Source organism: Emys orbicularis, chromosome 11 (genome assembly GCF_028017835.1).
Source record: "Emys orbicularis isolate rEmyOrb1 chromosome 11, rEmyOrb1.hap1, whole genome shotgun sequence".
In the NCBI taxonomy this organism is placed as follows: domain Eukaryota; kingdom Metazoa; phylum Chordata; order Testudines; family Emydidae; genus Emys; species Emys orbicularis.
The window spans coordinates 35,254,254-35,326,342 of record NC_088693.1 but is presented as its reverse complement, the minus strand read 5'-3'; the positions used below and the strand labels follow the sequence as shown (position 1 = coordinate 35,326,342).

The following is a 72,089-nucleotide window of genomic DNA, read 5'->3' as shown; positions in this document are numbered from 1 at the left end:
TTTAAGGGAACACAGAATGTTGTTAAAATGAAAGTCTTATTTAATACTTTACATTTTAAATGTGATAACTGTTTTTTTCCCTTCTTTTCTCTATCTTTAATAAAAGCTTAAAAGGACTTGTAATGGTGTGTTTGCCATGGTACAAAGCAGGCTGAAGTTTCTGTATACCAAAGCTGTAACCTTGTTTAAAACTGTTTAATGGTAGACAGACACCTTTAACTCTTTGGGCCCATATAAATTAAAAACAACAGGACTATTGTAGTGCCCATGAAACTCAAACAAAAAAGTTTTTTGTTAGAAAATGGAGTGCTGCTTACAAGTTGCTGTAGTACTTGGATCATTTATACGCTCTGGGGGGATATCGCCAAAGTCTACTGTAAGCTTTACTACACTGTATGGTTTAAAACTATTTATTTAAAACAGTTTTTTCTTCATTTCTTTGTTTTCACATGATATAATTTATACAGTATAATGGGGACTCATCTTACTGTACAAATGAAATGCTTATGCTGCTACCAAAAGAAAGAATTTCCTTTGCATCTCTGGCCTCTAAAGTTTCCTTTGCTGAGTCATGTCAGCTGACCAGTCACACTCAAATACATGTCAGATTCTGCCTTATCAGGGAGATGAATGGAAACTTTTCAAGCAGCTCAACCTAATGTGGTTAGATTGTTGAACAAAAATGTAATATATTCTTTTTATATGGAGTTAGTTACCCATATTACATCATGTGCACTGCAAATGTTTAAGAACAAAAATTATTGATGCACAACATATGTATTCTTTCAATCACTCTAGCTTGCCCTAGAAACAGAAAACATGATTAGAGTCTAAGTTTTTTTTCATACTGTGGAGAACAAATTAATGTCCTCTATTTTTTTTCTGCTACTCAGTGAATGCTTTATGGTTTGTTGTCTCTTACATTTTCTTTTTCTAATCTAATATATTCTTCCCCAGCCCTTACGGTTTGCAGCCTACAAAACAGGGATCTTGATCCTACAGCCCTTGGAATAAACCCACAACATTAATTCTTGCCAGCATGTGACCCTTAATGTTACCCGTTTTGCCTCCAGTTGTATTTTACAAGTTTCAAAATAATGTTTGTCATTATTATTCCGCACTATTTCAGAGATGTTTACAGGCAGGAGAAAAACACACTGCAAAAATGTTTCAGTCAGCAATACACACTGCTTGTTGCTTAAGACTGTAGTGACCACACTTAGGTCAGATTATGGAGCTGAAAGGTAATGGGGACTGATGCTGCTGTGTGCTTTGCTCCATGATTGAGGCGTGATCCTTATCTTCGTCTTTAAAAGAATTCATATCTTCTAAAGCTTGCCTAGTCTCAACTCAGTTACACAGTACTGTACTATTACTTTTTTAAAATATCAGTTTGCAGCTGGGGAGGGTTGCTTAGAAGCTGCATTGAACTGTTCTAGTATGAGACACGAGTACAAGGTGAGGTCTCATATAAAATGTTAATCTTAATAGAAAAGAAGCTGAAAAAAAATCGTTTGGAAGACAGGAGGTGGACAAAAAAAGAAAAGAACAAAATAGGAGAGGAGGAAGCAGATGTAGAAGGAAACACCATTAGAGAGAAAGTAAAAGATAGAAACAAAATACTAAGGATGTGGCAAAGACTCTTATGATCTTAGAAATCTGCTTTTTTTCTGAGACCCGTGTATACTTTGCACACACAAAAAGTGTTACCCAAAGGGTCATACAATCTGAAGGAAGAACCTTTTTCTGTGATGAGAAAGCCCAACAATTTCTTTGCAGAATTGAAACTTTTAGTTCTATATTCCTCTGTATTTGTTGACTCTTTTCTCAACTGCTGAAATGGAAAATTCAGCCTCTTTTGAATGCTCTGATAATTATCTTGTATATGTTAGCAGCTGGTTATCATAACAGTTATCTGTCTCTCATAGAAATTTAACAGCCTTGCTCTTACTTCAGTAAAGACATACTGCCTCTTACTTTAAAAATATTTTGCACCTTCAATCTGAGGTACTCACCATGTTTGGCAAGCTTTAATGAATTAAGCCTGTAGATTAAGATTGTTTAATGAACATCGCTGTGAAGTTGGTAACTATTATCATCCTCTACTTACAGATGGGTAAACTGAAGCACAGAGAGGTGATGTTATTTTCCCAAGCGCACACAGGAAATCTGTGTAAGAGCCAGGATAAAGTCTATTCTAGTGTCTGATTCTTCTGGATTTACTCTTGATTTATACTATTGTGAAAGACCATAAATCCCAAGGTCTCTGGATTGTTAGTTCAGGGCTTTGACCAAAAGACCACACTGCTTCCTACTGTCTTGTACTGAATTACTCACTACTTCCTAAAGCCCAGATAAGCCCTTCTGCTTACATAAGTGAAGGGGATGCTACCTAAATAGAACTCACCCTGAGTGCAGGGAAAGGGGAATAGTGCCTTTTCCTGGGTCTCTGCACACAAGCCTCTCTCCTGGACTCCCATGTGGAAGGAGCTTCACAAGATGTTGGGTGTGGAACTGCAGAAGGAGGAAGATGGGGGGTTTCTGTGCAGACTTTCCACCCGGAATTAACATTACCTGAAGCAGTGTTAACTCCTCCAGAGTCCCCTCTGCAGTTACTACTAAGCAGGCAAACAGACACGAGGTCAAGGATATCATACGTTCTTTTGGAACCTTGCTGCTGGCAGGAGAGGGCCAGTGAATGAGTCATCCATACAGGCCAACTGCACATCCATGGAGTTGGGGCTCTCCTTAGATCATGCAGATGTACAACATTGAAAGGTTTAACCTTGAATCAACAACATTGCCCCCATGCTCCACTCCCCAGGAGTGACACTTCCCTGGAAATTCCATGAAGTGAGCGTCTTGGGGTTTTCTGGCCATTCCAGAATCATCTGGTATTACTCTGTCATCAGTGAGGTATCAAAAAACTTTCATCAATGGTTTTCCTATTTTAATTCCTACATTGAAAATATATTATCTTCCAAATGCTTGTGTATAACTCACTAAAACCTCAGGCTTGTCAGTCAGTCCTATACACTCTCTCTCCAGCAACACTTCACTTAGCTCCTTCCCTGACCACCTAGGCAAGGAAAGAACTACAATTTCACTTTCTTATCACCTTATGTACCAGGGCCCAAGTAGAGCAACTACATTCTCTCACGAGATGTACTATTTTATTGCCAAATAATAAAAGTAACTGTATATTGGAATTGCACTTATATTTGATAAGAACCAGGAGGCTGAGATTTCAATTTCAACAGAGGGTGGTGACATGATTCCTCAAAATATGCTACCTTTCTGAAAGTTTAAAGGTCAGTGGCATTGTGATTTGTTATTTCAAGCCTATCATCTGATTGAAGAAGTACAATCATCATGGGAAAAGGTCAACATTATATTCTATTAATTAAATCTGAAAGTGTACTTTCCTTTCAGAAACACTAGCTAAATTGGCCAATTGTCTCATGTTATCCTGGACTACTGCAGGATCTAAACACCCCTTTAATGTCAGTTAATAATAACACCCTTGTTAATAATAGCACCTGGGTTTGGTTTTTCTTCCTGCCAGCAGACTGAGATTCAATTATTTTTCTTGCACTGTGATAGTATGGTGCTTGCTACACCCATTGTGAGCAAGTCAGATGTTTAACTACTTTATTTATTTATCATTATTTAACATTTATATTGTTTATACTCATTCACTTTCCCAAGAATTGGAGTGTATGGCTCTTTCCAGTCTATTGTACTTGGGAACAGTGTATCAAAATCTGTGAAAACCACATTGTTATTAATAAATAGTGTTTTTCCAGGAATTTTGCTTCTATAGTTTTACTGTATCCTTAGTCTGGTTTTAATTTGATTTTTTTTCTTCCAGGGACTTGCATGAATTATGGGATACTTAGTAGATGTTCTCTATACTAACCTGGCCTATTTTAGGAGAACAAAAGTAGCAATCCAATAACTATGTACATATACCTAATAAATTACATGAAGCAGGTAGGAAAACAATATGACCTTATAGCAGGTGTTAGTCACATCCCCTGTAGGTTTTCATTTTACTATAGAGTTAAACAAAAGTTTTGCAAATTCAGGGTTTCATAAATTCCCAGAAACACACAGAAGCCTAATTTCTGAAGGACCAGTGCAACAGTATTTTAAGTTAAAGAAAATGGGAGCATGTGCCTTTCCAAACCTACTCCAAAACAATGTTGAATACTATGGCCCAAAGGCTGCAATGAGCCCCACCTGGGCACAGGCACCTGGCCCCAGGAAGCTCATTGCAGGACCCGGCTCTCTATTATTATTTTTGTTGGGGTTAAATCTAGGAACCAATATCAAGATAAAGGCCCTCTTGTATAAGGTTTTTGCACACCCATAGAATGACACAGTCCCTGCTCTAGGGCTCTGATGCTTCAAAATGAGATGCAACTGTCGGCTTTAGCTCCTGTGAGCAGCACACCTGAACTCAATCAGATCTTGATTTCAAGAGGGCTCTGCACGGGCACATGCCTACACACTGGTCCAGATGCAGGAGCCGGGCTTAAAACGTTTTTTATTATAACTATTTGGAGATGTGCCAAACTTCCCAGAGTGGATCCCTGCACAGGGAATATGGGGGCAGGCTATTTATTTTTACCTCTGAGGGAAATCCTCCAGGGGTGTGTGAAAGCGACACACCTTGACTCTGGTCTACTCTTCTGCCTGTCTAGTTCTCCCACCACTGTGTGCAGCCGCTGACCTTACCCTCTCTCCAGCTCTTGCTCAGGCTTGTACCCCCCCACATCTTCCCCTTGTGCTGGGGGGGGGAGGATAGTGAAGCTCAGGGTACAGCAGCTCTGCTTTCCTCATGGGTGGGCTCAACCCCTCTGCATGCTAGCCCTGAAAGACCTGGGTTCTACTCCCCCATGGACTTCCTGTATGACCTCAGGCCAGTGCCTTAAAGAGCGTTTCAAAACTTTTTAGGCACCCAAAGATGCAGCTAGGCATCGAGTGGGGTTTACAAAGCACCTAACCTTCTAGGAACTTCTGAAAATCCCACTAGGTGCCTAAATACCTTTGAAAATCTGGCCTTTAGTCAGTGTGTGCCTTAGTGCCCCCATCTGTACAATGGGGATAACAGCACTGCTCTACCTCACTGAGGGGCTGTGAGGAGAAATAGGTTAGACCTTGTGATGCACTCAGCTGCTACAGTGATGTGGCCACATAAGTACTACAGGTTGAGTAGGAACTTCTCTGTACCACTGCTATCCCTTCCCTGAGTTTTGGCCCCTTCTTTTCACCTAAACCCCCAAACCTCCCCCTTTTCTGAATGCAGCCTTGGCTCAGAGGGCTTGGCTGTATTTCTTCCGAGTCCCCTGTGTGCTCTCTAAAACGCCCCCCCCCCCCAATTTCTGTTTTTCAGGCTAAACTTCCAGAGTTTTAATTTAATCACCAGCCCTTTCTTATCTTAATCACCCTGCCTCTGTTTGTAAACAAAATACTGACTCCCTGCCCCAGGGCACATCTCCCCTGACCTCTGTCTGGGAGCTCACACATCTCCCGTACAAACTGGGGCGGGGAGGGCTTCCACTCCCCCCCCCCCCCCGCACGTGTCCTTGGAACCCCTCCAGCGAGTATGCAGCTCCCTGCCTCTCGGTGCCGCGGCTGCCTGCAGGCTCTGGGCAGGGCAGCCAGTCAGCGCACGGGCTCCTTCGGGCAGCCGCAGACGGGCGTCCCAGCAGGACCATTGGCTGCTGCTCCTCTTTGAGCCTGGCTCGTCCGCGCCCCGCGACGGAGCAGCAAGCCCGCCAGGAGCGCCAGCTGCCAAGCTCTGCTCACCAGGTACCTCGGGGAAGTTAGGGTCAGTCAGTGTCGCTGGTTTGCTAGAAACTCAGTCCTCCCCCATTTCTTTGCCGGGTGGAGGCAGGCAGTGCCGTGAGCTCAGCCTCCCGCAGGGGAGTGTTTAAAGTTGCTCGCTCTTGGAGATGCAGAACTGGAGGGGTACGGGCGGTGTGTATGTATGTGTGGGGGCGAGGGCTATTACATGCCACATGCTCATTCCCAACGCTTTGAAATCCTCCTAGTATTGCCTGTAAGGTGAGCAGATAGCAAGTGTGAAAAATCGGGACAGAGGGTGGGGGGTAATAGGCACCCATGTAAGAAAAAGCCCCAAATATCAGGACCGTCCCTATACAATCGGGACATCTGGTCACCCTAATTGCCTGGCCTGGGAGCTCAGTGTCTGACATCTAACTCTTTCCTTGGTGTGGAGAGAGGAAACGAACCCAAGCCTGCTCTTCACCCAGCTACATTTCACATTTAGCAAGTCCTTCACGTATTTGTTTAAAGTCACTTTTCTGCATTTACTTTGAACAAGCTTTAAGACACGAAATAAGCTTTGCAAAACTTTCCAGAAAGTGTACGAGCTCAGGCACGATCTACTCCTTCACCTTTATGATTAAGGATTGGGAAAAGACTGTCAATGTCAATATTTAATTAGGCTTCCCTAAACAGCTGGCTTAATGCAAATGATGCTAGGAGAGGTGATTAGAAAAATAAAATGGAAAGCGGGAAAAGCTATAAAAATCGTTGCTAGCAACAGAACTGTTGGTAAATAGACTTTCAAAGTCTTCAGTGGGCAGTCACCAGAAATAACTGCTCCTGGTAATCTCTTTTCATCTCAGTGGCTCCACATGAGCAATATAGAGAACGGGGAAAGATAAAACACAGCAACAGAAGTCAGGCGGCCTGAGATTTAATCCTGCTCCTCCCCCCACACCCCAACACACACTTCTTGTGTCACCTGGAACAGTTCACAGGAGCTGTGGGTGCTCGATGCGTCCGAAGATCAGTCCTTAATGTCCCTGAGCCTTTGTTTTTCACATGAATATCAAAGGGGAGCAAGTTCATTAAAGTTTCTAACTCTGCTGGAGTGGTGGGCACTTTAGAAACATGTTTATAGAGAAGATGATGAACTCTGAGATCCTCATATGGAAGGTGCTATCATAGAACAAAGTATTATCATTGTTATTAGATAATTTGTGAAGAATCCCAAGGCAAGAATAAGTTCCCATTTTATCCAACATGAAAATGCATGACATGTGGTAAACATGTGATCAGAATAAACTAGGGTTATCAAGCGATTAAAAAAAATAATCATGATTAATCACACGATTAATCACGCTGTTAAACAATAATAGAATACCATTTATTTAAATATTTTGGATGTTTTCCACTTTTTCAAATATATTGATTTCAGTTACAACACTGAATACGAAGTGTACAGTGCTTACTTTATATTAATTTTTGATTACAAATATTTGCACTGTAAAAAAGAAATATTTCAATACTACAAGTACTGTAGTGCAGTCTCTTTATCATGAAAGTTGAACTTACAAATGTAGAATTCGGTATAAAAAATAACTGCATTCAAAAATAAAACAATGTAAAATTTTAGAGCCTACAAGTCCACTCAGTCCTACTTCTTGTTCAGCCAGTCACTTAGAGAAAAGTACCATGCGAATGTCTAGTCTCACTTTCAGGTAGGGTGACCACATGTCCCGTTATTATTGGGACTATCCCGATATTAGGGGCTTTGTTTTATATAGGCAACTATTTTTTTGAGTTAATCGTGTGAGTTAACTGCCCTAGAATAAACTATTAATTTAATATACTACATCCTGCTGTATCTGACACAAATTGATAACCTTAAAGAATCAGATTTCTTGGACATATATCTCTTAACATGGGCTTTTACTCTCCCATGTGTACCAAATACAGTCTAGCATTCCACTGATTTCTGAGATGCTTTATTGATACTGTTGCCAAGACTGAAGGCCAGTTCCACAACAGTAAAAGTGTTTAAAAGGGTCACGTCCAGGCTAGACCACTCATTTCCACAAAGCTTGACTATAAGGATTTATATTTAATGGCTGCTTTACAGTCTGACAACAAAGTCAATTGTTCTAAAGACTAGGTAGAAATTTGTATTTTGCATATTAGGCAGCGATCCAGAAATGAGACAATAAAAGTAAGAATGAGTTTCTGACTTGTATAGTACAGTTTTTTGAGTAAGCAAAAAATATTTCTGGTCAAAGAAATGGTAGATTGCAAAGAAATACGCAAATACCTAATACGAAGGAGAGAGCCTAAATTGTTCCAGTCCAGTGGAAGTGCTGATGACGTACACTGCTGTCATCAGCAGGCAACTTTGAAGAGTTCCATGTAGCCACTTAATTCTGTTGTGATGCTCTTACATGCTTGTCAGATGATGGCACTGCACAGATTCCTATGAAGTAAATCAATCTTTGGTTTATCAGTCATATTTAACTTTTTTTCCAGCGCTGTTGGCTACAGGCATCTGAGCTGAATTATTTTTTGTAGTGCCTCATGTGTAAGGCTGAGATTTAGTCATGGGCATTTTTAGTAAAAGTCATGGACAGGTCACGGCAATAAACAAAAATTCATGGCCCATGACCTGTCCATGACTTGTACTATATATCCCTGACTAAATATTTGGTTTTCTGGGGGGCTCCAGGGGTACAGCTGCTGTTCTGGAGGGGGGCCTCTGAGGCGCCCGCTGGTCCTGGGGTGGGGGCTTGAGACTGCCATGCTGCTGCTGGCAGGGGGGGCAGCCCGGGACCACCACAACCATTGCTGGCCGGGGTGGCCCAGGACCTGTCCATGAGGCTGTTTCAGTTCATCCGTCTTGGTATCCTTGATACACCACTAAAAACATGGCAGGATGCACTACTAAAATTCATATGGAAACAAAACACAAAGGATGAGTTCTAAAGTTCTGTATAAAACTACAAAATTGAATAGATTTGTTTTCCCTAATTTGGCTTATTATAATTATGCATCACAATTAAAAGATGCAATCAACTGGGTTAACAATAGACAATCCAAACACCGGGTAAACCTCAAACAAAACTGGAGCCCAGATATAACTATTCATAATAATGGTTGAATTAAACAGAAATTTAAGTCACCCTGTAACAGGGTTGGGACTCACCACCGCAGCGCCTCCTACTGGTTGTTCCGGGAATTAGCTCAGTCCAGTGGAGCGCCCCTCCTGGTGGTGTCCCGTCCGTCGTCTCGCCCTCAGTTGGCGTGTCTGAGCCCTCATCGCTCACCAACTCGCGCCGTCCTCTTCGGGACCACTGCCCTCTGGCAGTGCCCCTCTGTCTTTCTACACCCCCTTCTGGGGGGGGGGTGTCAATCAGCAGTCTCCTTGTCCAGCCATCGTAGTCAACCACACACCCCAAAGTCTAATCCCTCCCGTCAGGGATCTGGCGTGGTCTGTACTGGCCTCTCCCTACGGCCAATGGCTAGATGTACTGCAAGGGGGTAGGGGGGGACCCAGGCCCGCCCTCTACTCTGGGTCCCGACCCAGGGACCCTCTGGCAGCAGCCTCGCTGTCCTCCTACTCTCCCCTCGTCTGTCCGCTTCCCTGGGCCGCTTCCCCTACGGCCCCTTACACCCGCTAGGCCCTTCTACTCAGGGCCTGCAGCCTGGCAGGCCTCAGGCTAGAGCTCCCCTCTGCTCCCTGAGCCTGGCCAGCACTGCGCTGTCCGCCGTGCTAGTCTCCCAGTTTGGAGATAAACCTTCCACTCTCAAAGGCCTGGGACAGACTGACTGCTCTCTCCCTGTGCAGCCTTTTATAGGGCTGAGCCTGGCCCTGATTGGCTGTCTCCAACCTGGGCCCTGATTGGCTCCCACTAAGCCCTTCTCTCATTGGCTGTGCGTCTGCGCAGGCCCACTGGCCTGCCGCAGCCCATACTCTCAGGGAGTGGGGCAGCCACCCCACTACACCCCCCCAAAATATCACCCATTCATCCAGGCCACCTTAGAAGCTCTGGACAAATTTTTAAAATTCCTGTAGCAAAGGCTGGCTTCCTAGCTACTTTCATTAATAACCAGGTATTTATCCATAGGAAATATCAAAAGAACTATTTGTTGTAGGTAAGAGTTGAGACTACTCAATTCAGACACCTGTTCATGGGTCCTGATTTGAAATCATACCAGGAGACTGAATAGTATTCTCATGGTAGGGAAAAGACCTTGGAAAACTCTGTAACAGCAACATTTGGTGACTCTCACATAACAATATCATCTCAGAGGTCAATGGCCCCAAATTAGTAGTTTGAGGCCGAATCTTTTCCCTATTCCGCATCTTTGGCACCACTTAGGTTGTGCAGAGGGAGCAGAAACCTACCCACAATTCTCAGCTGGCAAAGCAGTGGGAGGCAGTTGAGAAGGCATAGGGGATGGAACTGATTTAGACTGTAGGTATGGCTCCATTTATAATCAAATACAAAATTTCTTCTTACTATAGTCTTAATGGTCACAACTTAGAGATTCAAATGCCACAGGAAGGACACCACTGTTCTAGATGGAAGTGTTTTTTTTTTCATGAATAATTCCACAATTTTTGTTGCACGTTTGATAACCATAATACAACATGCCAATATAATTCAATAATGCAATTGCAGTTATTCCTTCCCCTACTACCATGTGCTGCTGCTCCTCCCCTCTGCCTGGGAGCTGCTCCCCAAGCCTCCTGATTGCTGTGTGTGGGGGGGGAAGGGGAGGAACTAATGTCAGGGTGTCCCCCTCCCCCCTGCTCCTGTACCCCCTTACCCCTTCTTCTCCATATAGAGCAGGGAGGGGACACAGACGGAGACAGACAGAGAGAGCCTGGGTCAGCAGCTGCTGTCTCAACTTCCTGATCCACTTAAAAAGACAATGCACTTAAGAGTGGGTCAGCTTATTTAAAGGGGCAGTGTGCATCTCTCTCTCTCTCTCCCACACACAAGGTGTGTGTCTGTCTCTGTCTGCTATGCTGTCTCCCCTCCCCTCCATTCCTGCTGCCTTGTAGAGTGAGAGGCTACATTAACAACAATGTGTTAACCCTTGAGGGCTCAGCCGAGTGCTAGTTCATCATTTAGCACAGGGGTTCTCAAACTGGGGGTCAGGACCCCTCCGGGGGTCATGAGGTTATGACATGGGGGGTTGCGAGCTGTCAGCCTCCACCCTAAACCCTGCTTTGCCTCCAGCATTTATAATGGTGTTAAATATATAAAAAAGTATTTTTAATTTTGGGGGGGGGGGGGGTCGCACTCAGAGGCTTGCTATGTGAAAGGGGTCACCAGTAAAAAAGTTTGAGAACCACTGATTTAGCAGCAAGGCATTTCCTGGGAAATATCTCACCCTCTTCCACCCTCTAATTCCACCACCTCAACCAAGCTTCACAATCATCATAGCTGTGAACAGTATTAAATTGTTTAAAACGTATATTGTGTGTGTGTGTATATGTATATGTGTATATATATATATATATATATATATATATATATATACATATATTTTTGTCTGGTGAAAAAAATTTCCCTGGAACCTAACCCCCCCTATTTACATGAATTCTTATGGGGAAATTGGATTCGCTAACATTGTTTTGCTTAAAGTTGCATTTTTCAGGAATATAACTACAACGTTAAGTGAGGAGTTACTGTATAGTATTATAACAAGCAGTGAATCATCCTTGATGCTATAAGACGTAACAAACAGAAAATGCACCCCTGTATCAACAAAAATCATGGTTACAGTTGTACTTTTGCACTGTACTAAAAATGTTTATAGGGTATACTTCTGTGGCTTACAAATACTACATAAAGGGGCCATGTGAATAAAGTGGTCAGGATTTGGCCCAAAGGCAACATGTTTATACTACTGAATACCAAGAATTCTCATTATGTCTGAAGGCCAACCTCCCCCTGCCCCCATTTTAATGCAATTTTTGGTTGCACACACAACCCCCCCCCCCCCCCAAAATATCCTATAATGACTGACTCAGCTCCCTTTCATATCTGAGTATATAGTATTTTGCATTACTGCATAGAGTCATATGTCCAAAACCTGAGAGTTTGTGTGCCTCAGCATTCTGGCATATTAAGGATTGGGCCCCTAATGTATTATGTGCAAGTAACCATGATACAGTTACTGTGGTGGGAACTATACTTCTGAATTTATTGACTTCTAATGTTGCTTAAAATCGGCTATAAAGTATATTAATATAGTCTTGTGCATTTAATGTCCTTGTTTTAAAATTATATGATTGGTAAATGTATTATCACTAAACAACGTTAACTGTTTTAAAAAATTGTTTTCCATGGTTTTTTTTTTTATTTTAATTACTAAGAACAATTCTGCACTGTTAGACTAAATGACCTAGCAGTGTAGTTCTTTTCCATCTCTAAGTTCTATGATTCTAATATCCATTGCTATAATTTTGTACATTTATTGTACAGGGCAGCTCAGAATACAGCATAATTAGTGTTGTGCATCCCTGAATATCTGCAAGGCTGCTGTCGGCTACCAATTATAATGGATGTGTGTATATTTTATGTGAATTCCAAATGCTTAAGGGAATCTCTCTGGATTCTGTGTCCTTATTAACATGTCATACAAATTCCCTATTTAATCATTGTGAAGAATTCATAAAGGATATGTAAAACTTTACTGAATTATGCATTTACCTGTTGATGTTTTATAACTATACTAAGAAGTGTTTCAAACAATCCCCGCAATTTTAGCGTCTCCCAGGCGATGATAAATACTGATGCTGTTCACTGAAAGGAACTATGGCTACTAGAGCATATTGCACATAGACAACAGGCAGATTGAAACCTGAATAGAAATGGGATGGCAAGGCAAGGCAGATCTACCTGGCAAAACTTATCAGCACTAGGCAGTAACTTCTGCATTGTAGCTAGTCCTCACCAGAACATCTCAGCATAGCCAACCAGTGGTGCTGGAACTAGGGGTGCTGCCTCACCCCCTGACTTGAAGTAGTAATAACAAACACCAAATACATGGATTTCATCAGCAGCACCCCCACTATAAAAATTGTTCCAGCAGTAGCCAACTGTTAGTGTTAGTTCAAGTTATGTTTTGGTACAGGTGCCAAAGTATACTTCAGAAATGGTTGAGGTTTGGTCTGGAAGTAATTCTATCAGTGTTCTCAATTCTTTCCTGAAGTGGTATTGTCTTGGATAAGAGCATAATTCATTTTCATGTGCATTCAATCCCTGGTCTCGCCGATAAAATAAATCTTTGTGTATAAACATTATTTGTGTCTAGTAAAATGAATACATATAAAAGACAAAACATAAATATATAACTTAAGTTAAAAGGAAAGGAGAATTAAAAACAGGTCATTCTTACACACACCCCAAAGCCCCCAAACTAAAGCGCAACCCATCAACCAGCAATGGATTAAAATAATCCAGAGCTCTAGCCACACCCACACATAGAGTTCCCGTGTTTCTCCACTCTTCTAGATAATGGTGGCATATGCCACCTGCATAAAAGCCCTTTGGAATGGTGGGGGAAACCTGGTGCCAGTCTTCAGGTGTGTTGGGGGTTCTCTCCTGCTTGACCTGCATTCTGTCTTTGGGCAGGCTAGAGAGTAGAGGAAATCTAGTCTGCTGCTGCTGTTACTTTTCAGGGGATCTAGGACTTTACTCCTCTATGAGCCCACCAGTCCTTCTCTTCAGGTGGGCTGCGGTCTGTCCACCAGGAGGGAGACCTCAGCCCTCACAGAGATGGCAAGAGAGTCCTCCCCTACAGGCTAGCACAGCAGAAAGTCTTGTGGGAGGAGGCTTCTCCTGCCACCTCTTCTGCCCCATTCTAGAGAACACCCTGGGGGACTTTTATCTCACCCCTATAGAGAGATATGTGCAGGAGGGGGATATTATAAAGTCCTTTACTTCATAGGTGTATGTTGGCAAGGCCCCTCCGCACATACGGCCCAATGCTCTAGGAAAGGGTTGAAAGCCAGACAAGTAGCAGCCATCCTGAGACGATGGAGACCCTGGTCCACATGACATAGTAGAGGGATGGGGGTCCCTTCTTTCCTGCCCATCAAATGAACAGTGGTGGTAGGAGTGGCAGCTGAGTTTCTTCACTGGCTGCCAGAACAGGAAGATCTGCAGTGGTGGGCTGGGGAGGAGGGAGACCCCAACATGCCAGATGGGTAGTTGCAGCTGCAACTGAAAGGATCAGATATCTTGCATCTGTTGGTGATTGGGAAAGAGCAACAGCTTAGCGGGGAAAGCTTGAGGACCCTGGCATAGATAGTTTTAGAAATGGTTCATATTGTTTGTATTTAGTAACATTTTTGTTGGGTTTTTTTGTTAATTGCTATATCAATTATATAATGAGAGAAGTGCCCTTTAAAACAAATATGGTGGGGGCACTTGTAGGGGCCTGTAAGCAGTATGTGCTGCTGTGTTAGGAAACAGGCACATTATTTGGGGTTGCTACTTGTAATGCTTTGCTACTGGATAGTTTTTTGATCCTGGGCCCTCTGGTCCTAAAAGCATGAGTCTGTACTGCCTGGGCTAAAAGACCTTGCTCTGTTAGCCAGGCCTGTAGCAGGCTCACCAACTTCTATATGTGATGTAACCACTACTAGAGGGGGAGAAAGCACCACCCTGAGTGGGGGTGGGTTACACACTCCCTGGACAGGGAAGCTTGTCCTTCATGTGGAAACCCTGAGATCCATGGGGTCCCAGACACAATTCTCTTTGGATTCTCAGGGATCTCTGACAGTCGGGATGCCACAACTATAGGCCTGCAAATCCCTCTCTTTCCAGAGGATGATAGCTGGGAATATGCACACACTGAACCATAGTGTTTTCCTTTCCCTTCCCCTTCCTGTTCACTATAGTTGCTTCAGTTAATGATTGCTTTCTTTGCTTTTTTTTTAATACTTTGCAAACTATTTCTTCAGAACAGACGTAGGAAAATTAAGGTCTCAAATATTATTTTTATATTATTTTAACAGATTATTCCATAATATTACTGATTAAAGGAGGAAACCTCTCTGGTACAAACAGCTACCAAGAACTGGTCAATAAATCGTATGGTTTTATAGGATACCTAATTCTCTCAATACTACAGTTTTTATATCCATTTATTGGTAAGATCACTATAAAGTTATATATTGTAAACTTATAATTAACTATCCTTTTTGAATTACCAGAGGGAGACACTGCTGAAGTTAAAAATACTTAGAAATGGACTCATGAAAAGAGTTAGTTTGTATTTCATTATTTTGGCAAGGAAAATAGAAATATTGCCTATCCTTAGGCAATTTTTTTCATGACTCTCACGAAAAACCCAAGAAAACAAATCCTTTTAATAAACAACATCTTTATAGACCAACAAAAAGCTTCAGAGTTTGTCTTGTAATATTTGCTTACTTGAAATAAGAAAACTTGCTAGTGTGTATATAATCAGGTTATCATATACATTCTAAAGAGTGAAATCCTGGCTCTATTGAAGTCACTGGCCACACTTCCATGACTTCAATAGGGCCAGGATTTCACCCTAGTTATACTTGAACCGTGTGCTTTCAAGAGCCAGTGATAGGTCCGGGTGAGCTGGAAAGAACACATATGTGAGACTACTGCTTCAATATATGGTTCTTTTATCAATTTCTTTTTTTTAAATGTAAAAATCTGTTCTGTTGACCATGGCCAAGATTTTTCAAAAGTGAGTAGTAATTTCAGGTGCTTCGATTTTTGGGTGTTCCACATGAGGTACATTAAAGGGGCCTGAAATCCACAGAGTAGGTGATCAGCCCTTTCTGGAAATCAGGCCCCTTTAAGGTGTCAAGTTGGGCATTCAAATATAGAGGCACCCAGAATCACTAGTTACTTTGGAAAACTTTGGCCCATAATCTTTCTGTATGGAAAATAATAGTTGCTTTATCAGAGAAAATAGAGGAGGATAATAAAGATCATGGACCTAACCTGCAAAGACTCAGTAACTTAAGCACATGTCTATCATGAGCCATTCCATTGGGTCCAACAGAACTGTCACAGTAGTAAAGTTAAGTATATGCATTAGTGTTTGTAGGATTTGTGTGTATATAAATGAATGGAGATAGGGTAATAAAGACCACATGTGTATTTTTTTCACACATATATGTGTGTATTTTTTCTAGTTCAGAAGTGTGTGTGTGTGTGTGTGTAAATTTGGACCCCAATCCTTCAGTTCTTATTCAGGTTCCTAATGAAGTCAATGGAAGCCTAAATGAGGAGCCCTGTATTTTAGCTTCCTCTTTGCATTATCGTTTTTAGTCCCTCTGCCATTATACTGGATAGAGTTCAGTGACTCTGAACTAGTGCTAGGGAACCTTTAACTTACTGCCTCTATCCGGCTCTCACTTATCTAGACACACATCACTACATAGTGTATAGCAACTGCCATTTAAAATGTACGTCTATGTAAGAACTACTTGAAGTAATCTTGGTATCTTCTTATCTTTAAGTCTAAGACACTGTGGAACTGCATCACTGCAGATGGACAAATGTTCAGTTTTAGTGGCACCCACTGTGTCTTGTAAAATCGACTACTGTTCTTGAACAAGTATAGACAATAGCTGATTTTACAAGTTACAGTATGTGGCGATACAGCCCCATGCATTTGACATCCCATGGGATTAGCTATAAAGATAAAACAAGAACTGTTGAATGCACATAATTTGTTTTTTCTAATAGAAACTAGAAGTTGAAAGTGGTCTGACTGTCCATGAATCACTGCTGAAAGCAGAGGCAATTATAAAAGCCCTTTTTCCCTTTTGAAGTAAGTGTCCTTGGGCACAAAATTCAACTGTCTTGCTCATCTGACTGGGTCCCTTTCAAGTTCTCACGTCTATTACTTAATGCTCCCAGTTTTGCTTTTATAACTCTTGATTTAACTTTTAAAACAAACGTGAAAGGAGATCTGTGAAGAGCAGCTAAATGCAGCAGGGAGATCAGAAAACCAGCCAAATAAAGAGGCAGCCAGGATGTGGGGCAAGGGTTTCAGCTGAATGCAATCTAAAAGTCTGTATTGTTTGAGCCTTTATATCCTATCTGATGTGTATTAAAGCAATCTTTCTTTTTTAAAGCCATGATTAGTTACAACATAATAACAGGAGACACTTTGACTAAAGTTTTTCAAACAATTCCTGGAGGTAAGTGTTTATATATAATTTTTGGGGGTGAGGTTAACTAGGTAGAGTGTCAGTCTAAAGCAGTTGCGGTCCACAATGTGTTACCTGGGCTGCAGGGGCCGGATGGCAGGGCAGCCGCAGCCCCGACCCCAACCCCGAACCCCCGCTGCACGGGGCCAGGCAGCTGCCCGCCCTGGACCCCTGCCGGGCGGGGCCCTCTGGGAGCCCCGGACCTCATGGGGCCGGCCAACTGCCCACCTGCCCTGGACCGCCGCCATGTGGGGAGCCCCAGACCCCTGACCCTGTGGGACTCCGGTCCCTTGCCGTGTGTGACAGGCTGGCAGACCTGACCCGCCGCGCTGTGTGATGGGGCAGCCTGGACCGCGCTGCGCCGGGCAGTTGGGAACCCAGACCCCATCACATAGGCCCCCTTTAGCATACACAGCTGTGTGCTAATTGGGCCACATGCGGCTGCGGGTTGAGAACCACTGGTCTAAAATAAATATGGCCCCTATTTCCTCTATGAATCCCCTATTGTACAGTCTCCTAATAATCTAAAAGAACCTTATTTATATATTTGTAATGTCTACATGTGCTTCTCCTGCACTCGACAGCCTCAGTCCTACTACCTGATGGTAGTAGATTCCTGTGCCAGGTCATATGTTTGCAGGATCATGGCTTAAGCCTGTGCAGTGCATATCCTGCACTCTAGTATTAATGGTATCAGCTATGATAATCATCCAGAACTGTTGTTGATCAATGTTAGATTGTATGCAAATTGTTTCTTTAATGTCTGTTTAAACAGTAACATTTCTATATAGCTGACCATGTATTACAAATGTACCACTTAGGACATTCTCTAAAATGATAAATCCAAAATGTCATGGCCCTGTTAAAAGTTTTTTTTTAAATAAAATATCCTCTGATACACAGGAAAAAAATCAGACTTCCCAGCATGAGTGTTAAAACAATACCAACCTATTCAACTAAGCAAACTACCAATAATAAAACCAGGGTTCACTTTGAGCTGCACATCAAATTCTGTCCGCTGCCATATGCAAGTGCAGAGTGAATGGGCCAAGACACACTCTTGGGTTTGTTCTTGACTGATGGATTACCCAGCTGAAACTTTGATGCTGCTTCAGACCTCGCTTTGGAGGGCTAGATTTTTCTGTTGTAGGCTATATATGTGCAGGTAGGATGGGATTTTCAAAACCACTGAGCTTTGGCCTAACTGGGTTCTACTGAAGTCAATGGTAAAACTCTACTGATTTCAGTGGGAGTAGTTAGGCCAACACTGAGCACTTTCAAAAATCCCACCCATGACAGATGTTTATAATATATCTACATACGTAGGGTCAGAATTTCATAGTTAGGTGCATATGTTGGCATGTGCTTATCTTATTCTCACAAAATCCCTATGAGCATGCACTGGGCAGGTGTATCTGTCCTAAGGTCAGGTAATGCTTAACCTTGACATCTGTGGGAGTTTCCTTGATTTCAGTTTGGGGCACGGTCTAAGGTACATTGCTACTAGAGTTTCAAATGTAACTTATCTGTTCCTCACATCCATTTCTTAGAGAAATCTAAATATATAATTTTTTCCTTTATGTTTTAGTTGGTCCAGATAACTTACTTACTTACCGCCAAGTCATTATTCTATGTATTACTATCATCTTTACCCTGCCTATGTCTCTCTATCGTGACATAGCAAAACTGGCAAAGGTAAATCATAATGCCAATGACTATCTTGGTTCAATTATATCAAATCATTGTTTTAAATGCAGCTTATTATATTGCTAGAGAATGTCCAGTTACACTTCCAACAGTTTTTTACAGCACAGTAAAGCACTTGATAGGCTAAAATCTTCCTTTGCAAAACACATCTCTATTCTGTTCTCCCTTCTTTCGTGTATTCCCAGTTGTTTTCATTGGGATTTCATGGCATATTTCACTACCCATTTAAGTCATTGGGAGACTTTCCATTGACTTAAATGGATGTTGAACCTTCAGTGCATGTTAGGAGAGTAGAAAACATTTGAAGAGTCCTATTGTGTGGCTCAGACAAGTGAATTTAACATTATGACTGAATAGTCCTGGTGCTGATGGACTTGTTCTGAAGTCCTAAATGCAACAGAATACAAGCCAATAACATCATGTTAGCTGAGAGATTAAATTATTACTGCCCTCCTAAAGAAACCACACATCAAATTTAGGGCCCGATGGGGTAGTACCTTACTCCCCAACTAGTTACATCAATTTCAGTGGGAATACTTATGTTGCAAGGTACTATACAACATGGGGAAAGAGATCACAATCTGGTCCTTAATGAATATAAAGGGACTTATCACAGTTACATGTTAAACATTTTGAACAAGCACTTTAAATTCATGATAACTTGATTGAATGAAAATGAAATATACTTACAGCAAGTGTTGAAATGATGGAATTATTAGCAGTATAAAACAATTCAACATTCTGTAATTTTATTAAATTTTCATTTTCCATAAAAGAAGACCTAAATAGTTTAATGAGCAAACATTCCCCTCTTAGAATGAATAAAATCTCATTTATTGTAAATATCACCTTTGTTGCTTGGATTGCTTGCAAATATTGCTAATTTCTAAAAGTATTAAAAACAAATTCTAGTTCTTCTTTTAATGTGGAACTTTCAACAAAATGAACTTTCTTCATTGTGCTCTGAAATCTGAAAGATTTAACTGTTGAATTTTTGATCATTTTCTTCACAGGCATGGATTGCTTATATTGAAATTAATTTTAATTTGTAATGAAAGAGTAGAACATTTTGGTGGCTTGCCTAGAGTATTAATCAGCTCCTCTCCTTACTAAGGCCACTCAGCTGACTGAAGTAAGGTGAATTTGGTGATATGCATTTGGCTCTAAGACCAATGCTGCCAAACTGCAACCCTTTTTATGCCCGGGGCGACCACAATCTGGTTTGCAGCTACTTAATCTTACATCATCATCTTCCCCTAAGAATGTAGCTCAAATCATTTGTATAATGATGACAGCGGGGAAGCAATAGCAGCCAATAGCCAATCAGGACAAATTTTTACTCCAGTTATTCAGTCTCATCTCTGCAGGTAGACACTTGTGTCCATGCTTATCAGAATGCAAAATTGAGGCCTATGTGTATTAAATGTCTTTACAATTGCATGCTTTATAACACCTTAAGCTTAAAACATTTATAGATGTCTCATGTGTCCTAAAAGATATAAAGCCAAATTCAGACCTGCTGTAAGCAGATGCAACTTCACTGACTTCCATGAAGTTGTACTTGCTTACATCTGGGTAGAATCTGTCTGATGTTTCATAATTTCAGATCATGTTGTGTTATACAACCACTCAGATACAGGAAAACATTGCTGTTCACAGGAAGGGACTAGCCAGCCTGCATTCTCAAAATACAAGGGCAGAGAGCCATATTTGCTGCTACACAAACAGTTGTCGATGAAAATAAATAAATAAATAACAATCATGTACCTACATAATTACGTTTGCCATTTACTCATAAAATAGCTACAGTGGGTCTGATTTTTCAGAGCTGCTGAGTACTCACAATTCTAAATGAAATAACCAAAGATGCTCAGCATTTCTGCAGACAAGACTCTTTGTAGTAGCAGTGGACTAAAGGCTCAATTGGTCATAAAGCAGTTAAAAGACAATGACAGCAAATAAAACATGGAAATCTTGGAATGCTTTTTTAAAAACAAAGATCTGCTTCTCTGGAAAGGCAGACACTTAAAAAATTTAGCTTTGCTATTAATTTAACTTTTGGAAGAAAGAAGAAAGTTTTCAAATAGAATAATACATTGCTAAAACTACTGAAATTCTGACCAGCGAACTGATAAAACATTTGGATTGTAATTTGCAGGTATCTTTTATTTCTCTGATTTTAACAACTGTAATCCTGATCATCGTGATGATAAGGGCAGCTACCCTTAGCCCACTGGTGTAAGTATTTTTTATTACTTCTGGCTGCCACAGAGTGAATTTTACAAATCAAATGTACTTTATCTATTGTGATTATATTGCATTTGTATGTGTAGAAGTAAAACACCAGGTCTTGTCTCTTTTAAGGATTGGAAATAACATACATTTTACTAATAGCAAAATGAAAAGTTGTTTTAAACCTGCTGTTCAGTTCTATTGAGATTAGAATTTATGATATAGGGAAAAGGAAGGGATGCAGCTACATATGTGGTGTTTTAAATTCTTCTGTAGTTTACTCAGATTATGGCTGAAATCTCATACCTAACTCATCTATATTGTGCAGCTGTCTCCTGGGATTAGAACATTTTACACATGGCATGCAAGATCATCCACTATTTCAGCAGGTTCCATAGACAAAAAGCTAGATCGTGCCTGGTTCAAACAGAGGCATTCCTTTTCTTGCATCTCCTGAGCAAGGGACCATTTACAGTAGCAGTTGTGTGCTTGGAAGAACATAGGGACTGCTTCCATTTAGCATCTGGGTGTGTGAATTACTCCAAAGGGGAAAGCATGGCCATATCCATGCTCTGCCCTAGCACTAGTCTAGGTAGCAAGCCAACTGTACAAAGAATGCTCAGTGGGCACTCCCTCTGCATGGTGGAGTGTTGGCAGAGAAATCATGGCTCCTAAGACACAGTTGTTCCCAGAATTCCTCCTGGAATGGTGCATGAGTGCAAAAGTAAGCCAGTGCCTTAATGGCCCAATCTGGTTCAAAGTAGTATGGATTGAGGATGGTGTTTCAGTCTTAAAATTCTGCATTCTTGCTCATATTTGTGCATACCCTTAATGCGGCTTTGCATGTTTTCTGGGTTAATATGTAATGGTTTAAAATTATTAGATTAAATCTACTTTATCATAAGGATGTGTTGCTTGTAGATACTGTCTCAGATATTTTATTTCTTCTCATTCTCTCCTTCCAAGACAGTACTTTCAGAAATGATGATTCTGAGAGTAGATGTCCTTGAAATGTCATGTCTAACTGTTTTTCACATAGGGGACAGTCAAGTTGGAACTGATGTTAAATTAAATTAATGTAATTAATATTGACATTTCACTGTTCATTAAAACAATTATTTCAAATTCCAGAACTGGAAAACAAGTAGGGGAAAACAAAAAAAGGCTGAACTATACAGTAAATAAAAACACCATTACATCATTCTCAGCTGAATGAGCAGGCAGAAATTGCAGTCCAGCACTCTACTGCACTTCGAGTAATACTTGGCATTGCAGTGTTCCGGATGGTTCACTGCATGCATTTGTTGTGGTAATAATTTTTGTAATTCTGCTACAGTAAGGTTTTTGTGGATCTAATGCTCCTCCTCCATAAACCCCAACATTTGCTTTATCCATTGTTTAATGAATGGTGTCCTCAGTTGTATGTGAAATTCCTGTAGTAAGGAAAACAGACTTTTTTTGAACATATAATTAATTTTTTATCCATTGGATTTGTTTATGCAGTATTTTCAGTGTTTGTATATGAAGTAGCTTCTTACACCATAGAGCTGTTAGCATAACCGTTTGAACATTGCTTCACATAACCATTTATTTGTCTTGTTTGATCACTGTCTGATAATTAAGCCAATCATAGGGCATATTTTTTTTAGTGTTGGCACAGTAGCTAGAATGGCAGTCTTGTTTCTGAAAATGTGACAAACGTACATGTGCATGATCCATAAAAGATGATCCATTCAGCACTGTGAGTGTTTTTCCTTGTTTTGTTTCAATGGAATGATCTGGTAAGCTGTGGTTTCTTACAGAGCTTGTTAAATGCATATTTGAAAGAGAGATTTCTAACTCCCCTGTCAAAAATGAAGTAATATATAATGGCTACTGATGATGACCTTGTTACTATGGTAACACCATCATAATAGGGTATTGTAAAACATGGGGCATTGTTCAGGGTTTTTTTTTATTAAAAAACCAATGATGATTTTTTAAAAAGTGATTTTGGTATTTTATGGTAGATTATTTTGAGGCTTCTTTGAGACACTTTTTTTTTAACACTTTCCCTTTCAAAATCTAATCTAATAAAGAGACTAACTTTTCTAGAAGTTCCATAAACCTTTTTCTGGTATCTATTTCTAGTTGTATATTTAGAATGAGACATATTTTCATTGTGTAAACCTTTTCATTTTTAGTTAGTATTCTCTCCTCTTAATGAGGAAATGAGACAATAGCAATACAAATGTAAGTTAACTAATGTGTGTCCCATCTTTTTATTATAACAAATGAACCAAGTAAATAATGAATAGTCCTATTGGCTTTAGTGGCTTTAGTGGGACTACATGTATAAGGCCTACTCTGTGTGTATAAGAGTTTACAAAATTAGGCCTGTGAAGACTGACCCTAAGCCTGGAATTAATCAAAATCTCAAAATTATTTATTCTGAAGGGAAACAAGGGAGACTAGTTTGCTCCCATATTACCTTGCACAAAACCAAAATATGGTGCTTGCCAATGGTACATGTCTTTGTAGAAGAGCGTGCTGCCCACCTGCTAAAGGGGGGGTGAATGGGAATAGTCTTTCTGTCTTGCAACATTTAAGAGATGGCGCACATGTTTCTCTTTGCAGAATGGATATCAAGTCATCCACCACTTGGACAGATGGGTATCAGTCCAAGGCTGGGAAGAATAAGTGTCTTTCTGAGTGAGAAGGGGTGGTGATACCGGTATGGTCCTAGCAGTTTATCAGTACAACAGGTCTTGATTCACATAGAAATGAGCTAGAAGCCAGTACAAGGAATGAGAGAATTACACCTTTCCAAGCTACTAGCATGACTAGACCTTGGGTTTACAGAGGTTTATTAGATTCAAGTTAAATAAACTTGTGGATTTTTTAAAAAATCAGCCATTTTCAACAAATATTGCATTTATGTCCTCATTTGAGCTTGCCTTCACCATATTAGATTTTATTTATATTGAATGTCTTATTCTTGGTTTTAAAGCAGCAACTATGGACTGCAGTCTTCCTTGTCTTGTGTGCCAATTCAGTGCAGCCTCCTTCACCACCAGTGTCTTTGGACGGATGCTTGGCCTTCTGAATTCTGTTTGGCTCTTAGAGGGTTTTCTATTCCCTTTGCCTTTAAAGAGGGGACTGGGAAAGTAAGCCAGATCTCCCTAATATATCTTGGGGGACCCAAAATATATTTTTAACTTAGACTGACATTTTTTCTTTTAAATCCTTTTTGTATTCCTATAAGCTTGTCGTGTATTTTTTCTTTATTGTTGATGTAACTGAGAAAATTTAAAAGTCTCACTGGTTAGCCTAAGCTTTAAATTGTCTATTCAGGTGTCCCTAGGGTCCAGTCAAAGTGTGCCGAGAGGCAGACCTAAAGTAAACCTTTTTGACACACTTATTTCATTTGAAATGCAATTTTCTTGTATTCTCCTGGGAGGTTCTTCTGGGAGGCCTGTAGTAATTTGGCATTGTTCAATACCAAACCATGCTTTAATGTTAATGTTCAGTTAATCTAAAAACTAAGGTATCTGCTTTTTTGGGTGGGTGAGGGAGTGGGACTGGGGGGAAATTATTATTATTATTTTTTTGGAAGGCTTCAGAAATAATTGATATTTGCATCAGGATATTTTTTGGTTTGACTTTTTTTCCCTTATGGCATAAGTAGAGTCAAGGCATTATATATTTTTTTCAGTTTTGCTTTCATTGCATGTCACCCATATAAATAAATAATCACTGCAGTCTGAAGCTGATAGTGTAGCTGTTAAGAACATCCAGTGTGCAGCCTACAGTTTTTGCCCTCATTACATTTGAGAGGTTGTGGAGTAAAAAAAAGACTGTTTCTCCCTCATTTTACTTCCACCTGCTTATACCGGGTTAATTTTTTAACACATTCAAAAACAACAATGGGTTAGGATTATCTCATCTTCAGAATGTAACAGTCTTCAAACACATTCATATTGCATAAAGCTATTTCATGTCTTAAGGATGAAATTATGAATATACATCGATAGAAAAGGGATAATAGGTAATGCCATTTATAAAGACAGAGCATTTTAACTTTTTTTGGTGTTAATTTATTTATTATGTCAGTGCCTGCATAATAAATAAATCATCACAAAAATTTTGAGAGCAGCCTCTAAAGATTGCACATAAGTGTAGCTGTAAGAGAATTATGCATCTGGCAGCTGATCACAGTAATGAAACACCAAGTGTTCAAGAAAACAACATGAAAGTAGGAATATGATGCTCTCTTGCTCCTTAATAATCATGTAATGACCAAAGAAACTTTACCATATAGTGAAATCCAAAAGTAAAAACAAAGACACTCTATATTTACACCACTGCTAAACAGTTCATTAAGAAAGAGTGGGGAAATACACCAATTATTTTCAAGTAGGGCCATGCCAGAATTTTAGATGATGTCACTTAATTTTAGTTATTTATTTTCCTTGATGGTCAGAAAGACCTCTGTCAATTAGAAATTAAAGGCTAACCTGAGCATTATTAATTTACCTTTCATAATGTTGACTAAGATTAAATTCAGTGGCTACAGTTTTTGAAATAGTTTAATCCAGAGCATAAAACTAACATTCCACGCTCCCTATTTCATTCTACAGTTTTGCCACAGAACAGAAACTGAATTCCACAATTTAATATAAATTTAGTCTATAAATAAAGTCTATAAATTTAGAAGTCAAACCTGAATTAAATCTGCTGTCTGGTGCTCCATGAGAAGAATCATCTTGATGATTGCCAATCTGCACCTTAATATAGCAGTTTTATCACCGATCTTCCATTCAAGAAGATGGAAGTCTTCTTGCTGGTACAAAACATGTAGCTCATCTGGTACAAAAGTGTGACTCCTGTTCCTCTTTTGTAAATACTTTTTCATTTCAATGAAATCTCTATACCTGCTGTGTGTGGCTGGGCTGAGATCAGAGATAACCTTGCTTCCTCCATATTCTGAAAAACCAGGCTCGCTGTCTCTTATTTGACAGCGTACAACACTAAAGACAGAATGATTTCCCCTCACAATGGATTTTGTGATGGAGACGTTAACATTTTAATAACAAAAACGACCCAGATCATATTGTGACCAAACAATTTTGTCTGGGTCTGACTCCAGAGCTTTATGTGATGCACCTTTCACCACAACAGCATTTGTAGCCTTTCTGTTCTTGGACTACAAACAGTGGGGATTCCCCAGCATTCTTTGCATTAGCCAGCACCTTTATTGTGATATACATTCTATTGGTATCCTGGAGACTGAATACAGTCTTACTTTATCTGGGAAACACACGTCTCAGGCCACACACCTCACTATAGTAAGCAATTAGAATTACTTGCCAATTCTGTCTTGCTGTTGGCTTCATTTAATTTGTGGCCTCTTAACTGTTGGTTGGGCTAGTAACCTCCCTTAAGATCTCTTTCAGTTTAATCCTCTCCTATTTTTGCTGCAGGTATCAGGGCTAAATTGATGTCAGCCAGCGTTTTCTCCTTGTGATTGTTGTTACTTTTAGTGTTTCTCTATGCTAGCTTCCATGGTCTTTCACGTCAATTTCCATTTAAGCTCCTCCACTCTTTCTTTCCGAGAAGAAACTATTTAACGTATTGGATGTCGGACTCCATGTTTCTAAAACTAAACTAGCTTTTTACTAAGAGAACTATTTACCAAGGCACTGTAACTGAAGCTATCCTTATGCACACAGACTGACTTCTTGGTGCTCTTCAAAACTCTTCCCTCTTGCAACTTGTCCTCCCTTTAAGTTCCATGAAGGTTGCTAAAGCCTTTCAGCCATCCCCCACTGATGAGGCCAGGTCTACACTAACCCCCCCACTTCGGACTAAGGTACGCAAATTCAGCTACGTTAATAACGTAGCTGAATTCGAAGTACCTTAGTCCGAAGTTACCGCGGTCCAGACGCGGCAGGAAGGCTCCCCCGTCGATGCTGCGTACTCCGCTCGCCGAGCTGGAGTACCAGCGTCGAAGGCGAGCACTTCCGGGATCGATCCAGGACACTTCCGGGATCGATCCGGGATCGATTTATCGCGTCTTAACCAGACGCGATAAATCGAACTCAGAAAACCGATTGCTTACATCCGGACCCGGATGTAAGTGAAGACGTGAGATAGAGGGAATAAATGTCAGAGGTCGAATTAGAATTCCAGAGCTCCTGGCTTTCAATCTAACAGTGAACTAGACATCACAATTAGTGTTTGCTTATACAGCTCACTGTGTTTTTGTACTGCCACTGAGTTTCTGCTTTTTAAACTCCAGTTCAGGAATAAATTGAAGAATGTGTCCCATAAGGGACAGACATCATAATGCTTCCTATGAAAACAGAAAAATCAACTTAATTGAGTGATGCATTCTTTCCATTCCTATTTTACATGTTAAGGAAAATGTTAAGGGTTATAATATATGTATAATTTTGTGTGTGTGGTATTGCACTGTATGGATACTATGTGGAAATTAGGTAGTGCAAACTGTGGTTATTAAGTTCTGTTCCAGTACTGAGAGGTTTGGTTATTTACTCTAAGAATATAGGATAGGATGCACTTCCTGAGTACAGTTAGGTTTAAGGATTTTACTTTTCTGGAGTTATTCCCAAATAGCACAATCTCAGTTTGGTGTCACATATCCAGACAAGATGGTTATGTTTCAGTTAGAGCAGTTAGTATTTCATATCATTAATGCACAGTCCAGTTATTAACAGCAGGTAGTCAGGCTCTCATAGGTTCTGGAACTAGGAGTGCAGGGGGTGCGGCAGCACCCCATGGTTTGAAGTAATTTCCATCATGTACATGGTTTACAGTTTGGTTCAGTGGCTCTCAGCACCCCCACTATACAAATTGTTCCAGCACCCCTGCAGGCTCTTGAGTATTCTTAATTTTAAAAGATTGACTCTTTAGACATCTCTATTCACAACCCCGTAACTGAAGTTCAGAATCCTACCATCATTTCATTTTTAAACTCTTATTACAGGAGTTTATAACATAGCTGTAAAAACTCCATTTTATTTAAAAATGTTCATGTAAAGAAATGCATGTGGTGATGGAGGCATTTTACAGCCATTTTCAAATCAGCTTGAGCTTTACAATAATTTTTAAATGTCAGTGGTATTAAAACCATTATTTTCTTTTTCTGGTTGCATTTTAAATGGTCAGTTAACTCATAAGATGTTATATAAATATAACCTGTCTCACAATTCAGGGCTACTGCCCCTGTATTCCCCTCAGGCTTATTTCCAACAAAGGCACCCTCCCTCAGGCTTCCAGCTCCCTTGCTGTTGTTTCCCTTGGGTGAGGGCCCACTCCACTCTCCCTTCTGACTGGGGTATTTCCAGACTGCACAGTTCCCTGCCTTAACTGTGTTATTCCCAGCACAGAGAGGTTGCCCAAGGACATCTCCTTGCTTTCTCTTCAGTTAAGAGGTGAATTGCTACAGAGATACAACACAGCACTTCCTGTGCAAGCCAACTTTATTCTTAAGGTAAAAAGTATTACAGAGAAAATGTATTAAAAACAATAAAAGAACCTACACACATGCTAATAAACTTACCAAAGTTAACCCAAACCCTAACATGGATTCTGGCAGGAACAGTCCTTCAAACCCTCACCCAAGGCTTATTCCTCGTGATTACCAGTTTATCATAGCTTTAGCTCAGAACAAGCACACAGACCCTCCAATCTTACCCTAAGGATTGGGGCCCTCCATGGACCAGGGATCCTGTCCATTTTGCTGAATCAGGAAGAAGGCCCTGACCCAGTTTAAAACCAAGTTATTTATACAAAACCCCTTCCTTTGTCTGCTGGACCATGGAGAATCTAGTTTGAGCTAATATGTTTGGACTTTTCCGGGGGAGGGGTTTCTCTGGAGATATTACAATCTGAGTGAATTTGCCTACTCACTCACTGCAGTTCTCCTATTTACCGTTCCCATGGAAATACATACAATTTCACAACAACACATATGCAATTTTATTTTTAATACACTTGACCCCATAGGTATTAATCTAATTCAAAAACATTTAATTTAAGTCAAGTTCATTCAGGATATTGCAGGAAATTGTCAGTCTTTCACAACGTGCACTTAATATTATAATGGAAAAGGTTTTAGGATCATAATTCTTGGTTAGAAAGATTTCACAAATTCTTTTTGAATACTCAATTCTGTCAAAGGATAATATAAATTAGTTTTCTCCATGTTTACGTACTGAAAAAAATCTGACCTCCAGTGGCAATAGAACTAAATTGCTATAATGCTATTATGGTTTAGTTTAAATATTGTTAATCCATTTCTGTTTCATACATTTTAATATGTTAGAGTACTTTAATAAGTGTACCATATTTAGTAAACTGTCCAGCAATAAATAGCTATGTCTAATTTAATCGCTGATGTCCCTGATTTGAAATTGTCAGTGTTAAACCAAGGATGAAACCAATTCAATGTTTTTAAAAAAGAATTATTATTTTTTATATTTGTACAAATCAAAACTCTCTTAGATTAACATATATACATATATCAATAAAGAAAATAAAGCCCAACTAAAGCCTCATTTGCTTTTCTCCTCACCACTAAGGCATGCATTTAGACAGAATGTAGGCATTAATTTTTCAATAGCTTGGCTTTAGTTGGTATATCTTAGCTTCAGTTGTGGTGGCTGTTTTTAAATAGTTGATAAATTTTGTGATTATTTTTATTTGTTTCATGAATGTGTATCTGATGGCAAGGAACAGAGCAACCATGTTCCAAGTAATCTTGCTCCTACCTTATCTCCAATATATCTCATCCTGACCTGAAATGCAGTTAAGGTCCTGAGTTTTTCTCCTGTTTAGAGAGACCCAATAAGACTAAATAGTGTAGTAGTTCTGTGATGTGGTGCTGTATTAATTTAGATGGAATAAAGGGACCCAAAGAGTCAAAGGTATTAACAAGACCCTGTCTCTGTCCAACATTAAACAATTTTTAACAAGATTTGGGGTTTGTATACAAAGACCAAACATACCATTAAAAATCCTTTTAACCCTTCATTAAAGATATAGAAAAGAAGGAAAAACAGTTAGAGCATTTGAAATGTAAAGTATTAAATAAGGTCTTCATTTTAAGAACAGCCCTTTAACCTTTAGCTGGAGAGAGTTTTTAAAAGGAAAAAAACCTCAATTGACAATGTCTTAGATGGTATTAAAGATGGTAATACGTGTCCTTTTTGGGGGGCAGGAAGTAAGTTAGCTGAGATAGGCTGGAGCTGCTGTAGTTGCTGCTGCTGTTAAAGTCTGATTCCATTTCCTAAAAGACAAAACAAGATGAACACATGCAAGAGGGGAGAGAACAGAACGGCAAAGATAGAAAATGCAGCTTCTGTCTCTGATATTGACTTTCACTTGCAATATGACTGCTAGAAAAACACAGGCACAACACACAGTCTTATCAGCTACTGTGAAACCTGGCAAATTTATACCAGCATCGGGCTGTTACAGGCCATTTCTTTTAGCTGCATTTCTGGTCACAGGCTTACAGTAGTATTGAAGAATATGCAGTCTTGGCCGCCTCAGGCAGACTTTTATTTAAAAGAAGGCAAAAGGAGAGAGATTGGAAAGAAAAAAAATAAGATGGGGAAGGAAAAGGAAATGGGGGGGGGGGAGGGAAGAGAGAGAGCGAGAGAGCCAAAGTCTCACATCCCAGGTGGTGTGCGGGATTCTGATGAAGCCAGTAGAGGTGGCGGTGTCACCTGGGTCTCTCTCTCTGTCCCGGTCTGGTCAGGACATCTCTCAGGATCAGAATGAGAAAGGCCTGGGGTCCCAGGAGATGGAGGGTCTGGAAGCCATGATGATGAAGCTTGCTCTAGTACAGAGATTCTCAACCTTTTTCTTTATGAGACACTCATAATCTTGCTTCTTTATGAGACATGCCTCCCCGCCCCAACAAGCTATAAAAACTCCCCGGCCCACCTGTGCCACAATAACTGATTTTCTGCATATAAAAGCCGGGGGTAGCAAGCAGGGCAGTTGCCTGGGGCCCTACGCACAGGGGCCCCTGCAAAGCTACATTGCTCAGGCTTCAGCTTCAGCCCTGGGTGGCAGGGCTCAGGGCCTGGGGCTTCAGACCCATGCAGTGGGGCTTTGGCTTTCTTTCCTGGGCCCCAGTGAGTCTAACGCTGGCTCTGCTTAGCAGACCCCTTGAAACCTGGTTGTGGGCCCCGGATCTCGAGTTGAGAACGACTGCTCTAGTAGACAGTTTTTCTCCCTAAGTCTTTCTTTAAGGAATCAAAAAGGGAGTAGTGGGTGAGCCCATTCCCTCATGATTTTGTCTACCATGGCCTGGTTTCTGACATACCAATTTTCGCTCATTGATTTTCGGTCTCAGTGTTCTTGTTTACAGGCATGATCTTAATATAGTCCTTGAATTATACCAATAGGCCTCATAACTCAGTACTGCTCATATCAATAAAAACATGTATTTGTTTGCATTTGAAAGCCATCTCTTTATTTTTCTTATGTATACTATCTGCTTATTTTTATAATAGATTATTGCTCACTTAAGCTATGTCTTCCTCAGGCTAATGTCTTGCCATTCCTTTATGAGCAGTGCAGCCCCAGTAGTGGTAGGAGTTGTGGAAGCACAAATGTAGATAGAGCACTGGTGCTTTTGCTATTATGTTATCTCACCCCACTCAGAGCAGGCAGTAGTAAAGCTGGGGGAGATTTCCCCAAACAAGCTAATATAAACAAGGATATAAAGGCTGGAATATGCTTAGCCTCTTCTTCAACAGAACTTCCTTTTTCTCTCAACCTCATCTGTTCTTCCTCTTCCCAGTTCTCAGCTGAAAAAATAATCTGAAATCCTTAAAAAAACCCATTACTGTAGTAAAGACCATACTCTGTCCCTGTGAGCCAAGAACTCGGCTTGAACCAGTTCTAATAAAATATTTATATAGGTCTTGATAGAGAACAGCATTTCAGCATATACTTACAGTTAAGCACATGCTTAAAACCCTTTCACTTCAAGTTTAAGTGCTGCCATGAATAGGAATACTTTTCTGAATCAGGGCCAAATATGCATCTAGATCTAATAAGCTGTATTTTTAAAATGGAAAATGAAGATTTTACTATTTGGTTGATATGAATTTAATAGTAAAGGAACATAATTTATAAAATAACCCCAGCATTTTTATAGATGGAGGCTGGAATAATCAGGTCATTGCTGTTATTAAAATCTGTTCTTAGGGAAAGCCTGACACCTCTCAAAAAATGGGAATATAATGAATGGGGGGAGAGAATGAACAAAAATAAATAAATAAATCTGTTTGGAAAGGGTTTAAAAGTTTGGCAGCAATAATATCTAAAGTAATGCCTGCCAAGGAAAGTGCTGCTTGAAAGAGCTGACTTAGTAACAGAGAGGGGGAGAGAGAGACAGAGGTGGTGTGATGGTTGTGACATGCTGTTTTGCCATGAAGGAAGAGTACAGCAGCTGAGGCAGCAGGTGGCAGCAGCTTCCCCTCAAAACAAAGTGGAAATTGAAGCAAGCAAAATTAGCAGGAGCTAGCTGTATGGCAGCATTCTCCTCTGTAATGCCATTTTGTCTGTTCTGTAAAACTTCTGTAAAAGAAGTTCTCAGTTGGTATACAGCTTCCATCTGGTATGTGAACAGATTGCATCTTAGAAAAAGGATGTTCTTCTCCGTTTCCCCAGAGTGTGCATCAACATATATGGGGCGGCTAAATTCATTTTACAGGATGGAATTTCATGTATCAAACTCTGGATCTGATTTAACAAAGATTGTTGCAAACTTTCGTTTCTGGGCCTTAATCTAAATTGCATTCTGCCGTCATTCCCTGAGTATATTTTAAAATGGAGATTGACAGCAGTTTAGACTGTCAAGACTCTCTATATAATAAGATGATAAAATTATGCACAATTTAAAAAATACATAAATCAAAGTGGTAACTGCAGCCCAGTGACAACAGTAAGACATGAATTCATGTAGTGGAAACTGTTGTTTGACTGTTGATTATTTCAGTACATACACTTTGGGCTTGCCTCCACAGGGACTTATTCGTAAGGTGAATTTAAGCTGCTATAGTTCTATTGGTGTAACTCCCTGTGCAGACCCTTCTATCAGAATAAAAGAGTGCATTTTTTTTTGTTTAGCTTATGTTGCTTTGGAAGCAGTTCAAGCTAAACTGAAAAAAGGTACTCTTATTCCTGAATAAGTGTGTTCACATGGGGAGTTATATCAATCGAGCTATTGCAGTTTAACTATGAAAGTATATCTGGAAAAATCTCATGTATTGACAAGCCCCTAGAATGAAATTTATTTCCTCTGTATAAAACCTGAGTAAATTCAGGGGATAAGGGGTGGTGTATGGGGGGGGGGGGGGGGAATCCACCAAAATCTACCAACCTATGACCAGGGCTCAGGGCTACAGCAGTTCTCCTTTGTCCCAGCTCGCTGCTGCTTTGGCATACAGTCACTGCAGTTCTTCCACACAACTTGTGGGGGGTTGATAGAGTCATTGGAGCCACATAATACAGAATCCCTTGGCTCCTTCCTTATCCTACCCTAAACTCCTCCATATGCAGGACTGTTCTAGTTGTACTTCCTTAAATTTGTTTCTTACCACAGGGCTCCGGGGATGTGCAAGATCCTCCCTACCAGAGGGAATATCATTCCCTGAAGAACAGACCTATTTGGGACAGTGGGGTTGCACAGATGTGAATGAGGGCAGAATTTTGTCACACTTGGACTAAAGCCCTAGGAACAAATGTGGAGCTCCCATTGAAATCCTCAGGATCTACATGTGCAGATCCAGAGGAAAAATCTGTCCCTTAATATTCAGAGTAGAGATCTACAGTGTTATTTGGCTAACCTGACCCCACATGGGGTCAGCACCATGGCCTTCACTGTCCTGATTGCCATTTCCAGAGTGTTTGGATGTGATAATCTTCCCTCTGTAGGCTCTAGTGTGCTGGTACTCTGAGGTCTTCCGATTGCTTGTTACTGCACAACATGCCTGTCGTCCCAGAGTGGGAAATGTCACATCCTCTGGAGTTTTTCATCTGTACATTCTGGAGCATAGTTAACAGAGAAGCCCCAGACTGGATCATGGTATAAAGCCTGAGGGGCGCACCAGAAGGAGGCACTGGAGATTGAAGTGGAATTGTGAGCAGGAAGCTGTGTCTGGGGTTGGTAGGGGAGAACCAGGTGGCATTGTTGGGGATGAGAAATCAGAATCATATGGGCTGAGTGGAAGGTGGAGACCCACGTAGAATGAGATAAATATCCAAAATGTGAAGCTGTTTGATGTTTGCTATGTACTGCACCCTTCATTTGTATTTGTAATAATGAATTGATTTAAACTGTGCTATATTTCCACTGCCCTGGAGTACACTAGCTTAGCTTGGTACAAAATTTTTATTTTTAATGAAATGTTGTTGTTTTTTAATTGCCATGTGTGTTTCAGCATTCGTTTGCCATCATAACAGCTTTTTAATCTATGGCTCTTTGGAAGAACCCACTCTGAGTAACTGGTCTCGCATCACTCATGTGTCTGTCTCACTCGCTCTGTTTATCAGTGTGGTGTTTGCTGTATGTGGATATGTGACATTTACCGGCTACACAGAAGGTAAGATACTCTACACATCTATTTTAAGGCTTATCTTGGCCTTCTGACACTTTCCACCCCTTTTGTTTGAGTTCAGTTAACTCCCTGCAGGGTAGAGAGAGGAGGAAATGCCAAGCTGATCATTGTCTTTTTAGTTATACTTGAAAAGGAATGTCTGGGATTTACCCTTCTTACCTAGTAGTCAAAAATATAGGAGTGGGGTGAGAAACCAGCCCAGGGTCTATGCTGTGGAAGATACTGTAGACTCAGGAGCAGAGCCCTGCTGGTGGAAAGCCCACACCAAGGAGATACATTAGCACAAAACTGCTTCCCTCTGTTGGGAGGATTGCATGGGTTTAGCAAAGCACAAAAATAAACAGCACTGCCAGGGGTAGAGCATGGCCAGAGTGGATGGGGAAATATGATGAGTACATATAAAAGCTTAAATAGTTTCCACACATCCCCTCAACACACTGTGCTGGCAGTGCTCTTATAGTGGCTAACTTAGAGCTGTTTCCCATGTGCCCAGCAGAATCTTATCAGAGTGGAGCAATGATACTTCCATCACCTGCACTCCTTCAGGATGAAATTGCCCTGGAGTGCAGGTGGCTAGGCTGCCACTGACTGGTATGACTGACACACACAAACCTCTGTGGAAGAATCGAGCAGCTGATGGGGGAAAAACTCATTCCCTGTTGCTGAGGAGGAAAAGAGACATTCTGAGAGCGTGAGGGGGGAAAAGTCAGCTTCCCTTCTAGCAGTGAGGGGAGAGTGAGGGTGGTGTGTGGGGGGAGCAACTTTCTGTCTAGTATTCCTAAAAACATACAGCCTTTTGCCTTGAGGATCCGCTATCTCAGGGGTCGGCAACGTTCGGCACGCGGCTCGCCAGGGTAAGCACCCTAGCAGGCGGGGCCAGTTTATTTACCTGCTGACGCGGCAGGTTCGGCCGATCGCGGCCCCCATTGGCCGCGGTTCGCCGTCCCGGGCCAATGGGGGCGGCGGGAAGCGGCGCGGGCCGAGGGATGTGCTGGCCGCGGCTTCCCGCCGCCCCCATTGGCCCGGGACGGCGAACCGCGGCCAGTGGGGGCCGCGATCGGCCGAACCTGCCGCGTCAGCAGGTAAATAAACTGGCCCCGCCCGCTAGGGTGCTTACCCTGGCGAGCCGCATGCCGAACGTTGCCAACCCCTGCTGTATCTAAACAGAGTTACATTTTTCATATGCACAACTCAGGTATGCACTTTCTTTGAAACTGCAGCCTAGATTATTAATGTCAGAAATGTACCATAGGGTTCTCATTGTCTTTGTAACAGATTTTACTCTCTTTCTGTCTTTGGGAATGAGCGGGAAGAGGGAGGTAAGCGTTAAGGGAGGAAGAAATTTGTTAAATACATCATTGTTTCTCAAGTCAGTCAAACAATTTTAGAGACATTTCTTCAGTTGTTTCACAGTTCTTTTACAGTCCAGTTTAAAGCTGTAAGAGGTTTATCACCTCATCTTTTTGTGGCAGACAGCAGCATTTAGCTGTGCTTGGAGTAGGGGATTTTCACTCCCTTCCCTCCTCCTCCCGCCCCCATTTATTTATCCAGGAAAGCAACCTACTCCAGTCATTGCTTATACCCATCTTTCTAGCTGGACTGGCTGAGTACAGAATGACTAAAAATATATTTCAGGACTGGGAAAATCATACCTTCCTATTTTTTTTGTGTATATATATATACTAGACACTATATTAAATGACCTGGTAGGCCATCTAGGTATAGTCTTAAGATTTTTTCATGTTCCATGGTAAGTTAGTCATTCAGCCTGAACTAGATCCCATGGTCACCTTTCCCCAGAGGTCCTTTGCTATAATCACTAGGTGAGGTGTTTACTTGAATTGTATAGCAGTATAATAGTAAACTGATGCAAAAGGAATTACCAGTTAATAATCCATATGTTTACATAGGGTTTTGAAGGTTTGAAATCCCCCAGTATAGTGTTGCAGCTGTGATTAGATCCTGTAATACGATACACAGGAAATTCAGGTCTCTAGCTGTACCCATCTAGTCTTCCTTATGTGATTGTTCTTGTCCTAAGAATAACAAAAAGGAAATCTGTTTGTTTTAACCAAATGTTTTTCTTTCTAAAACTGTGTCACATACCGATTAAAAAAACAAACACCAGAAGCACCATTACAAAGTAATCTCAAAAAGAAAGCTGCAAAAAATAGGATGACAATAGGCTTACCCCTGTAATATGTGTATGATAGATAGATAGATAAGTAAATACTCAAGTGGAAATGATCTTGAGAACACAAGAAATAATAGAAAATTCTGTTACTATCGGGGTGGTGAAAGTTAACTTTGAATGTAATTTGTGATTATTTAATCATCATTTTCTGATTTATGTCTCCAAAAGTGGGTCAGAAAATCTCAAGTTTTTGTATACAGTTATTCTGGTGACTTATCTCTCTATCTGCATTAGTGTAAATGTCAGCTAATAATTAGCCACAGTTGTCATTAATTTGAAAATAATTTCATTTTTCACTGTTCTCTAGGAGATATATTTGAAAACTATTGCAGAGACGATGATCTTGCTACATTTGGAAGGTTTTGCTATGGAGTCACTATAATCCTGACTTTCCCCATTGAATGTTTTGTGACTAGAGAAGTGAGACATTTATCTCTTTTTCCATGATGTTTTTAATCATATGCTTAATCTGTAAAATATATGGTGAGATCTGTCCTAATTGCAATTACTGACTAATCTTATGTAAATATCAATACCTAATGGTCTGGTGCATGCTAGCTATAGCATTTAGTGGGCTTTTTCTTGTGATTTAATAAACTTAATATTGTTTTCTTGAATACTGTTGCTTAAATTCTCAGTGTGGTGTAATGGAACTGGCACATAGTGAACTCCAGTATGGTGACTCACTCAGTATAGTATGCAGGAGGTGGTTGTAACTGATTGGGGCAGGGGATTTATAGTAAAGTAGAGGGAAAGTCCTGGAATGTTTCACTGTACTGTAATCGATTAATGGGAAATCTGTAAGAAATCTTTTCTTTTAATAAATGACTTCATGGTAAGAAGGTTTCACTGTGTTTATCGGGTGAATGAGAAGAGTGCCACTATGTCCTGAAAATATAGTAAAGTCAAATGTTGGGGGTTTTTGCATAATTTTAATATGAAGTAATTTCTGGAAAAGGAGGGATGCCTCTCACTGAAGTCAAGAATTTGAGATGGTTGAGAGCCATAACATTCTCACCTGCTCCTTTCATTTGCATTATAAATCATAGCATATAGAATTTAAAACATGCAGCTTGTTAAAATAAATAATTGGCCAAAGTAAAGTTACAAACTGTGTTTTCATTTCAGGTAATTGCCAATGTGTTTTTCAGTGGGACCCTTACCACCATTCTCCATGTTGCTGTGACAGTAATTGTAGTTGCTGTAGCCACAAGCATATCTTTAGTGTATGATTGCCTTGGAATAGTTTTAGAGCTGAATGTAAGTGCACCTAATGCTCCATTATTTACTAATCACTCTTTAATATAAATGGAATTCTGAAAAACTACAGTATTCTTTTAAATGTAACATAGTATAGTGTTAACAGTGTCACAGAAGGAAAGGAATTATTTGCCTCCTCAGAAGATAAGATAAAAGAACAATGTCCTGAAGCTAAGGAAGAAAAGTTCAGGCTGGATAGTCAGAGGACTTTCATAACCTTCAAGAGTAAATGTACAGTGGAATAGACTTATCAAAGGATGTGGCTGATGGCTATGGACCATGACTATCAGTAGTTAAGTACAGGTTAGATAAGACAGTGGAGTATAATGGGACCTGTTAAAATCTTGACACTTGTTGTTAGGAAATAATTAGAGTTGCTGCAGTATTACAGGTATCCCATATTGAGTCACTACATCCTCTAGCCATGGCCCTTCCCCAGGTAGTGCTGCTGACTTTTGAGCCTAGATTCCTGACAAGCTCATGGCAGAAGGGCGGTTGCAACCAATTTCTTGCACTGCTATTGGACTTTCCTTTGCACTTGAGCCACCAACAATGTCTTTACTATGGGAAGGCCAGAGTGGGGGATCCAAAAATGACCTCATAGGAGGGAAAATATATCTCTTGCAAAGTGTCATCCCTAAGACTCTGATACTGCCTCAAATTGAAGGCAGAGGCTCCAAAACCATGGATTCAGTTTAAAGACAGATACTAAGGTTTTTCTTGTCTTTAATACTTACACAACACAAAGTGTTAAAAAATGTGTAACGGAGTAGCTGGCCCATTGAGTGAAACTGGCCTCAGCACTCCTGTTCCAGGCCAAGTGTTCCCAGATGGGCCAATTAAGACGGCAGGGCAGCATTTGGGGAGCAATCAGAGGCCTGGTGAGATCTAGTGAGAATCAGAGCAGACTGAGTGAGGTAGGAGAAGAGAACTGCCAAAGAAAGAAGGTACTTCCTGGGAGAAGGCTAAAGGTAGGAGAGCAGCAAGAGGGATTTGCTGGCTGGTGTCTCTAAGCCAAAGAGCTAGGGCCAGATGGCTGAAAGCAGGAGGAGGAGGAGCAGCAGCAGCAGCAGCAGAGGGAGTTGCCTGATGACCCTAAACCAGAGCCAAGGGCCAGAGAAGGCTGAAAGAAGGGAGAGCAGTGGAGGGGCTTACCCGCTGGCATCTCCTTGCTGGAGAGCTGGACCAGAGAAACGGTAAAAGGAGAATACTCCCGGCAGAGAGGCTGTGGGAGTCCCCACTGGAAGGAACAGGGTTGCACACAGAAAGAAGGGGAGTATTATTTACACTGGGGTGATATGGACTATGTTTTGGGATATATTATGGAGTACTTACACCATGTTTGTAAATAAATTGTTTGGGACTAGAAGATAAGCTTGCATGGAGTTACTGGGGACTCAAAAGGGAAACTGAGGAAATGGGCCACTTGTAGGGCTGTGCTGAGTCCACAAGGCAGTGTCCGGGAGGGGCCACTTGTTACAATCTGAAAACTGGTTTTTCTGGTAAAAACATTTCCACCTAGTGGAGTCTTGTATGTGAATGTAGATTGTTAGCCAAACTGAAATAGTAATAATAGAGGAAGCAGACTACATAGCTCATCAAAACATGCCTGTGTTATTAGCCAGTCTAAATTTATGGTAACTCTCTGGTTTTTAACCAGTCCTCTAGCTTCAGTTTCAGTCCAGATATTTATAATAAAACATGCCTTATAGCAACTGAGCTCCTTGAGTCTATCTATTTAGCTTAACGAAGAGAAGATTAAGGTGTGACTAGATTACAGACTATAAGTACCTGCAAGGGAAAAAATATTTAATAATGAGCTCTTAAATTTAGCAGAGAAAGATATAACATGATCCAACAGCTGGAAGTTGAAGCTAGACAAAATCAGTCTGGAAATAAGGTGTACATTTTTAACAATGAGAGTAACTAACCTTTGGAACAATTTGCCAAGGGTTGTGATGGAGTCTACATCGCTGACAATTTTAAAATCAAGTGGATGTTTTACTAAAAGATACGCATTAGGAATTATTTTAGGGAAGATCTCCGGCATGTGTTATACTGGAGGTCAGACTAGGTTATCGCAATGGCCCCTTGTGGCCTTGGAATCTATGAATAATATAGTAGGTATGGGTATGTCACACTTCAGGGTGTAATAGTAGGGGGTTTGAGAGATCCCTGTAATAAGAGCCACTGCTTCTGATACATAAGAGGAACCTAAAAATGGCTCTCTATGTTGCTGTTCATTTCACTTAGTTGAGAATCCTAGGACCTGATTCTGCAAGCTCTATTGAAATCAGTGAACGAGAAGGAAGTGAGTTGGTCTCACCACAAGTGCAAGGATCTTCCCACAAGTAACAGCTTGAAGGATTAGGGCCTTGGTGAGGAACATGTTCTCCGCATTACAATTTAATTTCCACCTGAGCAATGAGAAGAGGCTTTATAACAGCCACATTAGCTGCTTGTGCTCACACTGATACTGGAGATCTGATTCTGCTATCCAGATAAACTACCTGACTGGCCTCCTCTCAAATCATTGTTACCTGCATAGTTTCTTTCCAATTAATCCTTTCCAAATTATAAATAGCTTAAAATAAACAGAATGAATCTTGGCTTGGTTTAGCCATGCTCGATGTTCCCTTTGGCATTTCCCCCAATACTGCTTGTTTGGCATCTGTTGGCAACTTTCTTTCCAGCAGCTCTCTCTATTTTTAAGTTGTGTGTATGAAATTCATACATGTGTATAATTCACAAACAGAATTTTCTTATATTATAGATTTTCTTTATTGTTACAAAAAGACTTATCTCTTGTATAATTAACCTGATGTAGTACTATTTTATTACACTAAATTAATATATTATTGAGGCACTGCCAGGGAATGTCAGTTCCACTCTCTTGCCAAAATTAGTAAATGGGTATGATTTTTATGTGTAATTGTCTACGTAAGTGTTTTCTTTTTAAATAATCTTCCATATAAGTAAGCATTCCATAAATATAATAATATTGTCCCTTTTAGCCCAAGCAGTTAACCAATTTTTGAGTCCTTCCCAGGTTGTTTCCATTGGGAGAAGAAGCTGAGGAGATGAGTCTGGTATCTCTTTGATGTAATCATGTTTATTTACAAAAATGTACACAAAGTCCTGTTTCCCTGAACATAGTAGAAACAAACAGGAGAAAGTTTCCTTGTTCAGAAAGCCCAGTCTGCCTTCTCTTTGAGTATTATGCCTAAAAGAATTTCTGTCTCTTGGTTTCCTCCCAAGCACTATGATCACCACTGCTTCTTTTAATCCATACACAGATACAGCTGCCAATAAATCAATTCCCCGTGTTTGCAGTCAGACTCTAGGGAAACCCCTTGGGCCACATGGCTTAGCTTCCAGGTCTTGCCATGGTTGACCATGACTTGGGCAGTTGCTTCTGTTGTTTCAGCTATAACTAAGCAAAAGGGCCATTTAATTGCTCCATCATGTAGCCTGAATGAAGGGTGCATAGTACACCCATTGACTTCTACCAGGTCTGTAACTGATGACTGCCAATAACACTTCCCAGCATGACAGTATAAGTAACAAGAAAATACAGATGAATGAAACAAAGACACATTAACGTATGGATTGCTACACCGCCTGCAGTCTCTCTAATCAACAAATTTATGGATACTCTTAACTGAAATTAATGCAGACTACTCATAAAGCGTGTGTAAGAGGGTGGCAAGTTCCAACATCATGCACAGAAATGCAGAGCTCTCTGATGGCAAATGAAGCATGGCTGCAACAATATTATAGCCTGCACTGGTGCTTACTTAAGAAAATACTTCAGCACATGCTTAACTCCATCCCTACCCAGGACAGCACTTAAGTATATGCTGGACTTGTAGTTAGTTCCCTTAAAAGTTCAGCACATATGTAAGTGTTGTCCTGAGCAGGGATGCTTTCATGACTCAGGGTCTATGTTTGGAGGCATTGCTCGACAATATTGTTCTGAGCAGCTGCTAGGAGCAAGTTAAACTGCTGCATTGATGTTTATCATGCACAGGAAGCTTTTCTTTGTTTTACTGAAAGGTAAAAACTTTAAGGAAATCCAAGTAGGTGCTTTGTGATAGTGCATGAAAGAAGGATTAATGAATAATACTGCCCCTTTACATTTCTTCTAAAACCTTATCAGGAATTGTTCCTAAATATTTCACGTGACAAAATATTTCAAAGCTATTCAAAATGTGGGATTTACTGTACTTCTGGAGCTGAAATTTTTCATGTGATTTTGGCTTAATAGAAAGCAAGTTCATGTAGGGTAAAATTTCACCCTGTTATGGTAAAATGAATATGTTGTAACTGTTTCCTTCATCCTGAGACATTTCAAATTATAGTGCAGACTCCTTTGCAATCGATTTGGGTTTTGGTGATTGAAACCACCCAGAAGAAAAGCCACTACTCTAGTTTCTTCTCATAGGAAACTTTTTGCACAGATCTAATTACCGGTTAACTATAAACTAATTATAAATGTTTGTTTTGTGCTGGAGATGTGAATATATGCGCTCATGGGTTTTTTTTGTTTCCTCCTACCAGGGGATTCTCAGTGCTACTCCACTTGTTTTTATCATCCCAACAGCATGTTTTCTGAAGCTGTCTGAAGAGCGATGGAACCATTCAGATAACCTCATATCCGGCCTGATTCTTACTGTTGGTGTGTTAGTGATGACAGTTGGATTTGTTATGACTATCTTGCATCCCCAAGAATGTAGCCATGGAAAAGAAATGGTCTACTGCTTCCCTAATAATGCCTCTCTTTACAACAGTACACTTCCACCTTTTTAGCCAATTTGCAAGTCCTGAGTCTAAAGGGCCTGTCATCAGTTCATACTAATTTAAATATGACTGGGACAGAGTCCTCTTATGTTTTCGTACTGACTAAGAATCTTAAACTGTACAACTATATTTGTGTATCGTGTTTTATGCTATTGTCTTTTTCTAGATGAGAATTAAGCTTTGACTTTTAAGATTGCATGGCATCAAACCTGACTCTTCAGTAGAGTCTCACTAAATTGGATGAATAACTCGAAAACCAATTGCTAAGGATGTAATTTTGCAAATTTGCAAATTAGTAATCAAATACAATTAAAAAACATAGATTAGGCATCTCAAAGTGTACTTGCTCTAGTCATTTAACAAATGGAGTTTTAATTACCTTTGATAACTCTTCACAGAATACTAGTAAACATACTCTAGTATATTTTCTAAAAGTCCTGAAACTGTATTATTAAGAGACCTAACCATACCACTCTGCTATTAAATCTTTGCTGAGAAGTGGGGATAGCCCCACTTCTATAGTAGTGTATCTGTAGTGTATCTGGCTTAGAGTGAAAATCACCTTGGTGCAGAGGACCAATACAAATGCAAGACCTGTGCATTTAAATAGGGTTTAAGTGGGACTTTTGTTGTGCAGAGGACCAACACAGTCTGTGCACAAGTGCAGTTTTACTCATTGAATAGTGAATTACAAGGTTGTTTGCTGTGTTTTTATTAAAAGGATTTTATATGAATAAAATAGCATTGGTATTTTTTAAAATGACTGACGATATAGTCTGCTTTAAAATCGTTACTATGAGATTGACAGAATAGAAATTGTAGTTTACAGGAATCATAATTTACCTTAAATTCATAAGTGAACTTATTGCTTATGAAACCTGATGGTGATAATGCTGTAGTTTGAGCAGGTGCTGTCTGATCTTCCCCATGGAATTCTGCCAGTGAACTTAAATCTCAAATTCCATGTCTCTCTTCAGTACATTCCATTTGTTCAGCAGAACTCTACCCCATCTGAAACAAATGGCAGAATCATATAAATGCCCAAGCTCACTTTCATTTAGAAGATTTATATCAAGGTCTATAGAAGACTAGTGAACTAGGAATTCACATGTAAATAATGTGAAGGATGGGCCTGGCTCCCCATTTTATTGCTGAGCGCTTGTTTTGCATCCAGATCAAATGGTTTGATCACCTACTTGGCTGAATCTCTGTTTTCATTATCTTAAGGTCTTTATGCTACCTCAGCCAGAGATGCTTTGATACTGCTCAACATTTTCAAACCTGCAAGCATAAGTTAGGTTTCAAAATCCATATCTAGAAAGCTAAACAGGAGTGGTCTGATTTTCAGAATTGCTGAGCCCACCTGCAAGTCCCATTGACTTCAAAAGAAAACCAGGCCACTTCTGATCAGGATGTAGGACCTGAGGGCATGGCTACACTTGCAAGTTAGAGCGCATTAAAGCAGCCCCAGGTGCCCTAACTCACGACCCGTCCACACTGGCAAGGCACTTAGAGCGCCTGGACTCTGCAGCTGGAGTGCTCCTGGTAATCCACCTGCACGAGAAGCTTGACGCTTGGTGCGCCTCGGCTGAAACGCCCGGGCGTCAGTGTGAACGAGGTGTTGCATTACTGCGCTCTGATCGGCCTCCAGAAACGTCCCATAATCCCCTTAAGTCAAGTGGCCACTCTTGTCATTGTTTGGAATCGCTGCAGAAATGCGGATATCCCCTTTCAAAGCTCCATTTCTGAAAGCCAGCATGCTTATCTGCTCCAGGACAAAGCAAACCATTACTGTGGAATGCTGTGTGTGTGAGAGAGAGGTGGGAGGAGGGGGATCTGCTGCTGTCTGAACTTACAAGACAGCATGCTGACATGCTCTCAGCCCCCCAAAAACCCACTCTCTCTCCCCCCACATACACACTCCCTGTTACACTCCACCCTATCCCCCCATTTGAAAAGCACGTTGCAGCCACCTGCATGCTGGGATAGCTACCACAATGCACTGCTCTCTGTGGCCATTGCAAGAGCGGCTAATGTGGCCACACCAGTGCGCTTGAATCTGACAGTGTGGACAGACTGCAGCACTTTCCCTACTGCGCTCTCCGAGGGCTGGTTTAACTCACAGCACTCTACATCTGCAAGTGTAGCCATGCCCTAATTTAGGCATCCAGGTTTGAAAATTTTGCCCACTGTCCTTATTGCTTGAAAAACAATTTCAATCAAAACTTTTTAACCTACACGTTTGCTATTATGGTAGAAGGCACTAGATGATGTTGTTACACATAGTTTTACAAGTTGTTTTTCTTACTTTGTGAGCACTGTTCAGTCTCTGAAGAAATCTTTGTATTGTAGTTAGTTTTGTAATGTAGCTTCTTTATGGGGAAGGTGGGAAGCTGTTGAAAGAATCATGGGAGTTTACACACTGCCTTAATCTCCCTATCCAGAGTTAATTATGAGGACAGAATTACTCCATGAGAGCCAGGCATTGGTGTTTTGGCTGAAATTACTGAAGAGAGGATTTGCCTGCATGCTTTTGTGACTTACCTCTATTCCCGGATTGCTGTATAGAGTGTAAATAAATCAGTTGCACTAAGAAAATACCCAGCCCCAGTGTTGCTCAACCTGAAAGGCCCTGACTTCTACTATCTCTTGGCAAAGGATGACCATATGTATTTTAGCCGTTTAGATTCTGCCCAATTGCTAAATTTGTATCTGATTTTGTTTAGACTTTTCAATAAAAGGAACATTCTCTGTTTTGTCATCTTGACTCCCTCAGCACCCAATTCATTATACTCAGGTAGTTATTGCCTGCTTTGTTTTCCCTCAGCCTACAACTGATGAAAAGCTTTTAAGTCAGCAGTTACTTATTAATCTTCCTATCATTTTTGTGTGTCTGCTCAGTTATTATTTGCTTGCTTGAAGAATTTAATAGCTAGTTCTGTAAGGCAGTACCTTTCTGATGAACTTGTCAGCTTTGCCATAAGCATAGAGAAAGATTTTGTAATGTGTGCAGAATAAACATGAACCACAAAAATGTCAGTATGGTTAATTGTTTGGTTTAAAAAAAAAAAACCTACAAACCCAAACCAGTAATATCTACTACAAAATGGCATGAAGAGTAGTCAACTCTACTGTTTTAGAGAAAAGGGTATTTCCATCCAGTTATTAAATGAAATTAGATTAACACAGTTTGGAGAATGGATACATTTTTAGCTCATTATATTTCAATGCCCCAAGGCAAACATCCAGTTCCTCTAATGGGTATTGTAGTGTCTCATTTGAGAGACCTGGTCTGCTGGACCATGTATGTATAGGTAGTATGTGAAATGTGTTGTCAAACTTTATCTAATAGAGATTAATTCAATATAAAGTTCAAGATCAAGTTTAAGATCTTTGTGTTCCTCCAGTGTTGTATACAGAAATGGTTTCAGGTAAGTGGAAAACTACAGTCTACCTTTGACAGAATCCAACTCTGGCCTCAGTCCAGTAGGGTCCTGATCATCCTCAACTCCAGTTGACTTCATCAGCAAATGTGAGGGTACACAGGGCTGTGAAACAAGTACGTAGGTCCAGATCCTGAAAGGTATTTAGGCACATAACTCTCATTGATTGATTTCAATGGAATTTAGTAGCCTAAATACTGTTAATGATCTGGGCTATAGTCTCTTTCACTACTGGATACTTTTTATGAATGATAGATTAGCTTGTTCTGTCCATTGGGAATAGATAATGAAACTAAGTCACTTTGGAATTAACTAAATACTAAATTTCTGGGCTTAAGTGTATCACTCTTTGAATGGTTCATAAATGTTTCCTTTTATTACCAAGGTGATTCAGTCTATGTGCATAATGCATATATTCTTAATTTAAACAGTACATTATATTACAGTAATTGTCAGTTGCCATCTAGACATATGTATGTTGGCACTACAGGCACTTACTGTAATGCTGATACATTATTAAATTCAACCAGAATTCCTTTAATGTATCAACTTCATGTAATATTTGAAAAGATTTTGTATTGATTTTGCAATTCTGGGATTCATCATTTTAATGTTTTTGCTGTGAAGAACTGTACAGTTACTGAATTATACATGGACAATTTGACATAGAATGTACTACTTTATGAAGCATTTAATATCCTCTGAAAAGAATTGAGATCAAAGTAATATTGCTTATGATACCATTGCCATTTGCAGTCTTATCCATTCTTTGTGATTTCAGTAAACACAAAGGACCTGAATCACAGGTGCATGGAAATCTCACTGAGCTAATGGGGTTCCATGCAGGGGTGCTTTACGGGATCTGGCCCCATTCTTTTAAACTGTACCATTAAAACAGATGGGACTTTTTCTATTGATTTGAATGGGCACAGGATGCATACGGAGAGGTGGTGAAAGGTGACTTTTATCTAATCGCTGGGATCTCAGTATTTACCCATTTGGAATCTTTTCCACAGAGACTGATGCTGAGTTGCTGTATGATGCTGTGGGTTAGAGAGAGAACCCAGGTCAAGCAACTAGCAGTAATCCTCAGACGTGAGTCTTCAATAATATACTCTTAAAAAGTTTGATGCCTGGTTCACTTTGTTACAGAATCATTAATTAGGATTTGGTTACTTCACCACCCTCCTAGTGAAAATGTTTTTCCTAATATCCAACCTAAACCTCCCCCACTGCAACTTGAGACCATTACTCCTTGTTCTGTCATCAGGTACAGGTACTCCTTGTTCTGTCATCACTGAGAACAGTCTAGATCCATCCTCTTTGGAACCCCCTTTCAGGTAGTTGAAAGCAGCTATCAAATCCCCCCTCATTCTTCTCTTCTGCAGACTAAACAATCCCAGTTCCCTCAGCCTCTCCTCATAAGTCATGTGCTCCAGCCCCCTAATCATTTTTGTTGCCCCTCCGCTGGACTTTTTCCAATTTTTCCACATCCTTCTTGTAGTGTGGGGACCAAAACTGGACACAGTACTCCAGATGAGGCCTCACCAATGTTGAATAGAGGAGAATGATCACGTCCCTCGATCTGCTGGCAATGCCCCTACTTATACAGCCCAAAATGCCGTTAGCCTTCTTGGCAACAAGGGCACACTGTTGACTCATATCCAGCTTCTCGTCCACTGTAACCCCTAGGTCCTTTTCTGCAGAGCTGCTGCCTAGCCATTCGGTCCCTAGTCTGTAGCAGTGCATGGGATTCTTCTGTCCTAAGTGCAGGACTCTGCACTTGTCCTTGTTGAACCTCATCAGATTTCTTTTGGCCCAATTCTCTAATTTGTCTAGGTCCCTCTGTATGCTATCCCTACCCTTCAGCGTATCTACCACTCCTCCCAGTTTAGTGTCATCTGCAAACTTGCTGAGGGTGCAGTCCACGCCATCCTTCAGATCATTAATGAAGATATTGAACAAAACTGGCCCCAGGACCGACCATTGGGGCACTCAGCTTGATACCGGCTGCCAACTAGACATGGAGCCATTGATCACTACCTGTTGAGCCCGACGATCTAGCCAGCTTTCTATCCACCTTGTAATCCATTCATCCAGCCCATACTTCTTTAATTTGCTGGCAAGAATACTGTGGGAGACCGTGTTAAAAGCTTTGCTAAAGTCAAGGAATAACACATTCACTGCTTTCCCCTCATCCACAGAGCCAGTTATCTTATCATAGAAGGCAATTAGGTTAGTCAGGCATGACTTGCCCTTGGTGAATCCATGCTGACTGTTCCTGATCACTTTCCTCTCCTCTAAGTGCTTCAGAATTGATTCCTTGAGGACCTGCTCCATGATTTTTCCAGGAGCTGAGGTGAGGCTGACTGGCCTGTAGTTCCCCGGATCCTCCTTCTTCCCTTTTTAAAAGATGGGCACTACATTAGCCTTTTTCCAGTCATCTGGGACCTCCCCCGATCGTCATGAGTTTTCAAAGATAATGGCCAATGGCTCCGCAATCACATCCGCCAACTCCTTTAGCACCTTCGGATGCAGCACATCCGGCCCCATGGACTTGTGCTCATCCAGCTTTTCTAAATAGTCCTGAACCACTTCTTTCTCCACAGAGGGCTGGTCACCTCCTCCCCAGGCTGTGCTGCCCAGTTACTCCAAAACCTTTCTTGTTACTCTTAACATCTCTTGCTAGCTGCAACTCCAGGTGTGATTTGGCCTTCCTGATTTCACTCCTGCATGCCTGAGCAATATTTTTATACTCCTCCCTGGTCATTTGTCCACTTCTTGTAAGCTTCTTTTTTGTGTTTAAGATTGGCAAGGATTTCACTGTTAAGCCAAGCTGGTCGCCTGCCATATTTACTATTCTTTCTACACATCGGGATGGTTTGTTCCTGCAACCTCAATAAGGATTCTTTAAAATACAGCCAGCTCTCCTGGACTCCTTTCCCCCTTTATATTCTGTTTGGAGCAGGGTGAGCATTCCATCTTCTAGGCTATTAGCTGCAGCTCATGTAACTGGCAGAAGTGTGAAATCAGAGCTCACTGTAGGGCATAACCATGATCTACTGTTTTTGATCTAATATCGAAGTTCCAATACATCATAAAATGCAGAACTCAGCCGGCAATCCAACACAGTCACTGTCCAATGAGCACCATTATGTGGTATGCAATGGCAAGAGCTTTGTGAAACACCTTGAAGAAAAGAGGAAGGGCCAGGTCTGTATGTGTTATGGGAGGCACTTGATCTCCCACCCTGGAGGAGCTCTGTGCCTCCTGGATTTGCAGAGGAAGTATGCCTGCTGCATCACCCCTTGGGTGGTACCCTCCAAGGTCAGAAAGACCAGCTGGGGTGTGAGGGATGGAAAAACTTTGTCCTTCCTTGTTGCTTTTGTGCGACTGATGCTCATCAGTGTGACCCCCACAGAGGGAGACTGGATGTTGAATAGGTACAAAATGAGAGAGGCTCCTTGCACTCCTCCTTCCACCACCATTTCCCTTCCCCACTCACCCATGCAAGGGTTCTGGTTCTGAACACAATGCAATAATATAATATGCAATGTGAGGAGAAGTAATGACACCATGAAAGCAAAACCAGCAAACACCCCCACCAGAGTCCTCAAAAGAAAATGCAGCTTGCACGGTCCAGAGAATTCACTCCAACTAATCAGAGTTGACAAAACTAGAGAGACTGAGGGCAGGTCTACACTAGAAGCGCTACATCGGCACAGCTGTACCACTGTAGTGCACAGGGGCGGCTCCAGGCACCAGCGCATCAAGCCGGTCGCTGGGAGGGCTGCAGTCAGGCAGCCTTCGGCAGCATGCCTGCGGGAGGTCCACCGGTCCTACGGTTTCAGCGGCAATTCGGCAGCGGGTACGCCGAAGGCGCGGGACCGGCGGACCTCCCGCAGAAACGCCGCCGAATCCGCGTGACGGCGGACCTCCCGCAGGCATGCCGCCGAAGGCTGCCTGACTCCGTGCTTGGGGCGGCAAAAAACATAGAGCCGCCCCTGGTAGTGCATCTCTGTGAAGATGCTCTATGGTGATGGGAGAGAAATATGTTATTGGATCACCGATGGTCCCTCTTGCTTTTACTGATAACAGTGGTTCAAATATTTTTTTTTAAAGGATGGGGGGAGGGGGAGCAGGGAGGCCTTCATGCTCTGTGTGCTGTGCTTCACAGCTTATCTGAAGAGGAAGCAGTCATCAAAGCCCTAACAGATAGAGCAAAAAGGATTAGCACTTATTCATTTTTGTAGCATACTGAGAACTTTTGTGAGAAAGGCAATACATTTGCTTCAGCACAGGATATTGCTGTATAGTGACCACTGCACAAAATGTATTCAAATTCTGTCCTGGCTCTGTGGAAACCTAATTAGTCATTAAGGTATGGAGGGTGATCACATGATGGCTGTCTGATCGCTGACCTCCTCCTCACAGAATTCATTTGAAATTATGACTTTTTGGACAAATTGACAAGTAGCTTCTGTCATAAAAGCTAAAACTAATTGCCTGGAAAAAAATGGAACAATTAAAGATGGATTACAGGGAGAAAAGTTACATGACTACTGGGCTGTATATTTAAAACACTTCCATTAATGCTGGGCACTAAAAGCTTGCCCTTACCCTAACCTTGGTGTGATGTAGATGTTAAATGAACAAGTGCTTCCAATCAACACCAAGGAATAGCTTGCAGGCTCTATCAGTCCTGGCTAGAAGGGTCTGTGAGATGCTGCCTCGCTTAGAGCATTATCTACCATGGAACAGATGGAGAAACTAACAGGAGCAACTGGAAAAGATACAATAATATCTGGACACACAGGAAGGATGTACATACCCCAGAAATGTAATTATATATATTCACTACTTTTCCCATAGCCATCTCTCTATTTTATCTTTTCACAAAAGTACTGTCTTATAAAGCTGTGACACAGAAGTCTAGTGATGTCAATGGGCAACCGGTTCACTGTTCTTTACAAGCAACTCCTGTCTCAAGACCTGACAAACTCAGTGCACCTAATACACTGCTTTCTTGGTATTTGTCCATGAAAGGTAGCATGTGAGGTCTCTACTGATAGCTGGTAATTCTGAGATGTGTGTATGGGTAATATTTAAAGAATAATGTAACTATATTGAAAACTATGCCTTATGGTCTTGGAGAGAAAGTGAGTCACCAGGGAATCATATTTCTCAGTAATGGCCCATTCAAGCGGGAGGGAGTTGTCACCCCTCCCTGGACAGCTGATTATGTCAGTACCAGGTTTACAATGGCACCAGTGGCATCAGGCCCACACTCAGAAGGGGCCCTGCCCCGGCCTGTTCCACTTGTGCTGCGCCCCAAGGCCCTGCCTGCCGCTGATTCCTCTCCAGACCCTGGCTCCTCTCCCCCATGGCCCCGCCCACTGCTCGCTCCTCTCGGCCTGCTAGCCGAGGGCTCCCCTCCGCCAGGCCCGCCGACGGGGAGGGCTAAGGGGGCAATTGCCCAGGAATCCAGGCAATTTAAAAGGGCCTGGGGCTCCCGGCTGCCGCTGTCGCTATTGCAGCGGCGGCCAGGAGCCCTGGGCCCTTTTAAATCGCCCGGGCAGGTCGCAGGGCTCCTAGGTGTGCACGGGGTGATACCAGCAGCAGCGAAGGCAGCCAGGCGGGCATGTGGAAGCCCTGGCCGTGCCGGAAGAGCACACCCAGCAGCAGCTCACTGGGCACCAGCCAGTGCAGGCACAGCACCACCCAATGTCAGGCAAACCTTTCTAGGGGGCCCATTGACTGTTCTGCCCTGGGTAGAGCTGTCCCTAGGGTATGGCAAATCAGGGCGACCGCTCTGGGCCCTGTGCTTTGGGGAACCCGCAGGCCAGTGCGATTGGCCAGCGCGGTCGGTCCCGGAAGTGACGGATTCGTCACTTCTACTCTGGGCCCCACACCCTCCTAAGGATGGCACTGGCCCTGGGGCCCGGAATTGCTGTCGACGGGCCTGACCTCTGCCCCCGTCACTTGCAGGTAGCAAGGTAATGCATTGCTCAATTGCCCATAGTTGCACCAATACGAAAAAAGTCAACGGAAAAAACCATCCAAGATAAACTATAAACATCAAAACCACATGGAGGTAAAAAGGAACACTATAACCGATGGGTGATTACCCTGTTTGTTTGGGCATAAAGACAAAAGACTGACTCAGTATACCACAGGGTAGGGAAAGACACTCTACATTCGGTCACTGAGAAGATATCTTGTTGAGCAGTGTGTTTCATGAAAGATTGGATCCTGGTTCCTGTGAGGTCAGACAGCTCTGCAATAGACTGAACTTTGGGAGGAAAACCCACTTTATTAGGAAAGGGTAACAACTGATAAGTGTTGTAGGCCCCAGTTTGAGTTTCATTATTTTGTTTTTATTGTAACCATTTGTTTCCATCACTCTCTATTCTTTCTTAAATAAACCTTCTTTTGATTTATTATAAGTGCTTAGAAGTGCTGTGCCTTATCCAGGAGAAGTGAAGGTAAAACTAGTAAACTGCTCCTTTGGGAGCAGAAGAGCTGGGATTTCTATGAGTAGCCAGTGTGAGGGGCTGGATATCATAGGGGAATGATTCAAGGGGACCGGGATGTACCTCTTGTTAACCTTTAAGCAGAGATGGGGCTGGCATAGCCCAGAAGAGAGTGCTTGAGTGGCTGAAAGGCTGGTGGTGTTAGCATGCTAGACCCCAGTCACAACTGGCAAAACTCCCTCTTGCTAGAGGCAGGGGGGCAGGGGGGTGACAAGGCGACTCACAGTCCTGAGTATCTCGCGAACCATCACAAAAGCCTTTTCAGATTTAGGTCTATAAAGTATTATGGCACTTAACAAGACAGAAGTAGCTTAATGTATTTGCAGGATATGTTTGAGTACAGAGTACTGTTCTGTATATTCTGTGCTGCTGCACCACTGGTTGTATTTACAAAATGAAAAATAAAAATGAGGTATGGACATAGTAGGTCCCAGTAGGAGCTGTCAGATGCAGGTATGCCCCAGAGAAGAGACAGGTCCCAAAGAAAAATATCTGGAGGGAAAATGGGGCTGGGACATGAGACTATGCTCTAAACACCACCAAGCCTAGCTTTCATAGCTTTTTTGTCAGTGAGGTGGTGTATGAGGGTATCAAATATTCATTCCAAATTTGTCTCACAAAGTCTGAAAGAAGTAGGAATATAGGATCCATTCATAGACCTAGCAAACATATCATATTGCTCCCACAAAACAATGAGAGAACCTCTGCTAAGAGTTTCCTCCCTATGTTTATGTACATACCTGCGAGAGCAAATCACCATTTTAAATGGAGAGTATGTGGGTTTTAAAACTGAACCACAGAAGGTAAAGTAATACATATATTTTGCACTAATGAACATCCTTTGTCTGACCTCTATCAGCAAGTGAGTTCAGAGAAAATACTGCCACAGCTTGCTTACTAACTACACTTCCCTAAGCTATTTTCTCTGCTCAGTCTTTTACTTACATATACAGAGCCACACAAGGATTCCTATTGCTTCTCCTCACCATAGAGTTGGATGAGGTGGCATTTCACAGGTGGAGCCACACTTCCAACTCCATCCCCATATTATTAAATGGAGTATTTTCAGCTGGTGACTTGGCCTAAAAATAAAGAAACTTTAAATCTATACAAATGGTTTGTGGTGTGGTCCACCTCACCCAGAGACACAAGGTAGAAGGTTGGGATTAACTAATATCCTGTTAGCTTCCCTTAGATATATACTGCTCTGTGTCTTTCAGAGTCCTGCTTTTGTGAAGGCAAATACAAACTGTTGACTTTCTGATTGTTACAGTATGGTTATTAATATGTTGATGCTTCTAATAGCTTCAGAGACCTTGCTGAGGTCTTGCTGCTCAGTTGGGGCTAGTGCAAAACATTCCAAAGGATGAAAGGTCTAGTGCCAATATCTGCCAGACTTTCCGAAACCCATTATTGCCTAGTGCATAGGCTTCCCCAGAACCCTGTCCTGAACCATATAGCTGTGGCTTTTCAGGAACCACTGTGGGTACTTCCAATCCTACCTGTAAAATGTGGTTTTTTGAACAATTTTTCATACCGTATGCTTAAATTCATTCTGCAGATTGGATCAGGAAAAAGCTGCCTTAAAGAAATCATTTAAGTGACAGAGATGAGCTTGTGTGGCAATGGCTTATGTGACATATATAAAACCTTTTGTCTTGGAGAAGATTTCTTTAAATTAAACATATAAAGTATGTCAAGTATTGTGCTCTAAAGGAAGGTTTGTAAACTTTATTTACTATCTGCAAATAACTCTCCCCTCTCTTCTGAATACTGGCCTGGCTTATAAAAGCCCTAAAAGGTCTGCCTGCTATAATCAAATTAAAATATTTGGTTTTGGAAGTGTTTTAGTCATCTATGTCCACTTCACTGACCATTATAGGTAGAGTCTAAATAGCCATGTTTTTATGCAGGGAGATGCAATGAAACTTTTAACTTATGCACTGACTTTACAGGTATCTCTGTTAACACTAATGAATTGTGGACATCTTAGAGGAGAGTTGACTTTAAAAGGCTCAGTGAATTGTGTTGATTACTAATTTTTCATAGCTATTTCTGTTAAGCGTCCCCATCCTCTCACATTGGGCTGAAGTCTCGCCTTGTTTGGACATTCTCTGGTAGGTTTTTATCTTGGAATATTGTGAAATTCATAAGGGATGTGGGGGGAAGGTTGCCCACCTTTGAATTCAAGCAGGATATTGTAAGAGAAACATCTTGGAATGTTAGCAGGACATCAGAGGAGAAGCCTTCTGGAACTGAGAAAGGAACTCTGTTGGAGGATGCCTTAACATTCCTGACTGAAGGTTACTATTGCCAAAGCTAGAGCAAAAAAAAAAAAAAAAAAGTACTGTGGTAGTTCTGTTATAGTTAGGTTTATGTTGGCAATTCCCTTGTAACGCTTGCTTGTAATGTCTAATATTCTATCTCCATTTCATCTGGCTGAATCTCAGTGGGCAATATTTTAAAATGGTTGAAACAATGGAGTCTTACAATTTGTTATTGCTCATGCACATTAGATTTAGTAATGGTATTGTAACACTCCTTCACAGCGCCAATGCAGCATCAGAAAATAATGTTATATATCAAAGATCTAAAAGCATCAATAATAGCAATGCAATATTGATGCAAGTCTATGAAGGATGTCGTGAAAGAAAGAGGCTATCAGTGTAAGAAGATGGAGCAGCCCAGTATCCTACAGCTGTGTGTGTGTGTGTGTGTGTGTTATATATGCTGGGAACTTGGACGTGCTTTAGGAGGAGAGAACCAAACCACAAACAGGGGTTGGTGAATACTTAAAGCTTTCTGAATCCAGGCTCCTAACAATAGAGCCTGTCATCCTGTCACAAGTGACGTGTTATTGAGTCTTCTGCTAAGTACCAATGGTCGGATCATCCACCTTAAGATTTATGCATGGAGGGTAAGCTCCTCATGCAGAGCTCAATCCCCCTTTGTGGAATGCAGGTGGGGACCGGTATAACATAGAAGAAGAAAACAAGGGAACAGTTTGTTACATCCAGGCCTTTCAGCTAAGAGAGCAAAGGGAGAATGGGAAGAAATGAATGCAGTAGTGTACTTGGGGCAGAGTTTTTATCTATGTGAGTTCCTATATTGCCCTTACCACTGCAGTATCTAAGCGTCTCCCAAAAATAAAATGACAAGGATATCTCTTCTTTCCCTGCTGATAAGAGTTATGGTGAGGGTGATATATGGTACTTACAAAATGATGACAACTATCTCACTTTGTCTTCCATTCTGGCATATTTTTAGAAACATTTTCCATTTATAAACTTAATTGCAATGTCACACATTCTTAGCTCACTGTACCCATTGATAGGCAGTTTTACTTGAACCACTTGAACCTACCTCTACAGATTCTTTTGCCTACAAAAGTGATAATGCATGTTTGTCATTAATCTCAAGATCTTTTGTTCGATGTGCTGCAAAAATATGTTGTAAATCAATATAGAGCAACACATCAAGGTGCAGCTGGTTGCTTAGAAATTCAGACTGATGTTGTACGAGCAAGCCACCAGGTGGTGCACAATTAATCACGGCTTAACAGAGTTAATATGAACCTTTTTTAGGGATGTAAACTGATTCATCATTTTTATTTGGTTCAAAATATGATCAACATTTGCAAAGAAAAAGAAATGTATGTCATAGACACATGCACAAATCAGTAAAAATGTGATGAAATGACAAGTGAAAGCACATAATACCCAACACCTCTCAGCACTTCACCTGTGAATTGTTACTAGCTTTGTGTCAGTAATAATTAGTGATTTTCCAGCTTGGCACTTGTTTTTAATTTCATTATTTATTTGATTAAATTACTATAGCTTCAGTTCAAATGTAAGGTTGGCAACAGCTTTCTCTCAAACCCCCCATCTTTTACCATAAAATTAATTATAATGATAATATTATTGTTGGGAGGAAGTTGGAGATGATAAGCAGTTATCAAACTTCAGATAAACTAAAACAAAATTCCCAGACTAAAGTCTTGATTGAATTGAAGTTAAGGCTGTAAACGTGTACCATAATTTTCATAAACATTTTGTTAACCATCAAATATCTGAAAACCAGGAAATTCAAAGTTTACTACACGTAAAAAAACACAGACAGATCTCCAAGCACTGGAAAGTACGGAAGTACAGCATGATGGTAACCTTAACTTCGTACTTTTAGCCCTCCTCCCGCCCCTTGTTTGCTCTCTTTGTAAGGCAGATACTTGCTTATAACAAGCACTGAGAGTATTACAGCTTGTTCACAAGTTATACTCTAGCTACCACTGATAGTTTGTCCAGGTGCTTTGGCAGCTGGCTATCTAATAAACCCCACATTCTTTGCTATTTCACTACAGACACTTAATAAGCACTCGCCTTTGTTTGTGCAGCAAAGTATGGGCGGGATTTTCAAAAGTGCGGAAGTGACTTAGCAGCACAAGTTCTGTTGGTAGTCAGCCTAACTCATTTAGGAGCTTTTGAAGAAAAACACTCATGTTACATAGTCTGATTGTTTTTCATTTCAGACATTGACAAATTCAGGGATCCTATCCTCTGAATAGTAAAGGCATAAAATCATAGTAAAACTTCCAGCTCCTGCCAGATGGGAAATATATTAGAAAGCAGAGTTAGATGTGTGACAGGCCTTTGGTACTTATAACTATCTTGCTTCTTATATTTTTTATGTTGTCAAGGAAGTGTGTGTTGGGTTAGTGGCAATCCTCTGATAAAGTAGGTGAAATACATAATGGGTGGTGCACATATTAACATATCAAGTAAGCTACACAGCAGGGGAATGTGTAAGGTTGGAAATTTATGGAATCTAGGTGCACAGCTGTCTGTATTTTGGGTGGAGAGTGGGGATATATGAAGGCAGAATTAAGCTTATTTGGGTACCAGAGATCTACAGATGAAAATTGCTATAGAAGAGCTAGGTATTATTACTACACTTTCCAATGTGAAACAAAATTTTGAATTTTGTCTTAAGGATTTTTTTAATTCTACATTGTCTACATGTCACAAAGACCCAAAGTCAACAATAGCAAAGGATTTTGGTGGGTTTCTTCTAAAAGAGTAATGAAATTCTTTAAACTGTCCCCAAGTTAGTTTGTTTATTTGAAATCCTCAGGGCTAAGCATTGTCTCTGTGATTCTTCTACACTGTTTAGGGTAGTCATGTTAGGTTACTTTCCTCTCTCCTTATCTCACTGTTCCTTTTAACTATAAATAGCAGACACAAAGTGAGCAGAGTATTATCAAAGCAAGTTTATTCTGAGCTTTACAATGTAAAAAAAAAAAAAAAAGCTACAAGCTAAATATGCACAGAAATAATGGCTTCAGAAGCACACTTTATAAATTCTTTGGACAGAAGCAAAGACTAAATTTATAAACAGGAAAAATAATTAAAAATAAACTTTCATGGTATTAAATAAAACTCTACTGTTATAACAGACTTACGCTCCCAGGTCATCCAGAAGACATTCTGTAAATATTTCTACAGATGCACAGCGAAAACCCCAAGACACTTGGCTCGGTCAGATACCATGCAAGGAGGAGAGGCATTAGCACAGGACTGTGACCTTTGCAAAAGACTCTTCAGACAGTCACAGCCCCTTTGTTTACTCTGTAGCCCCCACTGGATAGTGGGAAAAGAACACCTACTGAATTTGGGAGACACACCTCTCCTGGGCTATGTGTCCTGCTCTAAACTGACTCAAGTCAGTTACTCTCCAAAGAAAATATATCTTTCAGTTGCATTAGATGACATGAATATACAATTACAAATTATGGCCCTTTTTCAATGTAGGCATATACCTAATTCCCATTAAAATCAAGTTAAGCATGTGCTTCAGTGCTTTGCTGAGTTAAGACCTGTGTGGAGCCTGTATTTTAACCCCAAATCCATATAAAAACTGATGGATTGACTTCCCCTGTTGCTGGAGACATGAAGGGAAAATTGATCCATAGGAGATGTATTTTGGAAATGCCCTCTCACAGTAACTCAACATGGGAGCACTATTCCACTGTACTTATTTTTTTTTTTTAATCTGAGGACAATATCAAACAGCTTTCTGTTCCCAGCTCCCTATAATACTGACTGCTTCTGCTCTTGTATGTAGAACCCCTTCCGCACAGGTAGTATCCCAACCATTTGTTTTCATTTTGGTTTTTCGTTGTTGTTAAGGGGTGGCAATCAGATTGATGTGTTTAGGATTTTATGAATTATATGCATTACCCCAAGTACTTAGATGAAATTTGGGATGGAGGTGTTTTATAAATAATTCAATTATCCATCCATCTAGATTCTTACACTGTAACTATCACCCTGATGTTTCAGTTGTGGTTAATTTGCAACCTGACTGAACAGAACTGGTAACACGTAACATGAAGAACTCATAGAAAACTGGGCACTTCTGGAAGCATTTAATCACAGAGACATTTAAAAGCATTTCTGTGAATAGCAGGACTGACAAAGTATAAACTTGGAGAAAGACACAGATTTTTTTCCCTCTCTGTCATGTTTCCCTTCTCCCCTCCCCATTAACTTCTGGCAGAAGTTTGTCACTTTACATTCTCTCTTCCTGTCCTTTTTTAAAAAAGCATTTACTCTCTCCCTGGAAACATAATAGCCTGCTCCCTGCTTTCCTCATACTCCTCTATGGCCAGGGAATGAGTTCACTCTTTACTTAAATAAAGTATGTATATCTTTTAGTGATCTTGGTCATGGCAGGTCTGACCAATATGAGTATTAGGGCTTGTCTACACTTACATTTTATAGCACTCTAACTTGCTGGCTCAAGGGAGTGAAAAATCACCCCCCTGAGCGCAGCAAGTCTGAGCGCTTTAAAGCGCTAGTGTAGACAGGCTCCGAGTGCTGGGAGCCGCACTCCCAGTGCTCGGAGCTAATCCCCTCGCACTTCAAAGTGCTGCCGCGGGAGCGTTCCTGCAGCAGCGCTTTGAAGTTTCCAGTGTAGAGACTTTGAGACCAAATCCATGGAGGTGAAAATAAAGGATTTCAGACATGTGATAGTCATTTAGTCAATGTGTGTTTGTTGGCATTGTTCAGATTCTGTGGACAGCAAGAGATCACTACTATACTATAGTGCAGTGGTTCTCAAACTGTGGGTCAGGACAATTTTAATGGGGTCTCCAGGGCCAGCATTAGACTTGCTGGGGCCTGGGCTGAAGCCCAAGCCCCACTGCCCAGGGCAGCGGGGCTCCGGCTCTGCCTCCCCGCACCACCGCCCAGTGTCATGTAGTAATTTTTGTTGTCAGAAGGGGATTGAGGTACAATGATATTCGAGAATCGCTGCTATAGTGGTTTTTGGCAACCAGTGGTCACTGAGTGTATTGTGGGGAAGTGACTGTGATGAGTTATCAGCCAGCACAATTATAAACAAACAGTTTACCAGTTATGCAAATTGTCACTACTCTATACACCTCTACTCCGATATAACGCGACCCAATATAACACGAATATGGATAAAATGCGCTAAAGCAGCGCTATGGGGGACGGGGCTGCACGCTCCAGCGGATCAGCGCATCAGCGTGTCTGGCTCCAACACGCTGCTCTGAGCGGCGTGTTAGGGGGGCCGGGCCGGGGCCGAGGGGTTGGATAAGGCAGAGGATCTCCGGGGGAGGTCAGGGGACAGGGAGCAGGGGGGGTTGGATGGTTTGGATAGGGCGTGGGAGTCCTGGAAGTGATTAGGGATGGGGGGGGTCTCTGGAGGGGGCGGTCAGGGGACAAGGAGCAGGGGGGCTTAGATAGGGGGTGGGGTGTTGGGAGGGGTGGTTGGGGTGGGGGGGTCTCTGGAGGGGGTAGTCAGTGGATAAGGAGCGGGGGGGTTGGATGGGTCGGGGGTTCTGAGGGATCAGTCAGGGAGCGGGAAGTAGGTGGGGGTCGGATAGGGGGCGGGGCCAGGCTGTTTGGGGAGGCACAGCCTTCCCTACCCGGCCCTCCATACAATTTTGACGGAAATGCTTGAGGCCAAAGCAAGTTCAATATAACGCGGTTTCACCTATAACGTGGTAAGATTTTTTTGGCTCCCGAGGACCGTGTTATATCGGGATAGAGGTGTATTAGGGATTTGATAAATAAACTACCTGTAGGGAACCTGAAATAAAGCTACAATTGCAGTATTTTCTTGTTATACCTCTAGAGGGCATGCACATCATTTGGAACATTCATCTACGCTAGTGAAGAGCGAACACAAACCACTATTTATGACTGTTTGAAGTAAATATGACAGTGTCAGCACAGAAACTTTGAGCTGGCACAGAGCACAGTTATTTTCAGGGATGGCTCCTTCCCTTTCAGAAGCCATGGTGGTTCTACCTGTGTCTTGAAAATAAGGGAAACAGTTTATAAACTGTGGTTCTCAAAGGGAATGCAGTCAAAAGGACAGCTGAAAACTCTCTCAAGCTGTGACAACTTTCTGCTGCACCTGAAATGCAGGCTGAATTACCTAGCACTTTCAACTGAAATTACAATAGAATAGTACTAAATTAGTACTATTAATTTACATTTACATTCCCCAGGTTTCATTAAGTTCTCCAGTAACTTGAATTTGTGCAGGATGTGAAAATCAAATGAATTGCCACATTCTTGTTCAATAAACCTTACAAAGGGAGTGGCATAATGTGACATTCCAACTACCAAGTGCTTGACAGATCCCATCTTGAATGCACATACTTCTGCAGTCTCTTTATTCTGTCAGTAGTTGGTTGGTGACAGCTTTCTCCTCTGAACTCCTTCCTGTCAGTTATCTGACAAAGTGTGTTGATCATTCCTTGGTGAAACTTGCATAATAAATATTTGAGTGCGAATGCTGCAGATAGTGCGCTCAGACTTGTTCTTCTGAGTCATATTTTATATCCAGAGGCTGTCCTGATTATTCACACTTCTAGTAAAATATTTTATAAGCCTTATAAATCTGAAAAGTGACTAGGGTCATAGTGATTGTCAAGTATTAGAAGAGTCAGGAAACTTTTTTCTTGTTGACAGACATAACATTTCTGTGGAACTGCTCATCCTTGAAATATACCCATAAATATACTAATAGCTCATAGATAAGGCTGATCCTGCAATATTTGGTTTAACTTTCCAGGCCTCTTGGTAGGAGGGGGGTTAATGTTGGAATCTGGTTCTTTTGTTTTTAAGGATCTTTAAGAGGGGAAGAGGGGTTTGTGGCTATTCATCTACTAACTGCCCCCTGTTCCAGACACTGTAGAGACTCTTTAGTGGGGTTCAGGTGGGATATACAGCTGGGGTGGGAGCAGGTCAAGGATGGGACTTGAGGTAGAGTTGGGACTGCACATTGCCATCCTTCAACCCCAACCCCAAGCTCCCTCAGGGAATCACAAAAAGCTTAATGTACCCAAAGTGTGAAATAACTCCTTCATCCCCACCATGTCTACCTGTGTGATACAGCCCTTGTCATGGAAGCTTCCAGGAATGGCTGCTGGCAATGGAATCCTTGGCAGAATGGCGCCAAAGAAACGGCCCGGCGTGGAAGCCAGAGGAGTTATGGTGTCCAGGAGATGCCTCTGACATCTGTGTATCATGTGGAGACCACATAGATCCCAGGGGACCCATAATTTCTGGGGGAGGTGACCAACCCCACCACATAGGAATCTGGCCTTAGTCTACAGGTAGGTAAACCAGACCCAGAGCATTTAAGATATGTAACAGGAAGTAGAAAGTAAACCTGGTCTCTGAATCCAAGAGCATAGTGAGTGAGGGAATTCTTTGTTTTACAACCTTTCTTCACCCTATCTCTTATCGTAAGTAAGGTATATTCATGGTGTTCTTCATCTAGGTGAGTTGAAAGGCATTGCTGCAACTATCATTGTGGATTAGATCCCTACTCTAGCTTAAGGTCCATGTGAAACTTTGGTACTGTGATGGGTTGGATCACAGAAACCCCCTTGGGAGCTGCCACCCGATGTACCAAGACTACCCCTGCTTCTGTTTTCCCTGCCAGCTCAGGACTCCAGCATCCTGTCTTGCTGAGCCAGACACTCCCGTCTGCTCCAGACACAGACCCAGGGTCTGAATCACTTGTCCCAAAGCTGCAAGTTTACCTGAAAACAGCTCACAGGAGTGTGCTTGTTTTTAGCACTCAGATGCCCAACTCCCAATGGGGTCTAAACCCAAATAAATCCGTTCTACCCTGCATAAAGCTTATGCAGAGTAAACTCATAAATTGTTCGCCCTCTATAACACTGATAGAGAGATATGCACAGCTGTTTGCTCCCCCAGGTATTAATACATACTCTGAGTAAATTACTAAATAAAAAGTGATTTTATTAAATACAGACAGTAGGATTTAAGTGGTTCCAAGTAGTAACAGACAGAACAAAGTAAGTCACCAAGCAAAATAAAATAAAATGCGCAAATCTATGCCTAATCAAACTGAATACAGATAATCTCACCCTCAGAGATGCTTCAGTAAGCTTTTTCTCAGACTGGACACCTTCCAGGCCTGGGCACAATTCTTTCCCCTGGTACAGCTCTTGTTCCAGCTCAGGTGGTAGCTAGGGGATTCTTCATGATGGCTCCTCTCTCCCCTTTGTTCTGTTCCACCCCTTTATATATCTTTTGCATAAGGCGGGAACCCTTTGTCCCTCTGGTTTCCACCCCCCCTCACTGGAAAAGCACCAGGTTAAAGATGGATTCCAGTTCAGGTGACATGATCACATGTCACTGCAAGACTTCATTGCCCACTTGCCAGCACACACATATACAGGAAGACTAACAGGTAAACACAACCATCTGCAGACAATGGTCCTGGTTAATGGGAGTCATCAAGATTCCAAACCATCATTAATGGCCCACACTTTACATAATTACAATAGGCCCTCAGAGTTACATTTTATATTTCTAGTTTTAGATACCAGAGTGGTACATTTATACAAATCAGATGATCATACTCAGTAGATTTTAAGCTTTGTAATGATACCTTACAAGAGACCTTTTGCATGAAGCATATCCCAGTTACGTTATATTCACTTATTACCATCTTTTCTCTAAAACTATCCCAGTTACATTATATTGACTTATTATCAAGTTTTTATAAAACCATATAGACTGCACAACGTCACAGGTACCATATAACAAACATCTAAGGCTGCTGAGCTTACTCTGGATACAGCAGTAATATAAGGAACAAACATTTTACATAACCAATCTTCAAACAAGAGACTTGTTGTCATGGGAATAGATGGCATAGAAAACATTGCACAGTGTGTCCTTAATATCTATTTTTCTATTACGCATCTAGACACATTTTTACATAATTAATGTAATCTGAAAATAAAGCAGTCTACTACCTCACCAGTTATTAAAATTACCTTGTTTTGTTGCATAGGAGTAGGTAGTTTCACTTGATGTAATTCACTAGGGGTGCTCACTGGGTTCTGATATTAGAAGCCACCAGCAACCAATCAGAACCGCAATATGTAAGTAGCAAGGCCTGTCATGTTTGCCTATATTTAATAAACATGGCTGTTTGGGACCCAGCTGTGCCTATGTAGTTTCTTCATGCTGTTTTTGTTGCGTAATGAAGAAAAGACACAACAGGAAGGAAAGAATTTCTAAAGCTACAAAGGCAATTAGATACCCATCTCTCATGGTGGTTAAGGGGAGTTGCATATCTAACCTCCTTTTGTGACTTTTGAAAAGCTCCCCTAGGCTTGCTGTGCAAAAATCTCTGCACTAAGAGTCACTAGAAGTTTGTTGTATTCAACCTAATGTACAAGAAAGCCTTTAACACATGAGCTAAATGTGCATGTTTAATGTGCTTATTATAGAGCCGCCAAGACTCAGCCAGTGTAAGCCAATAGAGTGGCTGAACATTCTGTTTTTTGTAATGGCTAATGGACCATTCCATTGCTATTGTCAGGGACAGAGTAGGTTGTTATTTCAAACTTTTTTTTATTTCTATCGTAAAACAAGAAATAATAAGAAAAGCAAAAATTTAAAACTGCAAACTTATCTCTGAGCTCAATAGCCTGCTATGGAACTTAAGGCCTGATTTACAGAGGTGCTGTGAGCTGGTGTTTTGGACCTCTCAGAAATCATGCCCTTATTGTCACTATGTTTTCTCTTTGGACAAGGTGGAACTATTAGTTTCCTCTGGGCAGTAGCTTTTGGTCTTGCTGAGATTGAGATTGACTATATCCTGAATGAAAACTTTCCCGAACCCCCTCTTCTGCCCTTCAAACAACCTTCCAACCTGGCCAAGCTCATCATCAAATGTAAGCTCCCCACAAACCAGGACATACCAACTCAAAGTGGCACCAGACCCTACTATAACCAAAGATGCAAAAGCTTTAGACGTATCTCCACTGCTACAATGATGATCAATACTCCCCTTTCAAGATCCTTTGGTTCTATACATGCCTATCACAACGTGTGTTGTACCTCAGCCAGTGCACTAAATATTTCAATAACAACTATATGGGTGAAACAAGACAATCACTACACTTCTGAATGAACTCAAACAGAAAAATGATAAAAGACAAAAACACCATATCACCCATGGGTGAACACCTTTCTTAAAGCAATCACTCCATATCTGACCTCTCAATCCTCTCCCGCAAAGTACACCAGCACAAGACCTTCAAAAGATGAGCGTGGGAGCTTAATTTCATAACTTTTCCAGACATTAAAAATCATGGACTTAATAAAGACACTGGATTTATGTCTTATTCCAACAATCTATAACCTGCAAAACCCCCTTTTTTACCCTATGACTGCAGAGGTGTTAACTGGCCACTTCACCTTGAATAGTCTCATAGAATATGTGTTAACTACTTATGCAAAACTATCTGTTCCATCTTCTATTTAGCTAGGACACTCTACCTTTCCCAAACCTAAATAAGAGCTCTGTGTAAATTCGAAAGCTTGTCTCTTTCACCAACAGAAGTTGGTTCAATATTACCTCACCACCTTGTCTCTCACATCATAAAATAACATTGTTGGATGCAAGCACTGTCCTAATATGCAATAAAATCATGTCTTTGTATTTTATTAGACTTTACAACAGACCTTTTTGATAATCTGCATTCACGAAGCCACAAACTAATGTTAATTCTACCTCTTTATTAAATGATATACTTCCTGTTAATCTATAACTAAAATAAGTTGTTTCCAAATGAAATGTAAAGGTTCTAATCAGATTGCTGTCTACTATATGAATTTTGTAATGTGTGTTACTGTCTGATTTGTGGTATAACCTGGAGAAATCTCTGGAAAGTCAGGCTTGCTGGGTAAAAAGTAGTAGACTGGCTGGGAAGAATACCTTGTGGAGAGGGATTTAACTGGATATGTTACATGCTCGTCTCCCCAGCCCTAGGTTAGAGTGGCTCTGGCTTCAGGACATTACAAATTCACGTTGTTCCCTATTCAGCATATTCACGTGCAGAGCAGAACTGAAGCACCTACACTCCCCCAATGCAGCACTCTCTCACTTAAGTGGCTGACAGGCCGACTGCATAGTCAGCACAGAGAGCTGACTTATGGATTTCAATCTTTCTTAAAGAAAGTATGTATGACTAGGATGCACATTCATAACAACTAGTTAAACTGTTTGCTTCAAGGAGTAGCTACATGCCAGATTCTTCATCAAAGTGAGTCTCTCAGTGATGTTTGAGCTTTATAAATTTGCCTGCCATTATATGTTTTGCTTAAATTTCCAGAAGTGCCTTCCTCTTCATAACAAGTCCCTGATTTTGGGGATCCTTCCACAGAGATAATTTATAGCATATTCCATTGTAAACGGATTGATATCCCATTCTATCTCATTCTATCCTTGAACTGAATTAATTTTAAAGCTAGAAAAACCTACAAGCTGTGAAGCGTCAATTCTGAACTACATTAATGAGGAGAGGTAGAACATTGTGCTGAAATTCACTTAGTGGATGTTTTCATGTTGTGTTTGTGGTTCAAACCTTGTTGATAACGAAAGATGTATGTGGCTCAGTCAAAACTATGTAGTTACCGAAACTGCTTTGCAATGAGCAGCAACTGCAATTCATGCCTTCCAGGCCATGTTTTGAGCACTGAAAGCAGTCATGGTAGCAATGCACTCTGAGGTGGCACAGCACTTTCCCAGCTGCCAGCCTTGCACAGATGAGCAGGATTCTAATGAAAGTCTTCTTCATAAAGCATGCGCAAGAAACATACCATGCTGGCTAGGGCCTTGTCTACACTACGAGAGTACTTCGATTTTAGTTAATTCGACTATGTGGAATCGATATTACTAAGTCGAACGTGTGTGTCCACACTAAGGACAGTAATTCGACTTTGTGAGACTTTGTGAGTCCACACTAACGGGGCAAGCGTCGACATTGGAAGCGGTGCACTGTGGGCAGCTATCCCACAGTTCCCGCAGTCCCCCCTGCCCTTTGGAATTCTGGGTCGAGCCCCAAATGCCTTCTGGGTAAAAAAATGTGTCGAGGGTGCTTTTGGGCGCCTGTCGTCATCCGTCCGTCACTCAAGCCCTCCCTCCCTCCCTCCCTCCCTGAAAGCGCCGGCGGGAAATAATTTCGCGCGCTTTTCTGATTACTGACAGCGCGGACGCCACAGCAGTGCGAGCATGGATCCCGCTGCGACCATCGCTGCAGTTGTGGCAGTTCTCAACGCCTCGCAGCTTCTCCTCCACCTGTACCAGAGGCAGCTGCAGATCAATCATGAGAGGAGGCTACGGCACTACCGTGACGGCATGAAGTCGGACACTAGCTCCGACCTCTCTCAGAACATGAGACCCAGCGCCCAGGACATCTTGCTGTCACTGGGTCTTGTTGATACTGTTGAACGGCGATTCTGGGCCCGTGAAACCAGCACGGAATGGTGGGACCGCATAGTGCTGCAGGTCTGGGATGAATCCCAGTGGCTGCGCAACTTTCGCATGCGGAAGGGGACTTTCCTCGAACTGTGTGAGTTGCTGTCCCCTGCCCTGAAGCGAAAGGACACCCGGATGCGGGCAGCCCTGACTGTCCAGAAGCGAGTGGCCATAGCCCTCTGGAAGCTCGCAACGCCAGACAGCTACCGGTCCGTCGCTAACCAGTTTGGCGTGGGCAAGTCTACCGTGGGGGTTGCTGTTATGCAAGTAGCCAGGGCAATCGTCAAGCTACTGCTATCTAAGGTAGTGACCCTGGGAAACGTTGAGCTCATCAGAGATGGCTTTGCCGAGATGGGATTCCCAAACTGCGGTGGGGCTATAGATGGGACTCACATCCCTATCCTGGGACCGGACCACCAGGCCAGCCAGTACATAAACAGAAAGGGATACTTTTCCATGGTGCTGCAAGCACTGGTGGACCATCGGGGACGTTTTACCAATATCTACGTTGGATGGCCTGGCAAGGTTCATGACGCTAGGGTGTTCAGGAACTCTGGTCTGTGTAGACGGCTGCAGGAAGGTCTTTACTTCCCGGACCACAAAGTAACTGTTGGGGATGTGGAGATGCCTACAGTCATCCTCGGGGACCCTGCATACCCGCTAATGCCCTGGCTTATGAAGCCCTACACTGGCGCACTGGACTCAGGGAAAGAACTATTCAACTACCGGCTCAGCAAGTGCAGAATGGTGGTGGAGTGTGCTTTTGGCCGTCTCAAGGGCAGATGGAGAAGCCTACTCACTCGCTGTGATCTCAGCGAGACCAATATCCCCATTGTGATAGCTGCTTGCTGTGTGCTCCACAATTTGTGTGAGAGCAAGGGGGAGACCTATATGTCAGGGTGGGAGGTTGAGGCAAATAGCCTGGCTTCTGATTACGTCCAGCCAGACAGCAGGGCGATTAGAAGATCACAGCGGGACGCACTGTGCATCAGGGAGGCTTTGAAAGCCAGGTTCCTGACTGAACAGGGTCTACAGTGACTTTTTACTTTGTGGACACAGATGCTGAACCTGCCCCCGTTTCTTTACCCAGTTACTGTTGACTATCCTTCCAAGTTACATACCCCCTTCCCCACCTTCCCAACAAATAAAATCTGTTCTGTTCTGTTAATGAACAAGGTTCCCTTTTCTACTGTTTTCGCGGGAATGTTTTAAACCGGGGACGCAGACTGTGGCGGGGGGCGGGCTTACTGTTTTGATGCAAATGATGCTTCTAAAGTCCGGGAATGACAGGCTCCGCAGTGCTGCGTTGGTTGTTTCAACGCAGCCTGCCAGCAGTCCTGGGCGGGACTGGATGTATGTGTCGGCCAAGTGACTTTCTGGCAGGGGGTGGAGGGTAACAGATCCCCTGCTGCGTGGCTCTGTGATCCAGGATAAGGACCGCGGCATAGGATCTCTAACTGCCCTCCCCCGACACAAAGTCACAGATCAACCCCCTCGCACCCCAGAACAAGAAAACCGCCTCCCAGACTGACCAGGGTAACTGGTGACTGTGCTGTGTATGTGTCCTGATGCTGGACCTGCCCCCGCCTCTGTAGCCTGCTACAGGTGACTGTCCTGTCCAAGTAACAAACCCCTTCCCCCCCTTCAGACAGAATCCCCTCCAAAAGACACTCTCGGAAACAGTACTTAACAGAAACAGATGTTTTATTACGAACCGCACATGAAAAGGGGGGGGGAAGGAAACTTGGACATGGGCTAGTGTGAGATGGGTAGGAAAGGACTTTTCAAAGTTTGGAACGAGAGCCTTCCATTGCTGCAGCAGTGTGCAGTGGCCGACTGACAGTTTTAACGGCCCTTGCCGCCCCTCCTTCTTTGTACTTTTGGTGAGGGGGGTGTGGGACTTGGTGGCGGGGGAGGGCGGTTAGAGATAGACAGCAGCAGTGCTCTGTCCTCCTGCCTCCGGTCTTGCAGAACATCCACTAGGCGCCGGAGCGTCTCCGTTTGCTCCCTCATTAGTCCAAGCAGGGTTTGAGTAGCCTGCTGGTCCTCCTGGCGCCACCTCTCCTCCCGTTCCATGACTGCTCTGTGCATTTGTGACAAGTTCTCCCTCCACTGTGTCGTCTGGGCTGCCTGCTCTCGTGAGCACTCCATAAGTTCATAAAACATGTCTTCACGAGTTTTTCTCTTCCTTCTTCTAATCTGCGCTAGCCTCTGGGAGTGTGATGCCAGGCTGGGTTGGGAGACAGTTGCAGATGTGTCTGTGGGAATGGGAAAAAGGGAGTAAATTCCTGAGCCAGATAAATGAAGTTGCTAACAAAGAGCATAGTCTTTCTCTGTGAACAACACCATGCACTGCACCTTTCACATGCGCACTCAGGACAAGGTCGAATTTTCGGCCCTCGCCTTATGTGTCTGGGGTCCTGCAGTTGCGATCAGAGAAGCGTTGCAGGACACCTCTACTTCTGCTGCGGGCAAACATGGTAAGCCGTAGACTTGTGGCAGCTTAAACATGTAATAGTAGCACTGGGCTCCTTTCGCACTGAATGCAAGGCCACTCTCTGCTGGCAGCAATCAGGGAAGCATGAGCTCTGCCCCTGTCCCACCACCTCGCGGCTGTCCCCGGGAAAGATCCCTGTATGCTGCCCCTCTGCCGCCTCCACCGCGTGGCTGTAAAGCAGTCCAAATACTAACATTCCCCTCCCTAATTTAAAGCAGGGCGTCATGTGTGACATAACCCTCATGAGGATCTCGGAGACCGAGAGGGGAAGGATGCTGCGTGAATGCATGCAGAGGCCTGGGCCATATGCCGCCATGCTGTGCCGCGCACTGATCCCCGACTACCTCATGGACTCATGGCGTGGGAACGTGTGCTACCACGGGGGACCAAACAAGATTGCCCTGCCGTTGAACCTCGTGCGCATGCTGGAGCGGTACCTCCAGGAGAGCTATGCGGAGCTATCCCAGGAGGACTGTCTGTCCATTCCCGGGCACATTGACCGCCTTTTCCTTTAAGTTGAGCATAACGGACTACAGAGTGGAGGGGCCGTGTTGTGGACTAATCATGAATATCCGGACAGTACTTGATTTTCTATACATAGTTAGTAGTAAAAAGTTTACTAAGCCAAATAAATAATGAACAACAAATTACTGATATAGTTATTATTCCTGTTTTGTTATAAATAAAAGTTTCTATGTTTAACTGAGTGACTGAAAAGCCCATTCTTAACAATATAAATATTCCACTTATGTTAAAATGAAATGTTTAGATGTTTAAAGCACTCACTGCTTGATCCTTCCCCTGATTCGGTGTCCGGGGTAAGGGCTGTGGACGGTTGGTAGGGGATCTCGGTAAGGGTGATGAAGAGCTCCTGGCTGTCGTTGAAATCAGCGGTGCAAGCGCTGTCGACTGCCTCGTCCTCCTCATCTCCTTCCTCATCTTCCCCGTCACCTAACATTTCCGAGGAGGAACCGGTCGTGGACAATATCCCATCCTCGGAGTCCACGGTCACTGGTGGGGTAGTGGTGGCGGCCGCACCTAGGATGGAATGCAGTGCCTCGTAGAAACGTGATGTGTGGGGCTGGGATCCGGAGCGTCGGTTTGCCTCTTTGGTTTTTTGGTAGCCTTGTCTCAGCTCCTTGATTTTCACGCGGCACTGCGTTGCATCCCGGCTGTATCCTCTCTCTGCCATGGCTTTAGAGATCTTCTCATAGATCTTTGCATTCCTTCTTTTGGAGCGCAGCTCTGAAAGCACGGACTCATCGCCCCAGACAGCGATGAGATCCAACACCTCCCGATCAGTCCATGCTGGGGCCCTCTTTCTATTAGATTGCACGGCCAACTCTGCTGGAGAGCTCTGCATCGTTGCTAGTGCTGCTGAGCTCTCCACGCTGTCCAAACAGAAAATGAGATTCAAACTGGCCAGACAGGAAAAGGAATTCAAATTTTCCCGGGGCTTTTCCTGTGTGGCTGGTCAGAGCATCCGAGCTCTAAGTGCTGTCCAGAGCGTCAACAGAGTGGTGCACTGTGGGATAGCTCCCGGAGCTATTACCGTCGATTTCCATCCACACCTAGCCTAATTCGATATTGCCATTTCGAATTTAGCGCTACTCCTCTCGTTTTCGAGGATTACAGAAGTCGAATTTAAAAGAGCTCTATTTCGAACTAAGTAGCTTCCTGGTGTGGACGGGTGCACGGTTAATTCGATGTAACGGCGCTAAATTCGATATAAGCTCCTAGTGTAGACCAGGCCTAGGTCACTCTAGGTCAAGTGAAATGTATGCAAGATAGTGCTGCATTATAAAGCATGGCTTAGATTGTGCACCACTTCAAGGCTTTTCTTAGAACTGGTGACCCATTTAGGTGCCTTTTGAAAATATTGGGTGAAATCCTGCCCTGCTGGAGTTAATGGGCAGGTTTAT

The 72,089-nt window shown here is 41.9% G+C and overlaps 1 protein-coding gene across 1 annotated transcript; it reads left to right on the top strand.

Annotated features, from left to right (window-relative positions):
• The first annotated feature begins 16,936 nt into the window (after nucleotides 1-16,936).
• SLC38A11 (solute carrier family 38 member 11) lies at nucleotides 16,937-43,230 on the top strand. The gene is made up of 8 exons (XM_065413721.1): nucleotides 16,937-17,002; nucleotides 18,600-18,706; nucleotides 20,877-20,956; nucleotides 24,322-24,328; nucleotides 34,353-34,578; nucleotides 37,095-37,207; nucleotides 37,916-38,047; nucleotides 42,608-43,230. Exons 1-8 carry the CDS (start codon nucleotides 16,939-16,941, stop codon nucleotides 42,854-42,856), a joined length of 978 nt encoding a protein of 325 aa, XP_065269793.1. The 5' UTR covers nucleotides 16,937-16,938; the 3' UTR covers nucleotides 42,857-43,230.
• The last annotated feature ends 28,859 nt before the right edge of the window (nucleotides 43,231-72,089 follow it).

What these genes read in the sequence shown, in the direction of transcription:
- SLC38A11 (XM_065413721.1), top strand. Translation starts at nt 16,939, where the DNA reads ATGATTAGTTACAACATAATAACAGGAGACACTTTGACTAAAGTTTTT. An exon ending in ATTTACCGGCTACACAGAAG is followed by an intron (nt 34,579 to 37,094) that starts GTAAGATACTCT and finishes ACTGTTCTCTAG; the next exon opens with GAGATATATTTGAAAACTAT. An exon ending in AATGTTTTGTGACTAGAGAA is followed by an intron (nt 37,208 to 37,915) that starts GTGAGACATTTA and finishes TTTTCATTTCAG; the next exon opens with GTAATTGCCAATGTGTTTTT.